Raw genomic sequence first — 60948 nt, forward strand, 5'->3', positions numbered from 1 at the left:
AATTATGCAGCTAAGGTCTAGGAAGAAATAGACAAGCTCCTCTGAGTCGGGTTCAAACGACCTATAAAACGCGCCACATGGTTAAGCCCAATCGTAGTCGTCCCCAAGAAAAATGGGAAAATCTGAGCCTGCGTCGACTACTGCAAGCTTAATGCTGCAACGGTCACGGATGGATTCCCGCTCCCATTCATGGATAACGTTCTCGACACAGTGGCAGGTCACGAATGCTACAACTTTCTAGACGGGTTCAATGGTTACAACCAAATCAGAGTGCACCCGGATGATCAGGAGAAAACAACATTTGTCACGGAATGGGGTGTTTTCGTGGCAGAATTAATGATGTTCAGTTTAAAAACGGCGCCGGCAACGTTCTAGCGCACCATCACCGAAATTTTTAACGAGTATATCCCGGCGTTCATGCAAGTCTTTCTCGATGACTTCGCCATATATGGTCACCGATTGGAACACATGACCAAGTTATGTCTCTGTCTTTATCGATGTCGCTAGGCCCGGTTAAGTTTAAACCTGGCAAAATGCACGTTCTTGGTCACAAGCGGCAACCTACTCGGGCACATCATCAGTCAAGAAGGTATCGCCATGGACCCGGATAAAGTACAAGCCATCCTAAATGCCCCCACACCCTCAAACGCAAAAGGTCTCAGCCGATTTCTGGGACAAATCAAATGGCACAGCCGGATGATACACCACCTGGCCGATTTCGCGACAACACTACACACGACGGTGCATTGAGTCCCCTTTCAATGGACTTCAATCGAGGATGAGGCTTACCAAGATTTGAAATTAATGCTCTCGCATGCCCCAGTTATACAGCCCCCGATATGGTCGAAACCTTTTCACGTGTTCGTGGACGCATCAGATATCACCATTGGGAGCGCACTTATGCAATGCATGCCCCCAATTTGGTATCGGCCAGTGTATTATGCTAGCCGACGTCTCTCAGCCGCGGAAAAGAACTATTCAACCACTGAACGAGAGGCCCTCGGTATGATCTACAACATCAATAAATTTCGGCATTACCTCTTAAGCCGAAAATTCACATTTCACGTCGATCACTCGACCCTCCTTTACCTTGTCAATAAATAGACCTTGACAGGTCGACTAGCTCGATGGATGCTCCTGTTACAAGAGTTTGATTTTCATATACAGTATCGACCTGGAGTCCAACACGCCATCGTTGACTACCTAAACCGCCTCGAGTCAGGACACCCTGCCGAGTCCACATATGACGATTTACCCGATGCCGGCCTATTTCATCTCACAACGCTGCCAAACGACAAAGAAGATGAATGGATCACGGAGATGACCCATTTCCTTAGTATTGGCCTGCCTCCCGATCACATGGCCCTCGATGTGCGGAAACGACTCGCAGTACGTAGCCGAAACTTTTGTCTCATTTTCGACATCCTCTACCACAAAGGCTCGGACGGAATATGGTGTCGGGCAATTCAACAATTCGAGAAGAAGGCCATCCTCCAAGAGGCCCACCTAGGAATCGTCGATGGACACTACGTCGGAGAGTCCACGGTAAGGAAAGTATGGCAGAGTGGGTTATGGTGGCCTACAATGAAAAAGGATGCCCACGAGTTCTGTCGCTAGTGTGACTTGTGCCAACGGTTGGAATAACCGATGGAACAAGCTCGAATGCCACACCAACCCATTCTTCCATTGGAACCATTTCAAAAATGGGGGTTAGATTTTGTGGGACCCTTCAAACCAGCCGCAGCCCGAAGCAATAATAAGTATATCATCGTGGCCACGGAATACTGCACAAAATGGGTCGAGGCAAAGGCTTTACGAGACAACACAACAACATCTTTGGTGCCGTTATGGATGCCCAATTGAGCTCGTTAGTGACCAAGGTGGGCAGTTTATAAACCATATGATACGCGAGCTTACGACACACTACGCGGTTACATAAGAAAAGTACACCATACTACTTGCAGGCAAACGGATTGGCAGAATCGACTAACAAAATTCTCCAAAAAATCCTGAAGAAGATCGTCAACGAGAACCGCACCGATTGGGATGATAAGCTCCAGAGTGCACTATGGGCTTATCACACTACATTCAAAACGAGCATTCAATCCACCCCCTTTCGGATGGCTTTTGGTCTCGAAGCCGTTATGCCCATCGAGTTCCAAGTTCCGAGTCTCCGAGTTCAAGTTAAAGCACAGCTCCCCGAGGCCCAATCCGAACAATTGAGGCTGGAACAACACCTCGAACTTGGTGAGGACCGAGTAGCGAGCATGACCCAACTTGAACAGTGCCAACGACAATAGAAAGCCTTTGTGAACCGACATCGGAAAGGATTGGAACAAGAAGTGACCATAGGCAAACCGGTCCTTGTTTTCCAGACACGACTCGGTGCTATGCCAAGAAAGTTATGATTTCGATGGACCGGCCCCTTCTGGATTATTGACGAGTTTAATGGCAAGTTCCAGCTCGGCACCCTCGCCGGGGAAATTGTCAAAACCTGGGTGAATGGATTCCGACTGCGACCGTACTAGGGAAATACCCAAACCAACCCTTTCCCCGAATCTCACGACACGGACAATGCCATGAAGGAGGCCACGTGTCCCCCTCGGTAAGAACCCACCAACATTCCAAAGCGTACATTAGGTAGGATTAGGCATAGTTTTAGCAATTAGTTAGTTCCACCTAAACCACCTACCACATCACCCAAATAACGTCATGTTAGAGGCACACACTAGTCACTTTCACATTCACTTAAGTATTTAAAGGCACATGCACAACATCCAAGGCACAACACTAACTCCCTAGGACACGTGGCCATAATATCCTATTATGGCATCCACAACCAAGAATCTCCAGGCTCCTCTTCATGCACAAAACCCTAGGCTTTCGCTAAAAAACAGTTACCCCAAACACACCCCACACACAGATGTTTTCTTGCACACCCAACCTTCATCGCTCACATGCTCTCAAGCCTCCTCTCGCTCTCAGCGCTTTCATCGCTCCCACCGCTCTTGCTCACAAGCCCTCTCTTGTCCTCGTAGCCCCTTTGTTGCACCACAACCATCTCCTTCCCTCACTCTGTCTCGGTCTGGTCTCATCCTCCTTCCCCAATCTTCCACACAACAGAACCCCGAGTCCATTATGCCTCTTGCAGCTTCACAGGAAACCCGCTCCTGGCTTCAGGAACGAGGATTGGGTGGTTATTTAAAGGTGATCGATGCCCCTGCACACCCTGATGCCCAAGTGGTTGCACGCCGAATCCACCCGGACACAGTCACCAACAATATGATTCGTGTTGCCTTGGACCTGAAGCGAGGAGGTGATCATGAAGTTGAGATTCCCCCTTCCACGACCTTGAAGGAATACTTTGGTGCGTATTCCATATCTGGTAAGGCCTATCGCACCTACGAAGGATCCAACAAGGCATTCAGAGAAATCGCTCGCATCTTGATGGAGTACGCGTTCGTGCATACCAACCCTACAAGTATGACACAGAACAAAGCGGCAATCATTATCAGTGCATACGAGGGAAACAAAATCGATTGGGGAATCATCACAAGCGAAGGAGTCCATGCGGCGCTCGAATCCTTCCAAACCGGTAAGCGTTTGTTGCCTGTGATCAATAACTTCCTCATAGTCCTCTACCCACCCCCTCCAGGTTCCCCTCGTCGCATCCTGACCTCTCCACCACCACCAGGGAAACAAAGGGAGAAGATTTTGGCGATAACCTAGGAAGAATGGGAAGACCCCTCGCCTTCTCCACCTCCCTCAAGTGGCGATAACCCCACTTCCGCCTCGGCACCACCCCCACCAAAAACACAGAGACAACGGGCAGTAACAGCGATCCGTGTCAAATGGAACGAGGCTGAGGAGCCCTTCCCCGAGGATGTCACCATACGCCAGAAACCGCCAAGGACATTAATGACCTCTCTGCAACCGAGCCCACGACCCACAAGCCAGCAGCTCTCGGCCATTCGACAGCAAAAGAGGAAACAGGCCGAGGAGCCAACACCACTGGCCCCAGACGCACATGAGTAGCCGCAAAAAAGATGCCACATCATTCGAGAGGCAATCACAGAAACCGAGGGCGACCATCATCAGAAATCAAAGGAGGCCAGCCCCACCTCCACGAACATGGTACCGGCGGAGTCATGGCTCCAAGTCGGTACGATCGAGCATGGACAAACCGCGCAGATATTAGAGGAGGAAGTCCTCGGTTACAAAGATCTCCTCGCGGATGCATACGAGTTCAATGCATTACTTCGACTGGGCACAACATATGAGTTAATGAATTTCCTCGCGCGCACCCAAGTAGTTGTCCCCCCTTGTATGGCCGAGGAGCACGCCGAAGCAAAGATGATTCAACGCGCTCTAATGCGTGAAATCGAACCTCACGAGGATTGAGCCTTATAGAAGATAGGACGGAAGAAGCAAGTACGGAATGCTTTGCTCCTTATGGAACTACCGGATCTGAACATGGCCTTAGTCGAGGCATATCGCAACTTGCACCACACTACTCGGGCAGCCAAGGATATGGTGCGATGTATCAAAACGGCGCATCAGCAAGCTAAACGGGCTACCGAATTATGGCAAGCTGTCGAGGAGAAACTGGCGGCATTCAAGCAGCAACACCTCAAACAACCGCCCTTAAGCCTCCCTGCGCCGAGTGACATTGTCTCACCAGCCACTCTTCCGAACCCGAGCCCGAGTGCTGAAGGTACCGATGCACACAAGGACGACACGGCCCACCCCAAGGTAGCCACTACCGAGGCCAGCACAATGATGGACTCGGTACAGACAAGTGAGCCATCGCCACGGGCAGATATCAGCCCGCACCCCCAAACCAACCAAGCCTCCACGCAAACGCCACCACCCCCGGTCGTCATGGAACGATCAACACAGACAGACGGGGAGCCCTCGCCCCAAATCCAGCAAGCGGCAACCCAGACAGGGCCTCCCCTTCGGGACTACCAGGAAGAGATTCATGCCCAGATCGCTCTGGCCGATTTGGCAGAACAGAACCACAACAACATTCTTGCCCAACTACGGGAACAAGCCGCGAGCTGCGAAGCGAACCTCAAGCGATTGCTTGCTGAAAGGTCGGCCGCACTTGAAGCACAAGAACGAGAGGTGATGACCCTCCAGGTCTCTATCACTGAGGCTAAAGAACGTTTCATCAAAGAAACCGAGTGGAATAGCCAACGGGAACAAGAGCTCTTCGCAGACAACCAGGAATTACGACGTCATCAAAGAGCCTTACAGGACATGGCCAACGAACATATGCAAAAGTGGAGGATCTCGGAGGAGCAACGAGCAAAAATTTCCGATGCATATCACCAGTTGCAAACCGAGTACATCGCCGTCAGAGAACAACATCGGGACGCTTGGCGACAGGAAATGGACAAAACTGTAGCTCAGCTCACCAACCGTTATGAGCAAACCATTGCGCTCATCACTGAAAAAGCAAAAGATAATCAAGCTACTTTAGCACTCTTCGCCCACAAAAGCCAAGCAAAAGCCAAAGCCGCAAGGGAGGTAATGGAAGTTCACCTCGCTAGCATCGGCATGGACGATACCAAAATCAAGATCCTAATCAACAAGTATCGCCAGCAATTCACCACGAAGATCAAAGAAGCGCGTGGTCAGCCCAAGCCGCGGACCTACACATACTACGCGCGGATGCCGAGAACCGACGGAAGGAGGGCCGAGGGTTTTACAAGATGGATGACACCAGCATCCAGACCCTCCGTGAAGACTTAACGGAGGAATATCATACCTTGGCAACATCCCACACCACGGCCATCGAGAAACTCTTGGAGGAATTCAACGACGATCTAATGGTGTTTCGTTTAGAAGCCGAAGCGTACGAGGAGGAACGACTCGCTACCGGGAGTCACAGAGCTCCCACCACCACCGAGCAAGGAACCGAGTCACTCCCCACGGCAGCTCGATCGGAGGAACCTACCCCTACCGACCTCCACATCCCAACCGAGTCACTCCCCACGGCAGCTCGACCAGAGGAACTTGCCCCTACCAACCTCCACATCCCAACCGAGCCCACTCACCATGGCAGTTAGACCGGAGGAACCTGCCCCATAGACCTCCACATCCCACCGGAGCCACAGACTATAACCCCGACCCTGCCTGAATCGGTCCCAACAGAGGAGGGCACACATGACGACACCGCCATCCCCGACTCGGCAACACAACCTCCATCACCAACCCCACCTGCCGAGCAGCCAGCCCACCCACGCCCCCGAGGATATCCTCAGCATATTGGAAGAGGAATAAAACCAACCTATAAGCCCTCGTAGGAATGGGCAATTTTTGTAATTTGTGTTGTTTTGCCAAATCCATGGTGAACCGTGGGTCCGACGAACAAAGTCTTGTCCCACGGGCGTGCCAGGTGTTGTCCATAGGGCAGAAATATAAATTAGTTAAATGTAATACGCCGGTAGGTAAGGCGAGTAGGTAAGGAAGGTAGAGTTAGGAAAACGCCAAGTTTCGAGCCTCACAGTCAGCCGACCGCTTGGCTCCGTATGAAGAAAAAGTATATAAACCGAGGTCTGCGTACCTCGGCAAGGGGAGAGATACCTAGATCATTCTGAGCGAGAGTAATATCATAGGAGCAAGCTCTGTACGTACTGTTTCCGGCTGAGGCCGAGTACTGTAATCACTGTAAGCTTTATCATGGAATATAAGTTTCGTCTTTTCTAAACTCCTATCTGTGTATTCTCCCCGTACTCGTAATTCGGGCTACGTTCATACTTAACGGGTTGTAGCCCGTGTACGATCCTTGTTCTCTTTTTTTCCCCGTGTAGAAGAAGCTTCCACGTAACACGGTCCCTTGATACCGATAGCCTGTGGGCTCATCGAAGGTGTTTTCCAAAGGAACAGATAACATATTTGACCATCAACATCGATTGCAGGTCGAAGAAGGACGATGGCTTCTCCCGGGTGCAAATTACTGTCCGGAATTGCTCGTACCGTTGTGATAGACCACCGAGGCAGATCTGGACCATCTCGTCACCCACTGCCACCTTGATGGACCCGAGCGCATCACAGATCTCCTTGATCTTGATGGTGTAGTCGGTAACCAACATGTCCCGTTGCCGGATACTATTGAGCTCTTGTCGGAGCTACAACTTCCGAGCCATGGTACTCGCGGCGAAAATCTTCTAGAAATTTTCCCAGGCCTCCTTTGGTGACTTTGTTTGTCTGATGTAGTTGAGCATTTGGGCATGCACACAAGGCGCGAGGCAATACAATACTCTACTCACTCCTTGCTCCCATGTTGGGAAGTCCTTGTGTGCCAAATCCGACGCTGCTACATTTGCTCTTTCCACGTAGCTCCAGTATTCGTGCCCCAACAGGTACTAATGTCACATTCTAGACTTGAACCTCTTAACTTTTAACACATAGTACATTGTGTTGTGTTAACCATATGGAAAGTCTTGTGAACTGTCCACATTCGATTGTGAACTTGAATATATATTGTAGAGTCTAGTGTATAGTACATTCAAGAATATTCTTGTCGTTAATATATTCTAGAATTATTCTATGGTATATTCTCGAGATATTTCTCGAGTATATTCTAGAGATATTCAATCTTAGAACATGTATAAATACTTCTAACCTCCTTGATCCCTTTCAAGGGATTCAACGCCAGTCATTGACACATCAATCTAGTATTCTTGTTTTGCCTCATCTTTGTCTCCTTGATCTTTATTTCTATCTTCATGCCCTCATGTCACTCACAACATCTAGAGTTCCTAGCCTCGTCACATCTAGCTCCAAGTTCATCCGTTGCTCATAGCCCCATCATCTGTGCTCCGTCCTAGTCCGCGCTTGGTGTGTTTATGACAACTAGTGCATTTTATACGACCAGGACACATAGTTACTCCGGTCGAGCTATTCTGTAGGAAGCAGATCGCCATGCTTCTATCCATATCTTTCTTCTCTCTTCTGTTCTTTACCGGTGATTAGGTTTTGTCCGTTTTGAGCAGTTGTCGGCATTAGAGGTTCTCAACCCTCGTGCTCTAATACCATGTAAAAGTTAATATGTGGAAGCTAAGACAAACTTGCCTAGTCCAGATAACAACAGAACATATAAATGAAGGTTTAATGGAAAGCTTGAATACAAGGAGAAACATAGAGAGAGCAAAACAGTAAAACTAAATTCAAACAATAATAACAACACTCTGTACATACAAATGTTCTACATACCACTTTTTATACAAGTCCTTAAAAGGACTAACGAAAGTACTAACATGTACTTCAATGCTCATATGAGCGACTGACACTAACTCCAAGGAATATGCCTACGTACTAGGCTCAGACCGTAGTACAATCCGGTTCTCCGGTTCGGCTCCAGGTTATGGATACTGATATATCTGGACACCAATCCGGTTACTTATCTGGTTCTCTATTCTGGATACAGATCTAGCTCTGACTTATTTAGCCGATCCGGATCCGATTGAGGTTGCCCGCTCAACACTAGATGTCAAGCATTCATGGGTTGTAGCAACTTCATCCACATACAATGTTTCACTCGCTTGAATTCGAACCATAGGTGAAACATTTTCACGTCATACTTTTTGGAGTTAAGTTGATTGTCTCTGTGTTTGAGAATTTGACTAATGATTGAGAGTGCATATGTTAGATTGCGAAAGAAATGTGCAATGAGAGAACTTTATATGATAATGTGTGGAAAACAAGCTCCAATGTGATAAAAACTAGAGCATTCTATTCAATTGTGATGCTTAGAATCATGAATTACTTGTTGAGAGCAAAAAATGCAAAGTTAAGGGCATAAACTATAACCCTTCATATTTATGGAGATGTCGAGAATATCATTGTATATCATCCGTGTTTACAAAGACATCAATTAATGTCATGGTATGTGGTAATACCCTATGGGAGTGTCATGGCCAACATCCATGACACACATGCATAGAGACATTGGGACTATGTTGTCATATTGACACACATGCATAGAGACATTAGGACTATGTCGTCATATTGACACACAAAGACATCAATTAATGTCATGGTATATGGTAATACCCTATGGGAGTGTCATGGCCAACATCCATGACACACATGCATAGAGACATTGGGACTATGTTGTCATATTGACACACATGCATAGAGACATTGGGACTATGTTGTCATATTGACACACATGCATAGAGACATTAGGACTATGTCGTCATATTGACACACACCCCTCCTCATTGCTATGCAATTCCATTGTATGTATACCCTCCTCTCCTCGATGTCATGTTCTCATATGTATACCCTCCTCTTGTTGGCGCATGTTGTTATATGTATACCCTTAGCTCCATGGTGTTATGTCATTGTATGTATGCACTCCTCTCCTTGGTGCCATGTTGTCATATGTATACCCTCTTCTCCTCGTTGTTATGTCATCGTATGTATACCCTCCTCTCCTATGTGATATATGGCATCATATGTATACCCTCCTCTTCTCCGTATTATGTCATTGTACACCCTCATGTGTATCATAACACGTTGTCGCGGTATTCCGCGAGTACGTGTAGGATCCGAGGCGGGACCACGAGGGTCTTGGACTAGGGAGTAGAGGAGAAGGAATAAGACACAAAATGGAAGCTTAGCTCAAGAGGAAAAGAGGAAGAATAGCACATAACCATAGAATAGAATAGATGGAGGCAAGATACACCCACAAGACAAGAAACATCAACATGCTATATTAAGAGTTCACAAAAGATTACAACCAAGGCCGTACCCAAAACGACTACAAGAAAACCCTAACCGAATAAGTAAGCAAAGAAGCATAGAAACCTAAGAAGAAAACCCTAGAAGAAACCCTTAAAACCGAATAGAACCCCTCGACCTAAGTGGTATACCTCTCTCACTCAAAATAGGCAACCCCTTCACAAGAGACCCCTCACTCCCTTTTATAGTAGTAAGGGGTGAGGCACATTACAAAAGGAGAGGTTCTTTCAATGGTGAATATTTTTCCTTGATCTTAAATCGGTGGGCCTTTAACTCTCTCTCCTCTCACATTCACACTCAATGCCCACTACTCCCTACACCCATTCTTCATGTACTTTCCCCTAGTCTACAAAGTGCACATCACCTTTATGCCTCTACGAACCTCATGGTGCACCTTTAGCACCTTAGATTATTACCCTTCCCCTTACATTTTGTTATCTTATTCTCATTATACAAATTTACAAGTGAATGTGCAATGTTGCACATCCCCATTTTATTCTGTCCTACCCGAGTTTCTCACCGTAGCCAGAAATCTTCACGACAACGTTCATTCTATGTCATCTTATGCACATGTACATACCCTCATCTACTCGGTGCTATGCCATTCAGCGTATGTATAACCCTCCTCCGCTTAGTGCTAGGTCATCATACATCCTCGTGTGTATCCGGAGACATCAATGCTTTATCATACATATATCATTCTATACCTTCTTCCTCTTCTTCTTAACCCCCCAAATCTTTTCATGTTTCAGAATTATCAATCCTACCCTTTTAGCAAACATGAGCACCCTCTTCGTTTCTGCTTCCTCTGCTCCTCCTGCACTGCAAACTCTGCCTCGTCCCTTTCCACGGGGTTGCTTTTCTCGACTGAAAATGGCGTCTTCATCTGGTGATCTTGTTTCAGATCTCGTCTCTGTTTCATTTGGTTCTTATGAAATCTAATGTTTTTTTCATCCTCATCATCTTCTTCGTCGCATTTTCTAGTTCATGATTCATCCAAGAGGATCACCGTCTCTAATCCTTTAGGGGAGAACCTGGTCGGCATTCTGCAAGGTTCTTCTTCGAAAGATGTTGTCATCCTATGCCATGGTTTTCGATGTAGCAAGGTGCTATTTTACATTTATGTGATCAAGAAAAATGCTATGTATATATGGTATTTTTTTAATTGAAACACATTTGTATAGATAGCTAAATATACATTTATCATCATCTTAGGCCATATTCTTCTATATTTATACTCGCATGCAAAATGCTAGCTGGAATATTATTGCAAATCTGAATTTAACTCCTTAGTTTGCGCAAATGTCATGTTTTTACATGTTGGTTTCCGCCCAAGAACTCAAGGAGAGATTGTAAGAACTTTATCCCATGCCTATTGCAATCAAAATCCATTGGATCGAGGAAGAGGCACGTAAGAGAGAGAGAGAGAGAGGGAGAGGCTAAAGCATATGCTCTTCTGGGGTTACTCAGTATCCTTGTATTTTTTAGCGTTATCCTCTTATGAGTGTTAACTTCATCATCAACATTATTTGCTATACTAGCTATATTCAATGCATAAATTCAGTCATATATTTTTCGAGTAATACATATATAAGACATCTTTTTGGCACCAAGGACCTATGCCATTATTTCATTAAAGCAGCCTGCTATATATTTCTTGCAATGGAAACAACTCCTCCAAGGAACATTATTTTTCTCGCCATTATTTTATGAAGATGATTTGGGAGTCATCTCGAAACAATTTCAAAATTGTTTTTGTCTTTTATCAATCTTCCGACATAATCTTATATGCAGGGGTTCTCCCTTCGTTGGCCTGATCCGCACTAAAAGATTGACCCATTCAAGAAATTCTAACAGGGGAGTATGGTTACGCCCTTGGGAATTGGATCATTAAAATGAAAAAGGATAAGTTTTGTCCATTCATTTTACATTTTGAGTTGGAAATAATGAACCTCCAGTGTGAGTATTCTCAAGGATATTTGACAACTTAGTAGTGGTAGCTACCACATACTTGAGTTCATGGCCTGATTGCTATTATTTAAACAACCCAGACAACATCTTCATCAAAGCCCCCAATTTGGAAGGAAATTTCTTTTAGCTCATGTTGATCAAGGGGCATTCCCACTATCGAGCTGGAGGATCTGTCAATGTTGATGATACTCTCAGCATGTCAGGGCGACAACGAAAATAAATTTCACTCTGACTCCAAGAAAAATGTGGAGTGTCATTATTGTCACAAAAAGGATCACTTGAAGTTTGAATACTGGAAGAAGCAGAACGCGGAACCTTATGCAGAGAAGGGGAAATTGAACCACAATTAAATCTGCTTCGACAATCATAGCTTCTATATCCTCTCAGTTTGTTTGTTGGATTGTTGATAGTAGAGTTACCATTCGTATGGCGGGTGAGTGTTCACCTCCACCAAGCTCTCAAATATCAGGATAATTATCATGTAATAATATTTGTTATCGGGTGTAGTCGTCTATGCTTATCCTAGCATCTCTTTCGCCATCAAAACACACTTTTTTGCTGAAAACCTTGATAAATCCAATTATAATGCTGACAAAGTGTGCCATGTAATACATCTCTGTTGCATGGGAATCTATAGCCATGAAGTTTCATGCACTCTTTCAAGATGGTGTGAATCTGATTTGGCTGAAAACCTTTATTCCAATGCTCATCTACAGTTTTTTTCATTAACTTGGGTTCAACAACCCACGGTTTCACAATGCTCCATATAAGCCGAGTAAAATGAATTTGCTTGTTCAGCTTCATGTGGCAGAATTTGTGTACAGTAACTTCTTGGTGAGTTGGGCTCTCCTCTATCTACTGCTACTCTTGTTTGGTGTGATAAATAAACCTGCCTTGTCATTACCCCGACTTTCATGCCAGCACCAGACATATTGTGGTGCAATATCATTCTTTAAATGAGTGAGTCCTGGTTGGTCGATTTTTATCCATCTACGACAATGCTGTAGACATCTTCACCAAAGCTTTCCAGCTGAAGTCTTTGGTTACTTGGTCACAGCTATGGCCTGTTTTATCCACACCTGGTGCTGAATGGTGGTCAAGGTCATTTACATCCCTGGAACATGCAATTAATTAGGCGTATTAACAGCCTATACTACAGTCTACACTAATGGAGGCTTATCAGCCAATTGCTCTAAGTTAGAAACTATAAAAGGGCTCCGACCTTTCACACCTTCTCATCTGGATTTCATCTGGATTCCAACCATTTAGTTTATCTCTTTTGTATGCTCAGTTGAGCATATTTCCCTTGGTTCACTCATGGGGCGTGACACCCTTACACAGATTTCTCATCACCTTGTATTCTTTTCTCTTGGTTTATTACAAGGTTCATTTTAATTTTGTTATTTCAGCTATAATTTCTAAAATATCTAGAATTTCTCCTTGTCTGCTAAAGAGCTTCTAAATGTTTAATTGTTGTCTGATTGGGAGGATTCTTTTGTTCTCGGCTAGTTCTTTTTGGTTGTTTTCAAACGTTTTTGTTTTTCTTTGAATGATTTGGCTGCCCGTTACTTCTGTATTGTGCTCCTTTGTAATGTGTATTATATGTTTATATCATATATTATTTATGTGTGATAGATATAAACTATAACATGTAACTTGTAGAATATGAAATTTATAATTTATGGTATATATGAATATACATCCATAGTATATGTGTAATGTGCTGGAAGTTCTTAACAGCATATATTATCTCATTTAGTCATGAGGAGTGCATCTCCAACTGATTCCCGTGTAAATGCTCATTGTTAATACATTGTTGTGTAAATGCTTGCCAACTTGTAACCATCTTGTTTTTTGTATTCTCATTCGTTTTTCTGATCATATACTTCTGTCTGTACACTGACAATATTTACCCAGGAAACCTCAACAATTAAAAGTCTGGCATCAGTGCTTGTGGAAAAGGGCCATACCACATTTAGATTTGATTTCTCGGGTAATGGGTATGTATTTTTTAAAACAAAATTTGTGCTCAAATATGTTTAGGTCATGACTAGGGTACAACCTTACACTTATTTTGTTTACTTCCAAATTAGAGAAAGTGACGGGGAGTTCGAGTTTGGTAACTATTGGAAGGAAGTCGAAGACTTGCGATCAGTTATTCTTTATTTGAAAGCCCAAGGACACAAAGTAAAGGCCATCCTTGGCCATAGCAAAGGTACTTGCTTCCCATGTTCTGGAAAGGAGAAAAACTTACTTTTGGTTTTGTCATAAGGAAAAACTAGAATATATGCAGGTGGCAATGTGGTACTCTTATATGCATCTAGGTATAGTGACGTGGCAACTATAGTGAATGTATGTGGCCGATTCAACCTTCAGTCTGGTGTGAAAGAGAGGCTTGGAGAGATGGGCCTTAAAGCCATTCAGGAGAAAGGTTATATGGAAGTGAAAAGCAGAACTGGTATCATGTTAAACTTTCATGACATTTGCTTTTCGTTCACTTGATATGTAAGGGAGTTTGATATGAACTTATTTGCTATTTAGGCGAGGTAGAGTTTCGTATTACTGAAAAAGCCTTGCAAGATCGATTGAAGACAGATATGAAATCAGCTATTCTGTCTATACCCAAAAATTGTCGGTATGAATTTAAATTCAGAAAACATTCAAATACTCCTAACTTCTTTTGTATTTACCGAAATACCCTAATTTTTAAAAAAAAAACCTGAATATCCCTTTATAGTAGCAGAGTTTGCACTGGAAAGGGATATCATGGTAATGAATACCTATGGCTATGAATTGAATTTAATGCAACACATCAAAATATGTCCAACTTGTTGGGTATATGACAAAATACTACAAAGTTTAAAAATTACCAGAGTAGCCATATGTAGTTCTAGATTTTGAACTGGAGAGAGGTATTCTGTTAATTTTTAGAGCTTACAGGTATTCTGGTGTTTTTCCCCTTTAAATGATGTTTTCAAAGCAAAATTTAGTTGATTGTTGCCATAAATTTTATTGTAATTTCCGTCCATGCCCAAATTATGTATGCATATGTATAATCCAAAATTTGGACTACAGAAAGTTATGTTATGCTGCTAAATACCCAACAAGTTGGGGTTATGCTGGTGTTTTCCCTTCATTCATTCAACACCAATCTTTACAATTTATGGATCTGCATATGACTGATAGGGTAGTTGTAAGGTTTGCTGGGAGAAAAGAATCATTATCAGTATAATTCAGCCAGAAGAGACCTTGACATAGGACGAGGGTTCATGAGTTTCTAGTAAGGGATCTGTATTGGTGAAGATAATCAATGTATTCTGTGTTTCACCTTATTCTGTGATATGTTAATTTGTTTTGTGATGTGCACCTCAAGGAATAAAGTGGGCATTAACAAGTATTTGAGGAGTGAAATGGTGGTTATTTTCCTTGGCATGCGTTTTCATCATTGATACCTTTATGTTTTTACATGTTGCTGTCAAAGATTGCTCTAAAATTTTGCCTTAACACTGACAGGATTTTGACAGTTCATGGTTCAGATGACGATATTGTTAGTGTAGATAATGCAGAAGAATTTGATAGATTCATTTCGAATCACAAACTTCAAATACTGGCTGGTGCAAATCATCGGTTTACAAAGCATGAAGAGAATTTGGCATCTCTTGTGATAGACTTTCTTGAAGATGAAGTGCAATTGTAAGGTCTAGAAGTTTTTTTAAAAACAATGGATCCTTACAATAAAATATGTTAAAAGTTTATTAGCAATTTGATTCTTAATTATCTTTAGTGTTATCAGCTCACTTGGCATATGGATTTAGGCATGATTCTTTGCTTGAAAGGCAAGCTTCTTCTACATGTTGCAAATACTAGAACATCAAAATGTTAATTAACTAAAAGATGCGACAAAACTCACTATATCTACAATTTCTAAATATAATAGAGTAGAACGGCTACTATCATTTGGGCCATGCACATGAACTATAAAAAGGCATTAAAAGAGCGGAATTTCTTGTAGCACATACTTTCAAATGACATTTAGAACTATAAGAAGGCAACTAGCACATGGAAACCAATGGGCATGATAGCATGAGAAGAGGAATTGCTTGAAGCACTATCATTTAGGTTTGATATATCCTTCAAATAATATTAATGGTCAATATGAAATCCAAGGAGAGAGAATGTAAAGAGTATGGAGGTGAAATTTTGGTTTCCATATCAATTGCTAAGCATAAATAGACAAACATCAAATTACAACAACTTTTCGTCTAGTTTGTTGATAATTTTGATGGCGACAAGTTGAGGTATATTTGCTTGAATAATAAAATGATATAGTCACATGTTCAAGGAACTGAAACCAAGATTTTTTGTCAATGCCAATGCTTCTTCCATAGTGAGCTGTTTGGCAGAGTGTTGGTCTTGTGGGTGAGGGTCATGTTGTTGGGTGGATGACGTGGTTGATTAATTGTTGGTTGGGTTGGGTGATTGTTGAGGATTGCATCAACCCTAAAACAAAGGACTAATTGACATGATTAAAAGCTTTCTCCAAAATCTAATGCACCATAATCAATTCATGGTATTTATGTTAGTTATAATACCCAACAATTTGAACTTTGAGCACATTATGTAATTCACTTTTACCTTCAATGAAACTATATTTAGATGGGTGTATTAATTATATTGTATACTTCATTAGTTGATCTGTGAAGACCTTCATAAATACATTATACAATCCCCCAATCAAAGAAATAGGCCTTTACATCCTCGAGCATGGCATGATGGTTTTGGTAGAAGGGATTCTTCTTGCTGGTTGATTGTTGCGAATGCTAGAGAGCTCCAGATGCACTCATTGGCATTTGAAAACACAAAGAGGCATATGTCAACATTTGAAATACAAAGGACAAGTTTGTCCCACCCCACCCAAAAGACATGGGCTGAAGCCAAAGAGTGCAAGTCAATGAGACACGCTCCCATTCAGGTGAGAAATGCTCGTGGTTTCCATTCTTTCTTGAAATGCTCTCGATCAGTGGCACCCGACTTGTTCTAGGCGGACAATACCCAAGGAAGGGCCACATCAAGCAAGCGAACCACTATTGAGCAGGGGACAATTATCTGGTCGGGACAAATAAGATAGGAATAAGATAATTAATTACGTAAAAACCATGAAGGATGGGATAGGAGAGGGGGTTGGGTGGTGGTGATGGGGTGATTGCTCCAATGTCCATGAGCATGTTTATGTATATAAAAAAAGAATAGAACAAGCATGTTTATAAAAGCAAATAAATCAATGAATAAATACATAAATAAATAAATAAAATAAAATAAATTGGATGAACAAAAAAAAAAAAAAAAACTAAATTGGATGAACAAATAAACAAATAAAATCGTAATAATAAATAAATATGTATAAAAACAAGTAAAAATAGCCTATCTGTATGGTATGTATCATATCTCATAATATATATTTAAATTTATTTATTTAATATATAATAGCCTATTATGTATGTATCATGTATGTATGATATCTCATAATATACGTATGTAAATGTAATGTTATATCTCATAATATTTATTTAAATTTATTTATTTTTATTGCTTTGCTTTGTCAAAAAAACCTTCTTCTTCTTCTTCTTCTTCTTCTTCTTCTCCTCCTCCTTCGTCTTCTTCTTCTTCTTCTTCTTCTTCTTGTTATATTATTCAGACAGGCAGGCTATGGCGGAAGTTGTTGCTCCTTCTCCTTCTCCTGCTCCTGCTCCTGCGTCTGCCGTTTCTGTGGCTTCTTCAGACCCAGCTCCCCGCCTCGTCGATGGTAATGAGATCCATGAGCCTCTCAAGAAGCATCCTTTGGAGCACTCGTGGACGATCTGGTTCGACAACACGGGGAAAACTAAGCAGAGTAGCTGGGGAAGTGCTCTTCGCTCTGTCTACACCTTCTCCAACGTTGAAGATTTCTGGTGGTACGTCCTTCCTCTCCCTGATTCCTTCCTTCTCCTTCGCCTTTCTGCACGTTTCTTCCCTTTCTTTCTTTATTTACTCTGTATTTATTTATTTCTGTATCGCTCTGTTCTTTTTTATTGCTGTGAATGTGCACCCGAAAGAAATAGAAAACAAACGAGAGAAGCAGAGAATCACATAAGAAAGAGAGAGAATCATGTAAGAAATAATGGAAGAGAATCATATACGAAAGGAAGTAATGTTAGCAATATAAAGAGAATCGTTAGGAAGGAAGGAAGAAAGAAACACTCAGTTTGTGGTGCAAGAATTGATCATTGAAATGGAAAGAAGATTACCGAAAATCCATAGGAAGAAAAACGAAGAGAATTGGGTAAGAAGGCACTCGGTTTGTGAGGAAAGAAAGAAAAATATCATATATGAAGAAAACACTTGATTCGTGGCTCAAGAAATGTTCAATGAGAAGGAACGAAGAAGAAATTATCATATAAAAGAACTTTCTGCTCGTGGTGCAAGATATTATCTGTGAGTGGAAAGAAGAGAATCTCACATAAAAGAAAGAGCCGAAGAATGAAGAAGAAAGAGAATCCATAGAAAGAAATACAGAGGAAGAAAATCACTTATGAGAGAAGGGATCAAAGAAAGAAGAAAGTTAAACCATTGAAAGAAAGAGGAAGAGAATCATCTCCTAAAGAAATACTCAGTTTGTGTGTAAAAAAGGATATATGATGCAGTGTGTAGCATATAAAACAACTTGCTGTTTGAGTTGCAAGAAGGAAAGAATTGCAGTGAAAGAGAAAGAAAAGAAAGGAAGGAAGAAGGAGTCTCACATGTACAAAACATTTAGGTTGTGGTGCAAGAAATGATCTATAACACGGAAGTAGAAGAGAATCATATATATGAGAAAAAGGCGAGTGTGTATTGTGAGAAATGATGTATGAGGGCAAAATCTTCATAGTTTTGAAGACTCTACGATAGTTTTATATTAAGGTATCTTTGAGCCAAAGTTCTGAATTGCATGTTGATGATGCTTCTCTTATTGATTTTGCCTTGCAGTTTGTACAACAATGTTGTTCAGCCGAGCCGTCTAATCCAGGGAACAGATTTTCATTGCTTTAAGGAAGGCATCTCTCCACAATGGGAGGATCCAAAATGTAGCAATGGTGGAAAATGGACAATTGTTTGCAATCGTGGAAAGCTTATCGACTCATATTGGCTTGATACGGTATTTCACGACTTAAAACTTATTTAGAGACAGAGAGAAGAAGAGGAGTGAGTGAGATTATATCAATGTATTTGGAGGGAATAAAATGACCAGTCACAGGGAGAGGGTTCCAATTGGGCTATAGTTGACATGGCTTGAGTAAACTGGTTGGAGTCTGTGAGGTTTTTTGTTCAATGTGGGTTTGTATTTGAGGAAAAAGTGATATGGTGTGACAGAGATGTGTGAATAGGGATTTGAACCCATTAATTGTGTTAATAACTTATCACTATAGTGAACCTGTTATGAGAGAGAGAGAGAGGAGGTTGTCTTAGTGTATTGGAAGAGCCAAAAAGAGAACAATGACTTATGCAATGTTTTTCACATTTACCATGAAACACTTTAAGAGCTGAAATTGAATTGAGATTTCATATGTATCTCATTTACTAAATTGAGATAACATAGGGTTAGTGGTCATTTCTTGGATTTACTTTTTCCAGGTTATGTTCATGTCAGAATTGTAACTCGTAAGAAGCATACAAGCCCCCCCCCCCCCCCCTCCCTTCCCCCAAACAAATGACCACCACCACGATTGTATTTAGGGCCACCTCTGATTGCTTTTGGATCTTGTTGATTACATGAAGATTAGAAGATCGGGATCTCGCCTCATTGATATCACCCTATGGGATGTCATGGAATCTACAATTTAGTCTCGAGTCTCTTGATCATAATGATTTATGAATGCACATCCATGCATGCTTATGGATTCAATCACCAAAACTTTATTTGCCAGTTCTTAGTTGACATTCATCCTGCTTTTAATTCTTCAATTTAGATCAATCTTACTTCGTTCCTTTGCGTCGAAATGATGATAGGTTTATAAGACATGTGCAAATGACTTGTCCTTGAATAATTGGACATTTACGACCACAAGGAATGAGCATGGTATTCTCTACTTGTATAGTTATGGGATCAATATCCGTCAAAATAAACGCAAAGCCTTTGTTTCTTATCCCTCCTAGATGAGAGCTTCACACCTCTCCAGGGTTCAGTGTATTCATGGCATCAAACACATAGCTCCAGGTATTGTTGACAATGGAAATGGTATCCACCATTTACTTCAAGATGTTCTTAGCTTTGTAGTTTGGTAAAGACGGTGACAGCCCTAAGCTTATTTGATACAAACCTAACTTGGACTGGATAATGTATTGGAAAGTCTCATTGTGTGCTATGTAAATGGTGTAAAGAGGGATCTAGGGTAGCATGTGGTTGAGAAGGATGCTCAATGTTCCAGCATGGAGTTGTGCACTATGGGCCCAGTCGAATGTAAAGAAGTGTCAAGCCTTGATTGTAGGCTAGGATTGCACAAAGTTGTAAATCACTTTATGGTTTGATGTCTCTTATGGGACACAGTCCTACAATTGTTATGCCTTGTCTTCAGATGCAAGCCCAGGGTAGTCTGGTTGTAAATGCCATCAAAGACATCAGTTAGAAGAAAGAAGACTTGGTACAGGCCGCTTAGCTGATTCAAAATGAGTACAAAGAAGTCTAATTAGGACCCCTATCTGAAATTTCAGATATCATACCATCATTCATATTGCATCCTAAAACCTAGAAAGTATGGTACACCTAAGATGAAATTTTCAGCATTTAAATAGTCCCCACGGTTTGGTCCTATATTCATGCTTAAAATGTTCAGAATAAAAAATTAATGGAAATGACATATTAGGAATATTAGTTTCTTATATGTCTGAAAAAATTATATCAGGAAAACTCTGCCTTGCATAGGTTGCAGCAGATAAGACAAATTTACTCCTACAACAATTAAAATGATAACCAGAAGAAAAAATGCAACTATCTCAATATTTACACAACTTAAAGTTTCAACACATAACCATGATGTTTTGTGAATTTCTAGTAGATTAATGGCATCTGGGAGGAATTCAGTGATCAGTGTTCTTCGTTTCTAAGTTTTTGTCTGGCATGGTTTGACCTCTTATTTTTATCCTGATTCCCTGTTGATTAATGGTGTCTGGAAGGGATTTACTGTCCTTCCATGCTAAGTTTTTATCTGTCATGGTGTGACCTCTTATTCTTATACTAGTAAGATGGTTCATTGGTTTCTTTATATGAACTAATGAAGATGATTTAATTTGTGTAGCTTTTGGCTTTAATTGGAGAACAATTTGTTGAAGGGGATGAAATATGTGGCGTTGTTGTGAGTATAAGAGCCAGACAAGACAGGATTTCTTTGTGGACCAAGACGGCATCCAATGAGGCTGCACAGGTATGCTAACTACTTCCATAAGGATTTGGCAAGATGAAAAATGGCCCACGAAGAGCTTTGAAGTTAATAAAGGTAGCCATTTGATTATCCAGAACAGATTTCTAGAGTATATCTTTTTTTATACCAATGGCCATTGGAATGAAACAGTAGTTAATATGAACCCTGAACAAATCATTCGTTCTGGGACATTTTAAGAGTTTCAATTTGCATTTTAGTTCTATTCTAAATGAACAGTTTACGAGTCTCAAGTAGAGACTAATTTGCAAAATTGAATGGAGTCAAAGCTTGTTTTAATACACATTGCTTTCTCCAGATAAAATAATGAATTATTAGTTAATATTAGGGTTTACGTTATTAGATGAATGGCTGAGAACCATTATTGAATGATCATTTCCTAATTTTCTTGTACTTCTATATATACTTGTAGATATGGTATGTAATTTTTCATAAATGTCTCTGCTTGCTTCTTCATGTGTGTCTCTGCCTATCCCTCTTGAGAGGAAAAACACCAATATGCCCTTAACTTTCTAAGGATTTACCAGGATATATCACGGCATCATTTGAAAATTACTTTTTAAACTTGTATCTTTCATTTATCATTAGCTAATTTGTAATTCATGACAAAAATTAGATTGATGACAATTAGAATGGTTAATAAACGATTTTAATCACCAATAATGGAATTTCATGTAATTTATAAATATCTAGGGTATATTGGTGAGGTCTAGTAGTGTTTTCCCTTTGTAAAGTGAGAGACCTATTTTATTTTTACGAGAACAAAATTTTGAAAAGTAAACTGTGTCTCAAAGGCTAGATGTTATCGCATATGATTACAGTGATGCTAATGTTGATTACTCTCTTTTCAGATGAGCATTGGCAAGCAGTGGAAAGAATTCCTAGATTACAGTGATAGTATCGGTTTCATTGCTCACGTAAGTTGTTCTTGAATGTCTTAATTTTACATTCTTGTTATACACAATGCGATCCAATTGGGAGTGATGGCGAGCAACATAATTTTACAGGAGGATGCCAAAAAAGCTGGGAAAGTCAACACAAGATACACGACCTAAGAATCAGCATAATAATAATTAATATTTTTAAGTATGAGGAACAATCACTTGTAAACAGAGATGTTGGTTTTTTTTGCTTATGATTTTGAGAACTGCTCAAAGTTTTCAAAACTTGACTGTGATGAACTATTCAAAAGAAAATTTTCCATGGACTAAAAGTCTTTGTACTAGGTGAGTAAATTTGCAATTAATTTTTCCTCTTCGTTTACAAACTTTTGTGTAGTCTCATACAGATATTGGGCTTTTGGAGAGATGATTGCCTAGTTAAAAGACAAGTGATTTCAGTTACAACTCACTAGATAACACTTACTGAGCCCATTGCTAAGCATTTTTTCTAAACCAAAACAGGATTGAACTCTATCTTAAATAATTAAGCACTCATAAATGACTTACATTATCTTAAATGGCTCGCTTTTATGGCAAGTGCTCTTGTTCGGTTTATCTTTTTGGATAGAGTATACAAAGAATATGTGTGGGAAGGTAGAAAGTTGAAAGGTACAATGCTTCATAGTATCAGATGAGAATGTTTGATTTAGGTAATAGTAATAATGTTGAAATGTCAGAATGAGAGGAAAGAAACATGGACTTGTCATGAATGACAATAGCCACGACTGGTTTCAAATTGCAATCCAATCCACATTTTATAAAGCAGAAGGTAGTTTAACCATATGTTGGGGAAGCGCCTTTTTTATGTATTATAATTAATAATTTTTTCTTTTCTCTTAATGAAGATTTCCTATATTTTCGTGTACATCTAAATTTGCTTTATGTGTTCAGTTAACTACTCCTGCATTTTACATTTCAAAAAATCTGAATTACATTAAAATGATATCATGTTTGGAGCTATTGCAAAGGATAATTGTGAAAATCCTATGTTTATCCTTCTGAAAATTTACAAAGTATGTCTATTTATGTGTGCAGACTTTCAATGGCTGAATGCCTAAATTTTCAAAGACTTAGTAAAGTATTGGCTGCTTTAGGACCTTGGGCTTTAATAGATGTGAAAGACTGGCCAAAGTTTTTTTAGTTTGAGGTTTTGAATCCCATTAAATTTCCCCAATTGTTGGTATTTGGTAAATCCATGAGGCTCCTTATTTATGGAGCTATCCATTAGGTAACTAAATGATGTTAAAATCTACAATATCAAAATATTATGTTACATATAAAATAAGTCAAATATCATTTTCATCTCTTTGTCTTTAGTGTACATGGTTATAGGGGTTGCCTTCACAATATTATTTACAAGCGAAATAAATGGACGATTGTTATTATCTCTTGGTCATGTAGCTACTTCTTACATCTCTTGGTCATACACCTACTTCTTACTATGGTAACAGTCAAACTTCAAGCATGTTATTTACTTCTATTGTGATCTAACATTATTATTATTATTATTATTATTATAAAAATAGAATTCTTGCATTTGCATACTATGTAGTTCTAGGTAACGTGTTATGCTATGTTTCAAAATATGAATAGCCAATAAGTGCCAAATTGATATGTTGAATCCAACGAAATGTCCTTTATGGCTTCCTAAAAGGCCTCAAACTTATTCGACTAGCTCAAATCAAAAGAGTGAAGTATTCGATAGAAGGTCTAGATAGAAAAGTACTGCTTTCTTGTGAAAGTACTCCTCTCCTTCAAAGTTGTTGGTCTTTGTGGGATTGAACCATCGAAAAGCTGGATACTCATAGAAGGCGAACAAGAAGTTTTCAAACTACCAGCCAGGGTGGACAACTACGTTGGACATTGTTTTCGTTTTTAGATGTGGTCTTCTACCTGGTAAAGGTGTTAGTGACAAGGCTGAGTTAGCAGTATCTTGATAAATGCCAAAGCTTATATTTGGTCTTGTTTTTTATAATATATATTTGTGGAGATGAAACAATATTATGTACTATTTGTATACTGCCTCCGGGCCTTTTATTAATACCAATGGAGCATATGTTTTATCGAGAGAAAAAAAGTAGTCTTTTGCAATAGGCTTGGTGATGCCTTCTAAGTGAACTTCCACTTTGCGAACAAGTAACTGTGTCAACCCTAGATCATAGTTAGGCTTTGTCAAAGGATTCAACTTGTACAATCTGTGAGAACCCTTTATCAAAGGAACCGTACTGTCACATATTAGCTAAGTTTTTGATAAATCCCATATCAAATTATTGGTAATAGAATTTCTTTCTTTTTGCCTATTATTGCATTTAGAAGTTATCCCAAATGGACAAGAATCCAATGTTTGGTCAAGTCAGATCTAAGATACAAATTCCAATATGGTGTGCATCATGCATGCATCTAATCTACGTGGGCTACAAGCGAACCGCTTGCATTCCACAAGCAAAATCAATCTGCAAATTCAAGAGCACACGAAAGTAGTTTCTAGGAAAGCTCAACTAAAAAGCACCCATTTTTTAAAGATAAGAAAGTACTTAATGTTTGAAAGTACTTAAAATACAAGGGCACATAAAAGTTTGTTGGTAGATTTGGCATGCTTAACTATAGAGGACAGTTTAAACATCATTTCTATTAATATGTCGTGATAAGTAGTGTTTTTTTTGTTTAAAAAAAATGTCATGACTCACGACCAACTTAGATTACGTGTCTTCCAAATGTCTACGCAAGTAATATTATTTCCTTTATTTTTAATTGATATGGTTACAAAAGCTCGAGTGTCATGACTATAACATGTCTTTCAAAACCATTTTGAATACTATGTATTCCTTTGATTGGTGTTGATGGTGACATGTAACTCTCCTTTTGGTTATGTGGTGGATGGTTATAACACAATGTAGTCTCTTCCATTGACTACAAATTGTAGCTTGTACATTTTGTTCCTATTTGAGATTTGAGATTTGAGATTTTGAAATTTGTTCTTATTGGATGTATATGAGCTCCAAGGCAACTTTAGTTTTTTATCTAATAATTGTAGCTTTTTTCCAAACAATATCCCAAGCTCCCCTTTCATTGCCTTCAAAATGAGTTTTGAAACTATTCCTTATCTACCCTCCTTCATGTAATAGTGTCGTAATCTAGGTTTGTTATTGAGTTAATTATTTAATCTTAGTTCCTTTCCTTTGTTGACATTAAACTATCCTTGTGTTGTTTTTACTTTGTTTAGTTTATATTGTAGCCTCCTTTTCAAATTATGGTAAATTCAATCTCTCAAATAATGAGCAACAACTATAACTAGTGACTTTTAGCATACATGAATGCATGCATTTACCTTGTTTGTGTCTAGAATGCCAATGCCTATTCTCTTTTTCTCGATAAAATGGGCAAAGAAACATGATAAAAGGAGCTTGGTCAAGCCAATTTACACTACATAACATGTTACCTATCACCCAGTACATCATAATGGAAGAGACTTGACTCCACGGAAAAAGTCTTTATTGTTTCTTTGTAGATTGAAAAATGTCCTTGGAATGTAGGGCAAAACCTTGGTAGACATAACAACTAATAGGGAAAAGTACCAAGATACCCCTGGAAGTTCGTCTATTTACCAGAATGCCCCTAAATAATAATCTATTAACTCCCTATGAGCAAGTGGGATGTATGTAAAAAGTGCATCACAATTTCTCCTATAAGTTTGGAAGTTGTGTTGGGTCTACTCTTATATCCTCTATTGGGCTTATACATAGATAAGATAGAAGCTTTCATTCTGATTGTAGCACAAAGTGAATAATTCTCTTCATTGTCTTTGGGAAAACTCTTAGTTATACTAATTCTTTAGACGGTTAGTGTGATTCATGCTCTTTCAAATATGTTAGGCATCAAGGTTCTCCACAATCATAATTGGGGCACGATGTTATTTGATCGTAGATTAGGCAAGTCATTTACGAATCCAAATGCAATCTCAAAAACCTCCATAAATGGTTGACAATGGGTCAACATTTCATTGGTAATTCAATACGTTCTATATGTGGTGTAGGTTTAGGGAGGTAATATACCCTCTTTTAGATGGAACAACATTGAGAAAATAAAAACGATATTTCTATATTGTGATATTTCTGTTTAGATGATTCTTCTTGAAACAAATGAGAGATCTGCATTGAGAAACCTATAGTGAAGTGATTGGATGCACCATCCAACCACATCTTCGCAACCCTATACCATTTAATGCAAGGAGGACAATCATTCTCTTCCATATTCATAGTCATGACCTCAAAATCAAGGCTGGAACTTGGCAAGAACTAGATAGGGTGCATTGTATTGGCACACTTTGTCCTAATTGAGAGATTGAAGTTGAGGAGCATCTCACATTTCTTTCTGAAGCATTCATGACTACCTGACAAACTTTCACACCATCAATTATTGCACCCATCAATTTCACACGACTTCCTTGAGTTGGACACACTAACCCGTATCTCTTAGGCATATATTATGTATACTCTACTTATACATAGATGTGAGTCATGACCTTAAAAAGTTGCATACATGACATCTATTGAAATGATATTCACTAATTTGTGCATCTGAAAACATTTCTGACTAACTACACGAATTTACTAGATGCCACTAATTGTATGACCTTCTATTTGGCATCGTCCAATTACATTGGAAGCAAGTAAAACTTTCAATAATTTGAGTTTCGAATGATTGTAGTTCTTGTGCATGAAGGGTTGGGGACATGGAGTGCATTGGTTTGATGCCTTGCTACATTAATTGGTGTATCATGCTTTTTAGCAATACCAATGTATTAAGATATGTTGTATCGATCTTTAAAAGTTAAAACCATCTTATGATTTGAACAAACAAGCCATAGTCACCTATATAGGCTGGAGCCCATCCCATGTGTGTTGTCTTTCTCCACAATTGCTTCCATGTGACTTTGCTCATATCCTCTTTGATCTGATGCATTGTGTTGGGACACTCGCAAGGAGACAATAAATTGGACATGTTTTGTTTCCAACAATGTCACGAATCTAATCATCACACGCTACTACTCTGCTCCACCATCTATCATCATCGATTTTGTTTCCCCTAGAATTTCAACACTCGCCAGTCTTTGTACGCACTCTTTTTTGAATCACAGTGTGCACTCTTAATGGAAACATTGAATAATAAATTTCGTGAACATCAATAGTCACTTAAGAACTCCATATCGAACATGTGAAAATGTTTCACTTTGGTCCTATACGTTTATTTGACATCTAAGGACAATAATAATCTCTCTCTCTAGGTACATTCCCATGGCACATAAATCCTTGGTTGGAAGACCCCACTATCATCTATGCTTTAATTCTTCTTGAATGGTACATTCTTAGCTTGATTCTTCCATGGAACAAATTATGGCTCTACTCCCTCCCTCCCTCCCTCCCTCCCTCCCTCTCTCTCCATGAAGGAAAATAGATGCTTGACATCTCCATGTGGTTCCAAAAAAGGGATGCACATCACCTCCTAAAAGTTCAAAGGACCCTACCAACACCGATGAGTTTTTCTTCAAATGACATGGTCCTAAAGAAACATGGACAATAAATGTAAAGGACAATGTTTTGCATGGCATTTGTGAGCTTCATGTTTGCAATTTGTGAAGATGGTTTATCTTTAGAACCAATAAAATTGTCGTAGGAGAACATATTAAAAAAGTGCATGCATTTAAGGGTCAAACCCGGGAAACTCATCTCCGTGTCGATTGAACTCCAGATTTCTATAATCCTTTGTTTTCTCAACTCTACTTGCCACGCTATTAATTTTTTTCATTCACTTAATTTTTTTTCTCAAAATTCTCAAATCATATCTTTATTCTAAAAGGTTCCAACGAGGTAAATATTGTCAATGAGTTGCAATTTACAAGGTATAAAATGTAATGCATAAAGAAGCTCGAGTCACATTCTCCAAATGTGAAAGAACTCCAATGAGCGAATTTTCGTTTCCACTTTCCAATGCATTTACGTATGCAATTCTGTTATGAGACAAGAGATACATAAATGTACTCACTCGAGCTCGTCTAACAATGCAAAACTCTTTGTCTCAGTCTCTCTCTACTAGTAACTACGAATAAATGAGATATTGGTAATGTTTAAGGTTTACCTAAGGTCCTCTAACAGAAGAAATCTATCCTTCTTTTTGAGGCGGATAACAAGAGGGATCCTTGGAATAAAAACAAGAAAGTTGCTACGATTCGAGGGGCTACGCGAATCGAGCGCCTGCGTTGCGACATTACTGTCGGCTTATTCTACGACATGATGTCTTTCGGAAGGGGTGGGTAAAAAGGTCGGTTTTTCGTGAACAGTGAGGGGGGCACGAAATGTTAAGAATGAATGAGTCTAAATACATATACATATAGGTAGAGAGAGAGAGAGAGAGAGAGAGAGAGAGAGAGAGAGAGAGAGAGAGAGAGAGAGAGAGAGAGAGAGAGAGAGAGAGAGAGATCAAATCCCTATCAAGCCAATGCAAGGTAATACCCTTGTGTGTTTCTTAGGATTGTTGTGTAAAAGACAAGACTCACCACCCAAAGGGGTAGAGCTAGCACTTTGTGCATAACACACACACACATGTTTGTGTTGATTCATAAAGAGAAAGGAAGAAGAAGATTTGTTGTACATTACAAAAAAGCAAATTTTACCTCCTTTTATTATATACATACAACAACACTACTACTACTACTCTGTTTTCCATTCTTCATCCTCTTCCTCTTCCTCTTCCACTTCCCCTGTCTCTCTCTCTCTCTCTCTCATATATATATATATATATGTATATGTATATGTATGTATTTACACATTTACATATTGTTTGTTAGTTTCATTTATTTATTTTGGCTTATGGAATGATGCAGAGTTACTCTCTCCTCTGCATTCTATTCCTTTGCTTCACACCATCATGTGCACCACTACTGCCTTGCCTTCTTTCCTCTTCCTCCTCTTCTTCATTCTCTTGGTTAAAGTTCATACAGGTAATTTCTGGTTTCCCCTCTCTCTCTCTCTCTCATTTGATTTCTAAATAGAACTGCCTTGTATTAATCCTACCTTCTTCTGTCTTTTTTCTTTTTTCCTTTATTGGTGTTGTCATGCGAGCTGTATAGTTTAGTTTCTATCTAAGTGACATTTTCTTTGCCCTTTTTTTTGCATACATACTTGTATGTATGTGTGTATGCGGGAATGTACTAACGTATGTATGTATGTACTACCTATATATTCACTTAGGTATGTGCATATAATAAAGATATGTATGTATATATGTGTGCATGCTCATGCATCTATATGAATGTTATGGATGCATTTCTTTATGTATATATGTATGTACATATATCTACGTGTATATGTATGCATACATGTGTTTATTGTTTTATGTAAATGACATTTATATGGTAAGTACGTATAATATATGTATGTATCTCTATCTATGTGTCGAATATTGCAGAGCTTAATAAGGAAGAAAGTAAATATATATATTTTTATGATTCTTTAAATGTGTGCTTTTATTTTTGAAGGCTGGAGCATCTTGAGGTGTGATATAGTGGTTCCTTCTGATACCACTAGAGTAGAGGAGGAGTATAATAATCATAATAATAATTTTAGCATCAGACAAGATACTAGAACCGATGTTTCATCTTCTTCTTGGAGGTGGAGGAGCTCTCGGCGAATGCTGTATGATTGGTGGAAGAAACCAAGTAAGATCCTCTTTCCCCTTTTCTTTCCATATATGTACTTCTCAAAGAATCATGAGAGCACTCATGGTATAAATAGTATGAGAACTATGCCGTCTAAATTGTTTGATAAAATGTGGATCGAGAGATTAAATGACAAGGAAAAGTGTCGTGTCTTGAGAGATAAGAAAAGCTAAGGTAAATGTTGAGAGAAATAAGATAAGAAGAAGAATGCCAAGAGAAAAAGCTAAAATGTCGGAAGAATCGAGGTAAGAAGAATGGCGAGAAAAAAAGCTAAGAAGAATGTCGAGAAACCTAATAAGAAGAATGCTTAAAGAAAACTAAGAGAATGTTGATGGAACCTAAAGCATGTTGAGGAAAACTAAGAAGAATATTTCTAGGAATACTAAGAAGAATGTCTTGAGGAAAACTAAGAAGCATATCAAGGTTCGAGAAAAACTAAAATGCTAAGCATTGTTGTTTATGAGCATATGATTGGAGTAAATGCTATATGAGCATATGATTTGGGGGTTGCACAATTATCCTTCAACAAGTTATATGATACTCACATAGAGTTGAGACCTTTTAATGTTTTAAGTTTTTAGGGTCAATGTTTGAGGTTTAGAGTCTAGGATTTTGGGAACGTGAAGAAAAATGATCTCTTTTCTTATTACATTTAGATTCTTTTGCATTTAAAAGATACTTAGGATGGGCAATTTAGCATTGATTCTTCATTTTGATGTTGAAACTTTGTATATATTAAATGCTTAATATGGGTTCCTCACTACCATGGACTGTTCTCTTTTTTTGTGAAACTGCGTGTGCGGTAATTTAGAGTTTTCTGCATTCAAAACCTTGCTTAGGATGGGCAATGCAGTATTGATTCTTCATCTAGACTTTGAAACTATGTTATATACTGAATGCTTAACATGGGCTGTTCCCTTATTTTGTGAAGTTGATCGTTCAGTAATTTGGATTATTGTGGATTTTTAAAACCTTAGGATGGGCAACGCAGGATTGATTCTTCTTCTAAATGTCAAAACCTATGGTATATAATAAACACTTAATATGAAGGTTACTGCAATAAAAGTTTGTGTTTTGAAAACTCAGAGTGACTAGAAAAAAGAGTTCATTTAATATAAATGTAAGTTGTAAGCTTGGGATTGGTGGGGATGCAGAGTGCACCGACAGAGACATAGGCATATCACAAAGCCGGGAAACAACGAGTGGGGTGCCTCAATTCATTGTGGAGATCTATACAACGTGCACGAACGATTGTGAACCGTCGGATGTGCATCTCAAGTGTGAATGGTTTGCATCAACAGCGGTTGTGAACCCCAGAATATTCCGTCGGGTCGCCTTCAATGATTGCCTGGTGAATGGGGGCCGTCCGATTCCTCGGGGTCAAATTCTTCGCTTTGCTTACGAGAATTCCTTCATGTATAGCCTCTCCTTCAAGTCAGCAAAGTTTTGTTAAAAGAAGAACGGTCTCTATTTATACTTGGATACAATTATATGTAGATGCCAAAAGTTTTGATCGATCATTTAACTTAGCGGGATGTTGTTGTTGAACTTTACCTAACCTAACCAAACCAAACTGGGTTAGATGAAATCCGTCATCCGAATGAGATGTGTTCAGTTCGCACGTTAATAAACCTGAATGGATACCATTATGTGCATTGACATATTGCTACTTTTCAAGTGTCTCCATGACTGTATTATTATATAGGCTCTCTGTAGCCATTATTACATAGTGGTGAACTACTTATATGGTATACCAAGTTTGTTAGTTTCCTTTTTTTTTTGTGTGTGTAGCACTCAGCCCTAACAATGAGAGAAGGGTTCTTTCTTTACTGTGGAATAATTAAATTAGTCTATATGTAGTCCATTCAAAAGTAGAAGCTGGGGTAAGAAGTTTACTGGGAAAAATCAAGAATTGGAGCAGAAAAGATTAATTCCCTATTTTTCGAGGTTACATTTAATGTTTGAAAATGGAGACAAACACAAATTAGTCGTTCTTTAATGTGAAATTGGGGCCCTATCTTTATGCTCACAACGCAGTTTTTTCTATCAGTCAAGTGATATATATTAGATGATTTGCATTGGTAATTGATAGCATTCCCTTATATTAAGTCTTGATGCACTCTGCATTGGTAATACATATTTAAATCTCTAAAGTTTGAACTTTAAAAGAGTAGCTGAAATCCTCATAACTACTTAAGACTTACCTTGTTTTCATCACATTTCTTATAATGTGTGATCTTAATCAAAGTCTACTATTTCTTCCACCGGCATAAGTATAATTCTCAAATGAATTTGTGTCTTGCAAAATTGTTGACTATTTGAAACAATTCCCTATACATAGTATCTTAGACACAAAATATTCACTATAACTAAATGCTCACTTATTTAAATCTTGAAATAATTTAGAAGAGACTTGATAACGATTAAAAGAGTTGCACTACAAAAAAATCCATTGAGTGGGTGATCATGATTTCTACCATTTTTTGTGTGCAAAGGATTCTACCTTGTTGGGCAAAACTGAATTGAGATTTTTATGTCAAAATGCTTGAGCACATAGTTCCTAGTTTCAAAATAAACTATTGCCCATGATCATTGATAATGTCATTGAGGAACCCATCATGCTTGAATACTTATTGCATAAGAATATCAATTATCTCATTATTATTGATAGCTTAGCATATTAAAGGAAACATCCCACCTTAGTGATTGATTCACCACTTACAACATGAAACCTTTGAAAATTTGGATGAAATCTAAAGAAAGATTTCCATGGATTGTTTGGAATCCACAATGGTTACCACAATCCAAACGAGCAATATCAAGTTATCTTAGACACCACAAGTGTGAATATTGTTTTCAATGACCTTACGAAACTTTTTGCATGTGATGCAATGGATAGAGCTCGCTCTATGAAGGTAGTCATGTGTTGGGTTGCCTCGGTCATTGTATTCTAGGTGGTGGCGAAGATGTCTCATTTTGGGTGAGGGAGGGTTACTAAGATAGTTATTTGTTGGTTAGGACAAGTCAATGCCATGGGTAACTTTCTTACCCACCACACAAATTTGCACAAAGGATTTCAATGTCATCCTTCTTTTGCTATGCAAAATAAGTATTGTCATTCTCCCATTTTGTGTACTCGTGATTCATGTAATGGGCCATTTGGGTAACCACCACATGAGATCAAGGGTTGAGCAGGTGCAAATTGTGGCAAACTTGTTTGTCTGTTGCTGCAAGAATGGTTGACTTAGTGTAGTCGTGCTTGATCTTCACCTTTCAATGTTGGAATGTGATCGTAGTTTATTGTCTATTAGGTTTGATGGGATCCATTGTCACTAGGATTGGCTCAACAACAATTAGTATGTTCTAGCATTGGGAAGACGAAGCACGATACAAAAGATATGGAAAGGGTAAAATGCAAGGATGGAAAAAGGTTTGAGACCATAGTACATAAAATTCTTATTCGTCTAGCATAACATTCGTTTTACTACGTCAGAAAACGAATGCGAATGTTATTCAAACATTCTTGTTTTTTTTTGTTTTTTTCCCTTTTTTTAGGTTTTTATTTACCTCATAATAAATAGTTCATCCAAACGTATGGTATTTACCATACTCGAATGCACGTATGGTACGCATGGTTCATACTATGGTTGAGACCAATCAAGCATGTGGATCTACAATGTAGAGCCATAATAGACACTTGTCCCAAGTTGTGAGGTGGAGTTATGAACATGTCTACTTGCTAATGATGTTGATGGTAGAGCCACCATTGCGACCACCTTTGAGACATCATCATGGCTGTGGATTTTGAAGTTAATGACCAACAATTGTTCAGATGTCCAAAATGGCTGAGCCATAAATAAGGTTTATGATGGTCATGAAAGGCATGTCATTAAATTGTGGTGTAAGAGTTGTTGAAGATGGATGGACAACTCATATTCCACAAGGGTTTATTGTTGGTGGGTCTCCTTAATTGGTCATATCAAGAGATGGTCTATTTGGGTCCATTGTTAAGCCCACAAATTTATTGCATTCCGCCATAGAGTGCACCAATTATTGCTATTGTCCAAGATCACAATTAGTTTGATATTGTTGATGTTCACATCATGGACTCATTCTTGCCCATGCTAAAAAATACACGTTCTTTGGAGCTCTTGGAACAACTACATTCATAGTGGGTGAGCTCTCAAAGAAAAGTTTTTTACTTTTTCATCTTGTTTCTAAGGTAAGTTTGGAATCAATGGAATTAGCCACATAGCCTTTTTGTGGAATGTATTCTCAATGATAATCAAACAAAGGCTTTGATTTTTGGCCAAACACACAACGTATCACATTGTCGTTATTGCTCTTACGATGTCTACAATCCAGTTGCCCCAATCAGATGTTTGGCCCTTCTCTGAAGTACATCCAATCAAGGGTCATTCTCTTCCAACACACTCAACATATTTTGTCCACCTCGTCGATGGCAAATGTTAACTTCTTATACTTTTTTATATAATTATTTCATCGGGGCTCATTGTGTTATAGTGATTCGTGCTTGCGTGAGCCTGGATTTCAATTTCTATGAAGGGCAAAAAAAATAAAATTGAGCTTGGGCATATATAATCTCTTGGCTGTGATTGATGGAAGCCACGAAAGGGCGCATGCTTATGTGGCAAAGGATACTGTGGCCATAACAGCCAAGGGATTGCTTTGGGCAATTTGTCAGACCAAGCATGGGTACAGGCCACGATAGGAACCCATATTGAAGTGGCACGAAATCGCAACATAGCTCTCGTGTCGGTGTGTGTTTGTTAGCCAGCGGTCACGTGCTCACCATGGAAACTTATGAAGAAACTACTAGGGCCACAACTTAGATGTGAGAGCACACACAAAGCCTAAAGCCCTAAGCCCTAAACCCTAACAATTAAGGAGAAGCATAAATTTGGGAGAACAGAGTACTCTGTTTCACCTCATTAGTTTAAGTCAGGAGGCAGACAGAGAGAGAGAGAGAGAGAGAGGTAAAGAGAGAGTAATTCTCTCTCCCCTCTGTTTTTCTTTTTTGCCAATGATGATGTCCTCACACACAGAGGCGGACATGTTAAAGAGATGCCATGCCATTGGCCATGGATGAAATTGTTCCTCTGCTTTCTGTCTCTTCACAGAGACAGATATTGTATATATATATATATATATATATATATATATAGAAGAGGGCCCTCCTTAGATAGCTGTGCTAGAACGGGGGTAATGACGATGAAACAGATAAGAAGCTGTGACTGATTGGACCTTTCTTTTGGGGATTAGATCTTATAAAGAAGTTAGAAACCCAACCATCGATGGTGATGTTTAAGCATTGTGCCTGGAGCTTTCTTTTGGCTCCTCGCTTTTGCTTCAATGATGCCCATGGTTTTGCCTTTCTTTCTCTCTTTAATTTATTCCCCCATTAAATCTCCAAACAGGAAGATTATATATACAAAAAAGGCGAATCTGAGCCCTCAAACTTGTGCAGGTTATCTTTTCAGGTTTGATGTCTTCTGCATTTCGCTTGAAAATGCAGAGAAAGCAATTGAAATTTTTGAGTCTTTTGCCATGATATAAATAATAAAATGTAGTGTGAACAGATGCATTCGTTTTTTCTATTGCTTCTCATGATACTAGAAATCATCAGATCTGGAGTGTAAAAGTGTTTCTTTAGAATTTTGCAATACGTTGAATCATCTCTTATGTATCTAAAGGCCGTTGTGTCATGGTTTAGAAATGCATTGAAGAGAAATGCTCTTAGGTGCAATTCTAATTGTTTTCACAACCCTAGAAATGCTTTGGAAACCGTCCTTGGTGTCTCATAGTATGCAAATCACATTTGTTTCAACCTTCGAATTATGTATACATAATAACAGTTGTGAGAGAGCTACTGCTTGGTATGGAATGTGTTGCTATTTTTATTTTGCTTTTTATTTAGTTAAGCTCAAAAGTCGTCACAAGATTGTTAGCTTTTTGTTGTATATTTATTGCACCAGAAACTACTATTGTTCTGGTGGATTTTGTTGATTTGGATTAGGAAACAAAATAACTATTGCTAATCAACAAATGTTTCCCATTGATGGGTACCGCCTACCATCATGTGTGAGCTATTGTGAAGGAGATGCAAGGAGCTTTGTTGGGGTAAAAGGTTTCCAATTATCTTTTGAATTGTCATTGTCGTAATCTAATATGATTCCAAATGGATTTCATGTTGGAACTGAACGGATATACAGGAATTTATGACATGAGCCAAAGAAGGGATTGCTTGCAAAGACAGAGAATTCTGCATTTGATTTGATTTAATTACTCGGCAATTGTTTTTTATTCTCCTCTTTTAAGTCATTGATCATGCAATACATCAATGGGTTCATATGACCATGATATGAATCATGGTTCATATCCTTATGGTTTTGAATCAATCAATAAATGGGTTCATACCTCAGGCTCATATCCTCATTATTTCAATCAATCCACAGCTATTATGAAGAGGATGCAAGGAGCTTTGTTGAGTGAAAAGGTTTCCAAATTGCTTCAAAATTTCATCATTCTTGGCAAATTTGTGTGAGTCCATATTCTCATATTCTCATAATCTCAATCAATCCATAGTTATTGTGAAGAGGATGCAATGATGTTCGATGGGAGAAATTGCTTCAAAATTCATCATTATAGCAATTTTGTATGGGTCCAAAGGAATATCATAATGGAATTCAACCATGTACAAGAATTTATGTCATGGGCAAACGAAGAAATTACTTTCAAGAACAAACAAATCAATGTACTTGATTCTAATTAATTGCTTGGCGATTAACTGTCTTGATTCGTTTTTTTAAAGTAATTTCTCATGCAATCAATCAATCAATGGGTTCATCGTTATAGTCTTGAAGCAATCAAACAATGGGTTCATATGAATAATCCATTTGTTCATGTCCTCATCTCAACCTATCAAATGTTTCTATTCTCTTCATCTCAAACAATCTATGGATTGTAGATTTTAAATCTATTTAGATTGGTAGGCTTGAGTTTTGATTCTAATGATCAGGGACGTAAACCAAGCTGTTTGGTTATCTCTATGTTTTACATCAATAGGGTAACTAAAATTTATGTTCTGAATCCAGCATAACTTGAAGCTGATCGAGGACCGAATCAGTAAAATTAATTATTTGGTTTGAATGAATTATGTAATGGGTTTGTTTATGTGTATCGTATATGCAAAGCACAAAGCTTTTGTTGATCTGCACTCTCATTATGATAATACATGTAGCTGGGCGTTGTTAATTCTTTGGGCATGAAAGATCTATGTGCAAATACTTTGTATGAATGATCATTATGTAATCATGAAAAATTGACCCAGGAGTCTTTTACATTGGGCCCCTTCACTACTATTCAAGAGAAGATAAAGTCATTATAGTTGGTTCCTTCTCTTCATAATTGTTTCTCATTGTGTTGTCCAAGGCTCTGCTGCTGCAACAAAACAATACTGTGCTCCAGTGATTGTATTTTGTCGATGCACTCTCATGTTCAAATGAATGCTAATTAAGAGGCATCTGCCGGGTAGAGTTTTGGAGTATGCATTGTACTAATCGGTTGCCCAGCCCATTCTAGGAGATGATAGAGAATGCGGGGATTTGAACCCATGACGTTGTATTGTGTTGATATCCACACCTTTTATGACTTGGTTCTCAATTACATCTATTGAATGGCTAACCATATGAATTGATTTTACCTCCCCTTAGGAATTTTAGGACATGGGATCGCTTTTATGACATGGATCAATTGATGTAAAAAGGGCAACTCCCCTTTGACTTGGGGGTTTCTACGAAACTCTTATCTATGGGTTATATGGGGTGAGTTTTGATATTCCAAATCGGATTGGGATTAGTTTCCCAAAAAGGGTATCATGATCTTAATAGATTGGTATGGAAATCAGAAAGTTGCTCTTTGGGGATTCATTCCCAATCCAATGGGAAAATAATGGAAACTCAGGTCAGGCGCTTAAAGCCCCCAAAAAAAAAACCCTAGGAGGGGTTTTAGTTTTTTATTTTTTTTAAAGGTCCAAATAATGGAAGCTGTTATGTTATGATGATGAGACAGTCAGAAATTTTCAAGGGCATTGGGGTTTAGATAAGAAAGTGAAAAAGGAAGGGGGGGGGGGTGTAGATGGCAAAAAGGAATGGTGAGGGGTAGACGATGAAAGGGAGAGGGGGCAGAAGTGAGGAGGAAGCCTCCTTACATTAAGTAGTCAGGTACTTTACATTAAGTCGTCAGTCCGAAAGGCGATGTAACTAGTCTCATTTTCTTGAACCTGATCGGAGGTAGATTCCCCGTTCTATGTATAAGCCTCCCTATAGAGTCTCTTTGTAATAATCGTTCCTAACTAATGGGAAAGTAGCTTCATTTTGGAAAAAGAAAGAAGAAGTGAGGAGGAAGCAGATAGATTTGAGGGGCAGCAGTAGAAATGGATGGAAAAGCACTCAAAAAAGAGAGAGAGATATAACGGAAAAGGTGAATGCAATTTGGGAGAGATAACAGGGAAGAGACAGGACAGGACAGGAGAAGAGGGTAGGCAGGGAGGTCCATTTTTTTTTCTTAGCTTTCACCGCTGGTTTGATCACACCATGAATTTGGTATACCCCACAACCACCTCCTTCTTAACCTTCAACCACAACGAGAGAAGGAGAAACCCTAGTGGTTGTGGTTGGATCATTCCTTCTTCTTCTTCTTCTTCTTCTTCTCCATTTCTGATATGTTCTGCATCTCCACACAGCAATGTCTCTGTTTCTACACTGGACAATGCCACAGTCTCTCTATTCCAAGCTTCATGTGATCAACACCTTCAATCTGCTTGTAGCCTTCGTGTTCGCACATTTTGTCATGTTCCTCAACACACCTTCAGGGCAGAGGTGAGTACACACTGCCTTATCTCTTGGGCTGTGTGTGTGTGCGTGTGTGTGTGTGTGTCATTGATTTCACGATCAAGGGGTTATATCATGTTTTGGACTTCAAGGGAATGTTTTCATTAAAGACATGTCAAAAATTGCTGTAGAATAAAGACATGTCAAACATGCGATACAATACTGTCAAGGACATTCATGCCAAATTATTAGACCTATAATGTGGATAAGTTTATATACAAGGATGTTTTAAAAAATGTCACAGTAGACTCTCAAAGACGTCTCATGCCAAAGATATTTAACCTATGATGTAGATAAATTTATATGCGAGGGTGAAATTTATATGCACGCATAAACCATATCGATTTTAATTTGGTATTTTGTTTTTTTCTTAGTTTTACTTTGCTCTATGTAAACTGGTTGATCATAGGGGTGGTGTCTTGACTGATATAGGATCATCTTCAATACCTTTCAGCCATTGAATTTGAAGCATTGAAAGAAAAGGTTGAAGGTAAAAGGACGGCATTTGGAAAAGTTCATTGCGTATTGGCAACTCTTCCTTCAACCAGTATTGATTGTATGCATGAAGAATTACTGTCACTCTGCAAGGTAATCTTAAAGTTTTATTTTTATTTGTATGTACATTGTGTGATAACTTATGATTATCTTTTCTCGAAACTTGAACTCACAAACTTAAACGTAAAATGCAATCTTTTGACCTTTAAGGATATCGATACCTCTTTCTCTATACTGGGACATGTGCTGATACAAAGTAACTAGTGACACATGGTATGCACTAAAAAGGAGTTTCCTCTCTGTTTTGATCATATGCATAATGCACCATACAGAATATTTGAGCCATATGTGCATGTGGGCATTTATGTATAAAAGGCATACATATGATTTACAATCTATTCGTTGGAGATAACAATGTCAATTCGCTTTTAATTCACGGAGGTTTTTAATTAAATGCATATATGTGAGTTGCCTCAAAATATTTTTTGCCATGAATGGCAGATAGATGGAGAGATGGGAACATCTGAGGATCAAGTAGTGGTGGGGTCTCTTGATATCAATCAAACTGCAGTTTTGCCTAATGAACTCATCGGAAGTCGTCCCGAGGTTTGATAATCGTTAATATTAGATCAAACTAATGATATTATTGAAAATAAAGAAATCAATAAGTGAGGACGTTGTTCCTCCCAACCACCCCCAAGCAAAGGCTTTGAGAGGACCCTTAAACTTCGCCAAACCAGCATACATGGTTCAGAGATGTACCATGGCGTAGATGAGATGATAGGCACCTTGACACAAAAACTTTGCCAAACCACCAAAGTCTCCGAGTCTCTCACCCAGGAGATGATAAAATGGGGTAGTTAGTCCCATATTTATATATTAAGCCAAAGGCTCCTTGGCCGCCACGTAGTGCCTACATGTTGCTGACCATGCTAGGTTGCCTCAAACCCTACGATAATTATCCTTCCTTATTTATTTATGATAAATTAGTCTTCCCATTTGGACCTAAAGCTATGTCCATAATGGTGTGGGTTTTTCCTGATCAACGGATTGCAAGTCATCCTGTTTTGCTCCTAGTGAGCTTATCAGAACTCATCCTGAGGTTTGATAATCATAACTAGTGTAGTTTGGGCCTAGTGAGCATACTCGTCCTGAGATTTGATAGTCATAATTAGTGTAGGTTTTGCCTGATGAACTTATTGCAAGTTGTCCCGAGGTTTGATAGTCTAACTAATGAAGTCTATCTAGTGCTTGATTCAGGTTAAGATTCTCTTAATCTCTATTTATTGCTCAAATAAGGATATGGCTGAGATTCAAGTCAAGTAGATGCTCATTTAACCCACATTTGCGCAAGCATAGAAGTTGAGAAAAAGAGACTGGAAAACTAAATTTCACTAGTGTAAGGTGAGTATTTTTATGATAAAAAGCAAAAGAAGGGAGAAGGTAAATACTCGATGAAAGTATTCAATACAAAAGATGTAAAATTGTGTAAAAAATTGAAAACAAGTGTTACTTTGGATGCATTATTGATAGGGTAATGCAGCGAATCAATGTCGTGGATATCTTAGCAATGTTTGTGTTGCAAAAGAATTGCAAAGAAAACGCATCGGCGTAAGTCTTATTGCATACGCAAGGACAGTTGCAATATCACTAGGTACGTTTGCCAACATGTTTTTGTTCTTGATTGTATCCATTGATTTTCTTCTTTTTCATCCTGAAGTTATTTTAGTTTTGATGATTTACCTTATGGGAGTGAGAGAGAGAGAGGAACTTTATACTCATGCAACATGATACTCTGAAATACTCCAATTTTTTGTCATTTCCCCAAATGCTCCTATATTTTCATTTGACCAAATGCCCCTATATTTTCATTTCACCAAATGCTCTTGGTCAATCCCTCCAAAGAGAGAAAAAGGAGATAAATTGATTGTATAATTTCTTGAATAGTATTTAACTGAGAAAAATGTGCACGAATCAATCCAATACCTTTGCTCAAATAGCAATTGTTCCATGGCATAGTTGATGACTCGGTGAATGGTGCAATCGAGGACACTCTCAACTGCTTTTATATAAATGGCATATATAATACACTTTTTCTCATTAATTATTGATGACATTATGACAACGGTAGTTTATTCTTGATGAGAAGGAATAAATGATATGACAAGAAAGAGGTGAACTTTAAGTACATGGGTATATCCACCACACATGAGTTCACATATTGGACAATTGAGTTTGATTCTCAACACACCCTGTCAAGCTCAATTTTGTCGTGGATGATACTTACATTTGGCTTGATATATTTTATTTTCTCTGTCAAGCTTGGCGAATTAGGGTGGACATAGCCTAGGTGCCTTCCAAAATTGTCCATGCCAAGTGCCTTGGTGGAGAGTTTCAGTCTAGTGACTGGTTCAAACATGTTGGTGATCCCGTCTTACTATGGTCCATTTCAAGATGTAGACTTGATGCATATCAAAATGTTCATTTTTATTTGGGACATTGTTTGTTCTGGTTTGAGCGATATATTCACTTGTTGTCTATTTGTATGACCTTCTTCACTCAAGGTGTGCTTGCCCATAAGTACACCGAGAGCATCTATACAGGAACCGTATTCCACACCATCTTTGTTGGAGGTATGATTATCTTCATCCTGCTCATGCATCTTCGACTTTCCTTTGAGCAAGTGAACTCAAGCAGATATATTTGCCCATTGGCTATTTACATGACCTTTTTCACTCTAGGTGTCCTCGCCATAAGTATACTGAGATTGTCTATGTTGGAGGGTGGCAGCTCCAGACCTGCACTCTCTTTCATATTTATTATCTCTGTACTACATTCTCTCTTTTCTCAGATTCTTCTCTCTCTAGAATCTGCAACTCTTTAAATGCCTTCTCTCTCTAGAATCTGCAATGCTTTAAATGCCTTTTCTCTCTTCTACCTTTTCCAAGATATTCCCTTTTATTCCTAGTTTTTTGTACCTGTTTGGTAGTACAAGAGTCACTTAACTACCAAACAGCCATTTCACCCACATTCCCCAATTTTGTATAAATAGGCTATACCAGCCTCTTTTGTATAGTTTTTATTTTCTTTTTTGCTACTTAAAACAAGCTCTATTCCTTGGCTGTGTCTTTGCTCTTTGCAACCATTTTTTCTACTGCTGTCTAACAGCCTTCTCACAGCTTGGCTGTGCCTATTTTGTTTTAAGTCTTCCGCTGCTGCTATTAACAGCTTTTCTCACATGGTATCAGAGCAGTGAGGTCTCCATATCCTCAGCCTGATTTTTTTTGCCAAAGAGCACACATGCCTATCTTCTTTTATCCCTCCCTCCCAACCCTACAGAGGAGGCTCTTCTGTTTTCTTTTCCCCTTATCTGAGCCTCACCTAGCATCTAGGGAGAAGTAGAAAGACCCTGAGTATCTACTTACAACTGCTGTAAATTGTCCAGCTGTAGCTCAAGAGGAGGATATCCATGGCCTCACATGCCACCATTGTTTCATCAACCATTCCCCAACTCCCCAAAGAATCCATCTTGGATGGGAACAATTACTTGGATTGGGAGCTACAAATAAAGACCTTGCTACAATACCATAGTTTATGGAATGTAGTCAATGGTAGTGACAAGAAACCACCAGTAACTTCATCCTCTTCAACCAAATCAGTTGCCGGCTCATCTAACACTGAGATTGAAGCTTGGCTAGATAAGGATTCTCGTGCTCATGCTTTCCTCATGTTTAATATTAAACCGAGCATCGCTCGTCAATTTCAAGATAAAGATGACGAGACAGCCAATGAACTATGGACAGCCATCAAAAGGAGGTATCATCGAGCTAATCATGCTCAAATGATAGCTATTGAAAGCCAACTAGCAAATCTCAAGATTCATGACACTCCCAACATCATGGATCAAATAACGGAATTTGTCACTCTCCAAAAGGAACTAGTTTCTTTGGGAAGCAAGTCCACTGAAGTTGAGTTTGTGCATCGTCTAATGATAAAGTTGCCTGAGTCATTCTCAGCCTTTTGTGACACCATTTCTCTTCTTCCCAACACACCTGACATGAATACATTTCTTGGTATGCTACAAGATAGGGCAACAAGGAAGAAAAGTGCTCAAACTTCCAATGAGACGCTTCTACATGCGACAAGTAAAGGCAAGTGGAAGCAAAATGGTAACTCCTACAACAAACCCAATCCAAGACTGCCAAACAACCCAGCTTACAAGGAGCTCACTTGTCATTATTGTGGCTACAAAGGTCACATTCAGCCAGATTGTCGGAAAAAGAAAAGGGACAATGCTAAGAACTCTTCTTCTACCAGAAATCAACCTACACCGAAATCCAACTCGGCCCACTCAGCCAAAGAAACAGTTTTCCTTGGCATTGAGGAACATACTTCACATTTGGCTGGACCAACTACTTCAACTATCGATGAGTGGTTAGTAGATAGTGGTGCCACTTCACACATGACCTATGACAAATCCATTTTGCATGATGTGAAGCCTAGCTCTTCCCAAATCTCTATAGGAGATGCCTCAAGCATTGAGGCTTCATGTGTGGGTAATGTGTTTCTTGACAATTCTTCAAGTGAAGAACCTGTCGTTCTTCAAGATGTGCTAAATGTGCCTCGCATCTCTACCAACCTACTTTCGGTTTACAAAATCACCAAGCAAGGTTATGGAGTCTACTTTGATAGCTCAGTTTTGGAAGTGATTGACACCAACAGCCTACAAATTGTAGCTAGTGGCACACAAGAAGGGGGTTTATATTGCCTAAAAAGCTCCCATAGCCCCTTGGAAAACTCCAAATCTCATCTTCTTCATCTTCTTCAAGGCTCTCATGCCTTGGTGGCACAAGAAGATCCCACGTTGTGGCATGCTAGGTTTGGTCATCTCAACTATGATTCTCTTCAAAAGCTCTCCTCCTCCCAACTAGTTGAGGGTCTTCCTATTTTCAAATCTCCCAATACCCCATGTGTTGCTTGTCTTCATGGCAAGCAACATCGAGAGCCTTTCCCTCATGAAGCCACTCACCGAGCAACATCTATCTTGGAGTTAGTGCACATGGATCTTTGTGGTCCCATGAAAACCACTACTCTTGGTGGTGCACGCTACTTCATGCTTATAATTGATGACTTCTCCCGCAAGGTTTGGGTTTATTTTCTTGTAGAAAAATCCCAAGCCTTCGCAAAATTTCAAGAATGGGTAGCTCTCGTGGAGAACGAGACATCGAAGAAAGTTAGAAAGATCAGGTCGGACAATGGTGGAGAGTTTATCTCCAAAGCTTTCCACCATTTCTGCTCTCAACGAGGCATTGCTCGCCAATTTTCTACACCCAATACTCCTCAACAAAATGGAGTCGTGGAAAGGAAGAACCGGACAGTCCAAGAGATGGCTCGTACGATGCTATCTCAATCTGATCTTCCTCTCTCGTTTTGGGGTGAAGCTGTCAACACAGCAGTCTACATCATCAACTGCTGGCCAACAAAAGCAGTTGCTAGAATGACGCCTGAAGAAGCATTTACAGGTGTAAAGCCCTCAGTATCTCATTTTAAAGTCTTTGGTTGTGATGCTTATGTTCACATTTCAGATCATAAAAGGACGAAATTTGAGTCCAAAACCAAGAAATGCAAATTTCTTGGTTACAGCACACAATCTAAAGCATACAGGTTATGGGATTTAGAGTCAAAGTCCCTAGTCATATCTAGGGATGTTCATTTTGTGGAGTCTCAGCCGGATGACTCTAGGATTTTACCTGAGTTCATGGTTGAAATCCAAGCTCCTCCGGAATCTCCTATTTTAGACGAAGATGTCTCATCTTCAAGCCCCCCATCTCCTCCTACTCAATCTCTAACTTTGCCAACAATTCAAACCTCTCCCTCAACTCCACTTGTTTCCACTCCCTCTACAAACCAACTTCCACCACTTCCCAAGTGGCTTCAAGCCACCATTCGTGATTCTCATCTCTCCGATGCTGAACTTCATGAGTATACATCTGGTTCTCGAACACGTAAGTCACAACAGCCTCTTCACTCATGCAACTTTGCCTTATTGTGCACTGTTGTGCAATCAAAAGAACCCACAACAGCAAAAGAGGCCCTTGTTCTTCCAAAGTGGAAAGCAGCAATGGAAGTTGAACTTGATTCCATTGAGCGGAATCATACATGGGAGCTGGTCCCACGGCCACCACATCGACAAGTCATTGGATTGAAATGGATTTTCAAGACCAAATACCATGCTGATGGTACTTTGGATAAGCACAAGGCACGTTTAGTGGCAAAAGGCTACTCACAAGTTGAAGGAGTGGATTATGAGGAAACTTTTGCTCCAACAGCATGGTACACATCTATCCGATGTGCGCTTGCACTTGCTGCTCACAACAAATGGGCCGTTTTTCAAATGGATGTCAAGTCAGCCTTCCTTAACGGTGACTTGAAAGAGGAGGTTTATGTTGAACAGCCTCCAGGTTTCGAGATTTTAGAGCAGAAAAACATGGTCTACAGGTTACACAAAGCCTTGTATGGCTTAAAGCAAGCTCCCAAAGCTTGGCATGACAAAATTGATAGCTTCTTTCTCTCTCTTGGGTTTCAGAACTGTTATGTTGACAACAATCTCTCTCTCTCTCTCTCTATATATATATATAATCAGCTCCTCGGTCGACTCAATGTTTGATGGCCGTTCTGGAGCTGAGAGGAGGTGTTGGAGGGTGGCAGCTCCAGACCTGCACTCTCTTTCATATTTATTATCTCTGTACTACATTCTCTCTTTTCTCAGATTCTTCTCTCTCTAGAATCTGCAACTCTTTAAATGCCTTCTCTCTCTAGAATCTGCAATGCTTTAAATGCCTTTTCTCTCTTCTACCTTTTCCAAGATATTCCCTTTTATTCCTAGTTTTTTGTACCTGTTTGGTAGTACAAGAGTCACTTAACTACCAAACAGCCATTTCACCCACATTCCCCAATTTTGTATAAATAGGCTATACCAGCCTCTTTTGTATAGTTTTTATTTTCTTTTTTGCTACTTAAAACAAGCTCTATTCCTTGGCTGTGTCTTTGCTCTTTGCAACCATTTTTTCTACTGCTGTCTAACAGCCTTCTCACAGCTTGGCTGTGCCTATTTTGTTTTAAGTCTTCCGCTGCTGCTATTAACAGCTTTTCTCACAGTCTATATAGTAATGGTATTCCTTGTCATATTTATTGTAGCGTGCCATATAAGTCTAATGGTCCATCATGTGGATCCGTGTCACATTGACCAAGGTTCATCTCACCCTTGTTGGATGACTTTTGGCCTTGCCTTCCACCATACTTCTGGTAGAGCTTAGTGTGTACAAATCATGTAATGTTGAGTACAAAAAGATATTCAATATCTTTCTCGCCTACTGTTCCTTCATACACACACACACATACACACACACAGACACACACACACATATGAAGAGGGAAATACCAAAGATTTAGCTCTAGGGAATGTAATGAGCATGGGATGATGATGAAGAGAGAATGCCCAATCCGTTTATCACATCTTGGCATTTATCATCATCACACCCCTTCCACACTTGGGAGGGTATAAAGGTTTATAGGTTCGCTCTTTACCATCTTAGCATCACTATTGTTGGTGTTGGTGTTGGTAGTGGCAACAACATTAGTGCATTCCATATATCTTGATTCTTTAGCATTAGGACATTTGCAATGGCAGTGGCACAAGAAAAGAATAATTGTAATAAGGTCTTAAAACGGTGAGAAAAGAATAGATCCTAATATAAGTAATAAGGGTGAAGGGATAGAGTATTATTCTTATCATATCTTCTAACACGGGGAGGGAGAAAAATGTCTATGCTTCTTCTTTGTGCATTTTTTGGTCGTCTCTTTCCTTTTATTTGTGGTCATTGTCATCATCTTATTAGAAATATTGAGAATCGAGTAGATAGGTATATAGAGTTACAACTGCAGAGATGGATATATGAAAACAGAATTTCTATTACATATGAGAGTAGTTCAAAATGGTAGTTTTCCCATGCGCTCACACCTTAGAGCTTAGATAGGATATGGACCGGCTCACTACAAAATTAGTGGGGACTGATGATCAATCTTACCACTGTGTGAGAAAAGTGACTTATAATCTATGTTTGGTCTTAGTATAAATGTGCAAGTCAGTTGACAGTAGTGGAGATATTCCTTTTCTGTCAACTGACTTGTCATTTAATATGACCCAACTCCCTAGGTACAGGCTAGTGCTAGATAATACTTATCTTGAAGTCAATGACGCATACTTCAAGACTAAGTACATCGTAACTTGCCCACAAAATATTCTAGCTGACTTGATTAGCCAATCCTTTTATCTATTTCTCTCTTTCCTAAATATATTGTGTCCTACGCATCTACGGTTTCCTAGATTAACACCTTATCGACCCATATGGTCGAGTTGCACACTAGCTGCTCCTCATTTGGGGCGCTATCACAAAATGTGCACTCTAAGAGCACATATGGGGATAGATTTACAATTTGGGGCTGATCATTGATTATATCTAACACGCCCCCTCAATGATCAACCCATTGAGTTCACTTGGAATTGGGCCAACACCTAGTCGTCGAAGGTGTTGTTGCAACTGTTCTGCTCCAAGCGCCTTTGTGAAGATATCTGCAGCATTTTCTGATGTTGGACAGTACTCAAGCTCCACAATCTCATCATTTATTAGCTCCCGCACATAGTGATACTGAATCTCTATGTGTTTAGTACGTGCATGAAATACGGGGTTCTTGGCAATGGCCATGCAACTCTGATTGTCACACCTCAATACCGTTGCCGTCCTTATTGGGACTGCCACATCCATAAGGATTCTTCTTAGCCAAACTACCTCGCATGCCGCTATGCATGCTGCTTTGTATTCTGCCTCCGTTGAAGATAGTGCCACTGTTGGTTGTTTTTTACTACTCCATGAAACAGCTCCAGATCCTATTGAAAAACAATATCCAGAAACTGATTTTCTGGAATCACTATCTCCAGCCCAATCAGAGTCGCAATATCCACTAAGTTGGTCAATTGTTGGCTTGTAGAAGATTCCATAATTTAAAGTACCCACAATGTACTTTAATACACGTAGAGCAGCTTTCCAATGAGTCTCCTTCGGCTTGTTGCTGAATCGACTCACCACATTGACTGCAAAACAAATATCCGGCCTAGTGTTGCATAGGAAAATTAGACTTCCTACTAGTTGTCTATACTTCCTTATGTCAACCATTGGTGATGAGTCTTCTTGGGATAGCTTGTAGTTTGACTCCATTGGAGTCGACTTCGACTTGCTGTCCATCATCCCGAAGGTCTTCAAGATCTCTGTTGCATACTTTCTTTGTGACATGAAGATGCCGACCGAGGTTTGCCAAACCTCAATTCCAAGGAAGTAGTGTAGAATCCCCAAGTCTGTCATTTCAAACTCAGTTTTCAAACACTCTTGTGTTTGGCCAATGCACTCTTCATGGTCACCAGTAAGTACTAGATCATCCACGTAAATGATAATGATGACTTGTTTCCCGTCCTTCATTTTGACATACATACTTGCATCCGAAGCACATTGCATAAAGTCGATTGATCGTAAGAAGCTGTCTATCCTCTTGTTCCAAGCTCTTGGTGCTTGCTTTAGACCATATAGTGCCTTCTTCAGCTTGCAAACTTTGTTTTCTGAATTCGGTATCTCAAACCCCGGTGGTTGTGTCACATATACCTCCTCCTTGAGATGCCCATTCAGAAATGCTGATTTGACATCCATTTGATAAATCGGCCATCCTCTTGAAGCAGCCAACGCTATGACCATTCGAATTGTTGTCATGCGAGCTGTCGGGCAAATGTTTCTTGTACATCGAACCCTTCAATTTGGGAGTATCCTTGCGCTACTAGCCTGGCCTTGAATTTCTCCAAAGAGCCATCAGCTTTATACTTTACTTTCCATACCCACTTCGTGCCTATCACCTTCTTCTTTGTTGGCCTCTCTACCAACTCCCATGTGTCATTTTTCATGATGCTATCATATTCTGATATCATCGCCTCTTTCCACTTCGGGTCGGCCATAGCTTCCTCCACCGAGGTCGGCTCACTCACTGAGCCTATGATGTCCACCATCAGAGCCATGTTGACAATGTGGTCAGAGGTTCTTCCTTGCTCCTGTATTCTTCTTGATCTTCGTAATCCATCAGTTGAAGTTTCAGGAAACTCAACTTTAGGAGTATGATCATTGAAGAGTTGTTGAGCCCACTTAGGTATTTTCTTTACATGTGGGACGGGCATAGGCTGAACTAGTGAACCATTACCATCAGATGGTTCAGCTTCCTTTTTTGGATAATGGGTCGGGATTGGGTAAAATACTTCTTCAGTTGATGAGATAACTTGAGAATTGTTGTTCTCAGCTAGCTGTGGTTGTTCCTCATCGAACACCACATCGCGGCTTGTCAATATCTTTCTTGCCTCTGGATCGTAGAGTCGATAGGCCTTTGACTCTTCACTATATCCGAGAAAGATACACTTTTTGCTTTTAGCATCCAACTTCTTTCTGCTCACATCTGGAATATGTGTGTAGCACATACACCCAAAGGTTCTGAAGTGCAGCACTGAAGGTTTCTTGTCTGAATAAGCTTCTTGGGGTGATTTCCCTTGAAGTGCCTTCGTGTAGCTCCGATTGAGGATGTAAACGGCTGTGTTCACTGCTTCAGCCCAGAATGGGTTGGGCAGCGCTTGTGCCTTCAACATACACCTAGCCATCTCGACAACTGTTCGATTTCGACGTTCGACAACGCCATTTTGTTGTGGGGTGTAGGCAGTTGTAAGTTGGCGCTTAATTCCATGCTCTTTGCAATACTCACAGAATTCTATTGATAAGAATTCTCCACCTCGATCAGAGCGTAGCTCCTTCACTAACTTTCCAGACTCTCGCTCGACAAACTTATGCCATCTTTTGAAGATTTTAAAAGCTTCAGCCTTCTCCCGAAGGAAGTAAACCCACATCTTTCTGCTGAAGTCGTCGACTATTAGCATATAGTAGAGAGATCCACCCATTGCAGGAGTCACCATTTTTCCAGAGAGGTCAATGTGTATTAGCTGTAGAGGAGTCTTTGCCCGATTTTGACTCTCTTTTGGAATGGCTGATCTTTGATGCTTGCCCATCATACAAGCATCACAAACATGACTTAAGTCAGATAGGGTTGGCAACCCAACTACCATATTCGACTTCTTCATCTCCTTCAACACAGCAACGTTGAGATGCCCAAATCTCTCATGCCATTGCTTTGTGTTGGTACTTGTGCTGTGGTCAGTAGAAATGGTAAACGCGCTCAGCTCATAGAGATTGTTGCGCCTCACCCCTATTCCTACAACCTTGCCAGCAGAATCTGTTATTTCTGCACCCGACTTCTTGAATCGAACATCAAGACCCTTGTCAGTCAGTGCAGAAATGGACAGTAGATTCTTCTTCAGATCTGGCACGTACAACACTTGAGAGAGATGCTTTGTCCCACCGGTCGTTGCTTTGAGGGAGACGGTTCCGGTTCCTTTGGCCGGACATCGAGCATTGTTCCCGACCACAACATTGATGGGCTCTTGTAGAGGTGTCCAAGAACTGTACCAGTCACGATTACTGGTCATATGTCGGGATGCTCCACTATCGAGAATCCAAGACTCATCAACAACTTGAGTGTCAACTGAAGAACACACTTCTTCAGTTGCGACCCATAACTCAAGTTCATCTACGACATTGTTAGCGGACTCGGGCTCTCTCCAAGAAGTCTTATTAGAACCATTCTTCTCATCCGCCATCTTCTTTCGACAATCCTTGATTGTGTGACCCTTCTTGTCACAGTAGAAACATGATCCATTGAACTTCTTCTTCTTCGGTATCCTATTCGCAATGTTTGAATTGGATGCCCCTTCACCCTTAGTCCTAGAGACAAATGCTGAATCTTCCCTTTCTTCTCTTGTCTTCAGCCGAAGCTCCTCTTCAAGTAGCATTGCACTTAGTTCATCAAATTTTAAAGGAGTGGGTCGAACCTGAGTGTTCAATGCTGTCACAATGCCATCATACTTGAAAGGAAGTACTCGAATGCACCGACGAGCCATATCCTCTTGAGAGACGACTACTCCAACAGCCGCCAGCTGATCTTGAAGATCCTTAATCCTTTTTACAAAGGATTCTACTTTCTCTCCATCAGCGAGCTTCTCTGCAGCAAGCTGATTTTCGAGGTTTTGTATCCTTGTATAGTTTCTGGTCTCATACTGGCTGGCCAATATGCTCCAAGCTTCATGTGCCCTAGTTGTATGTTGCACTAGTGTTAGTACGGAGTCACATACACCAGTGACTATGGTACATAGCGCATCAGCATTCCTTCTCTTCCAGGCTCGAAGTAGATCAGCATTTGGAGGAATTGATGTGGTAGGGTGTGGAGGGTCAAAGGTTGCCATGGGCTCAGGGTCTCCCCCTGTGGGTCCCATGATTGTTTCCAACAACTCGTAGGAATCCAAAATGGCAGACATTTTGAACTTCCATAGAGTGTAGTTGGTTCCATCTAGCTTTCCATCAGACAATGGAGGTGGGCGAATGCGCAATGGAGCAGCTGCAACATTCGTGGACAAGGCCATTGATACTCTGTCTCTCTCTCTCTCTCTATTTCTCTCTGTTGCTAGACAGCAACTACCCGTATATACCTAATCTAGATCAACCTCTTCGCTCTGATACCATATTAGAAATATTGAGAATCGAGTAGATAGGTATATAGAGTTACAACTGCAGAGATGGATATATGAAAACAGAATTTCTATTACATATGAGAGTAGTTCAAAATGGTAGTTTTCCCATGCGCTCACACCTTAGAGCTTAGATAGGATATGGACCGGCTCACTACAAAATTAGTGGGGACTGATGATCAATCTTACCACTGTGTGAGAAAAGTGACTTATAATCTATGTTTGATCTTAGTATAAATGTGCAAGTCAGTTGACAGTAGTGGAGATATTCCTTTTCTGTCAACTGACTTGTCATTTAATATGACCCAACTCCCTAGGTACAGGCTAGTGCTAGATAATACTTATCTTGAAGTCAATGACGCATACTTCAAGACTAAGTACATCGTAACTTGCCCACAAAATATTCTAGCTGACTTGATTAGCCAATCCTTTTATCTATTTCTCTCTTTCCTAAATATATTGTGTCCTACGCATCTACGGTTTCCTAGATTAACACCTTATCGACCCATATGGTCGAGTTGCACACTAGCCGCTCCTCATTTGGGGCGCTATCACAAAATGTGCACTCTAAGAGCACATATGGGGATAGATTTACAACTTGGGGCTGATCATTGATTATATCTAACACATCTCACTACCTAAAATTGTGAAGTGTATCTCAACATGTGAGACATCACCATCACCATGATTTGTGTGGTCATAACATCAAAAGATTGCTATGTGTTAAAATGGGTTCATAAGGGAGAGGTCTCCAAAAATGGTGACCAACTCTTGATGATAACAATAGGGAACTAGTCCATGAGATGTACGCTAGTAGTGAGTAGGGATTAAATTATATTAAATCAACCATTATCCCCTTTCATTTTTTTTCCAGGTATTACAGACTTGTATACCCATGTGGCTATAGGGAATGAAAGTGCAATTAAGCTATATGACAAGTGTGGCTTCATTCAAGAATCAATGGAGAAATCATCTGAGGCAAGGTTAATGGGACGACCACCCCGTCTCCTTTTATGGCTAGACCTAAGACAAGGATAAAAATGTATCATGGTTCTTTTTTATGATAATTTTTTCCCTTGAAAGCCAAGGTCAGGAAAAAAAATTGAACTCTTGGCCTTTGGTTGATGAGGTAAGTGTTATGCCATAAGATAGTAGTGATTTTGGTGTTTTGTTCATTAATTGTAATATTAACTTCTCTTTTATACATAACCATGCAATGTCATCCTCTATGAAGACATTGATTTGTTTCTCTCGCATTTGTTTTTGTGTATTTTAAACACATTTGAATGTGTTGATGAAAATTACTATTGTGGTGCAATCATTCACAAGTTTGGTCTTATCACAAGTTCTTTATACTCAACTCCGATCCATCACCAACATTAGAGAAAAATACCAATGCATCCTATAAAGTCTCCTATTTTGAGAGAGACAACCTAGAACAACAATTGGCCCACACTTTAAGCAGACCTCAAGGCCACTCAAAACACAATAACCGATGAAGCAACTCAAATCTTAAAACTCCATAATCCACATTCAATCAGTGGATATTGACAAGGTAAAAATAAACAACATAGCTCAATGAGGAGTGGACCTCTAGATGGATTGCACTTCTAATGAAGAGTTCAAGGTCTTGGAACTACAAGATCAATTCCATGATAGCCAACAATGTAAAGCCCAACCAAGAATAGAGCTTAAAGATACAATTAGATAGTTGGTGGTTCAAATTATAGCATGAGCACTAGAAAAACATTGATATAAGGCACATGTTACTGAGATAGAGCCACAACTACAAATAAATGACAGCCACACCATCAACCATGGTCAATAGACCTACACTATAGTTATATAAACCATGATCGGCCTCTTGATCACCCCAAAGACAGCCCCAATGACTTAGAGATAGTTAAAGATAAGTAAAGTCATCAAAAGTGTTTAAAACATACAAAAGAAGTGTATAAAAAAATGAATACTAAGTGAATGAAAACCACTGGTAAATTTTGGAGAAACCTTAAGGAGAAACATTTCATTAATAAAATTCTTGACATCAAGAGTGGCTACTCAATTCCAACATATTGTGTAAAAAGGTATCAACATAGTGTAAAAATGGATCACTTTTGGTTCTAAAGGTCATATTTAACCTTTGAGGATGGCAATAAAACAAGCTCTCTCTCTCTCTCTCTCTCTAATGAAAACATATTAATAATGTGTGTGAAGAAAACTACTTACAATGGGTGTCACAATGGAGTATGGTCACCCACTAACTACATGGGTGGTGGAACATGATGAATTGCCAATAGGCAAGACGAACATTCCACTAAGGAAAGAATTTCCACTTGCTCCAATAAAGAAAATCGCCACATTAGTACTCCCTTCGACTTTCATAGATATGCTTTGACTCTATGCCTACCATCAAATACAAAAGCATTGTGCATATCCCAATTATTCCATAATCCCAAATACCTCAAAAATCGGAAAACGATCTCCATCTTTAATTTTGGGCCAACCAGTGTGAATTGTACAAACACCCAGTGTGTAGGCGTCAAATAACACCCTGATAAAACTTGCCAAATTTGAGAAATGTAACTCCAAATCTAACAAGTAGTCGGACATTGTATGAAACGATGAGTACTATCTTCCATTTGAATAGTGCAAAAGAAGCAATTGCATGTTGCTAGTCCACATTGCTTTAGAGCTAATCCCAAAGGCAACCTCTCTCTCTCTCTCTCTCTCTCTCCCTCTCTCACACACACACATACAATATGAAGAGAAGATGGAAAAGCATGGTGGAACTCCAACATATTCAAAATGAATACAGAAAGCTCAAAATAGAGATGTCCTTGGTTTTCTCATTTTTAAGATGTCATTTAAGCGACAAGTTGTACATACATTTCAAATTAACTTAAAAGACATGAATACACATCTCCAATCTCAATTCTTGCTTTTAACATCGCTTTTCTAACGCATATTTAAATGTATGGCGAACAAGAATGAATGCAAAGGTATTGTTCTAGACTTCTAGTAGTAGACTCATACACAGATCAATTTAGGTACGCAAGAGCCGAGCTCTGATGATTCGGACCCAAGGGTTAACACTAAGGTATCCAAACCTAAGGATTTAACAGGAGTCTGTCTATGCACAACACGAAGAGACCAAGACATGGACCACCAAGTGCTTATTTCAAAGTTCAACCCCCCCTCCCCCATGGTTTAACACGCGGGCAGATGACATGGAGAAGAGACCCGACCGACTAGAGAGGGTTTAGCCATATATGGACACCCAAACATCGAGTGAGGCCAGAAGATAGAAGATATGGACACCCAAACATTGAGTGAGGCCAAAATATAGAAGATATGGACACCCAAACTCTTAAGATTTAGAGGGTTTATGGTGTAGTAGTAGATAGAAGATAAGCCAGAAGAAGAAGAGACAGGGCAGGTATGTTGGTTGGAAGAAGAAGAAGAAGAAGAGTAGATACACAGAGCGGATGATGGATTTTGATGATCATGCTTCCTCCCTCAGTTCGATGTGATGATGACGACCTGCACGGCCATGTTGAGGCCTCCTCCCTTACCTCCTTCTTCACTCCTCCATCGCCCACAAGCAACCGCAATCGCAACCGCAGCCGCATCATCGCACCAATCCTCTCATTTCCCAACCCTCTGTTTCTGCACTTCATCTCCTCGAATCATCAACGATGCAGAGAAGAAGATCGATTTTTGGCCTCTCCAACCTAAACCTAAACCTAGTTATAATGTTCTTCAACAGGTAAGCCCCCATGATAAAGCTAACCCTGATTATGATGATGATGGTGATTATCAGGAGGAGGAGGAAGATTATTTTCAACAACCAGGCTTACATTCTAAACCTAAATCTAATGACGACGATGAGGAGGAGGAGGATCTTCAGCACGAAACTTTCCAAACTAAAGATGAACTTAATGATGATGTTCCTAAACACGTAGTAACATTCCATTCTAAATCTAGACCAAATTATGATAATGGTAATCTTCAACAAATAACTCTCCAAGCTAAAGCTGCACCTAATGACGATGATGTTCCTCAACAAGTAAGTTTCCAAGAAAAATATAAATCTAATGATACTATATTCCCAGCCAAAACCAAATCTAATGATGATGGTAATGTTTATGTTATGCTTCAGCAAGCAAGTTTTGCTCTGTCATTGTCTCTCCGAGAAGTTGGTCTCTCTCAAGAAGACTCTACCTTTGTCTCTTCCAATGCTCCTGTTACACTTCAAGCTCTTGTAGATGCATCTTTAGAGCTTGAAGAGCTCTCCATATGGACTTCTCAGAAGAAGCCTGAAAAGAAGACAAATATAGACTTTTATAGCAAGGTTTTGGAATTGTGCTTGGCTGATAGAGGTCGATGGCGATGTGGAGCTTTAATAGAAAGCTTCGGAGTGGGTAAACAACATATTTCTCGGATCACCCATATTCTCTCTTCCCAAAACATTGCAGGTTTGATGCAAAAGGTTGGCATTATTTTCATATCCATATGGAATTTTTATGTGCATTTTGAAACCCTAAACATTACACATATTAGTTATCTTGCGATGGAAAAAGTAAGATTGTTTATGCATTTTGAAATCCTAAACGTGAAATCTCAGATTTGATGCAAAAGGTTAGGAATCATTATCTATCATATAGTAGCTTGGATTTGGTGTAAAGGTAACAATCAACAACGGTTCGGTTCGGTTTGGTTAAAGAGTGTCAAAACCAAACCATTTAAACATTTTGAAACATGAATCGAATCGAACCATGAAACCGTTTAAACCGAACCGTTAGGTAAAAATCCAAACCATTAAACCGTTAAAAAACTTGGTTTCATGGTTTGGTTTTGGTTTTCAACTTAGGTCTTTAAAATTTTGCATTATTTCAAATTTTAAAGATTTTTCCTAAAATGTGAGAATTAGGCTTTAAACTGAAAAGGTTGTTTAAAAAAATCATTTAAAAACCATCAAACCGAACGTTAAAAAAAACTGGAACCTGAACCGAACCATTGCCAATTTTTATGTAAAGGTTATTGTTCATTTGTTTATCCGAATGGAATTTTCATGTGTAGATTTCTGTCTCTTTAAGTAAGCATTTAAAAACCCTAAGCACTAGATCGGCGATTTATGGAAATGTCTAGGCCCATTTTCACGTCCATGTGGAAATTTATGGTTACCTCTCATTAAGAGTCCATCATAAAAGCTTAATTCTTAGTTGTGGTGAAAAACGTTAGGTTTATTTTTATGGAGATTATGTCATGTCATATAATCACCAAGAACAGTTCAGAAGGCGTGAATTTGTTTCACCCAAAACCAAGTGAAAGAGTGTTCCTTATAAAAATTTCAATCTTTCTATTTACTCTATATAAATATAGTAACAATGATCTTAGTATAGTGTTAATATCACCTCATATATCCTAATATTTTCCTTAGATGAGATTCCTCGAGGATGTTCTTCGAGATGAAAGGGATGATGGTATTGTTGTACGATCTCGTAGAATGATGCGTGAGATGTCGATCAGTCCAGATGATAGTCTTCAAAAGACTCTTTCATTCTTTGAAAAGGTTTCCCACAACTATAATCTTTGGTTTGTTTACTAGCAATGATGTGATTATATACTGAAGTAAAAGTTGGGTTAATGACATATTTATACTATATGATTAAGTTTTTAGATGGAAGCAAGGCCGGGAGGTATCAGCTCTTTAAGCAGTCCAAGAAAAGCCCTACCATATTTTATTGAGGAATTTCCTCAAGTGTTTTGCCGTGACCTCAATACAGATCTCAAGACTCTTATGACCTACTTTGAGGAAATAGGTGTGCCAAGGAACAAACTTGCTTCAATAATTATGCTCTATCCTTCAATCCTTTTCTATAACAACATAGAAGAGCTTCAAAATAGATTGAGAACATTAAAGAAGGTGCCATCTTAGACTTCTTGATTTGTTGTAAAAAAATTTAGCTTTATGATTCTCAAAACTAATTTGTTATACATACAAATGCTAGCTTAATACAATATTTGCAGATCTAAACTTTCTTAAATTTCTTGCACAAAGGAAGCAAATGTAAAGCCGCGAGATTATGGCATGATGATTGTGAAATATCCCTGGATATTGAGCAGAGGTGTGGAGGATAATGTGAAGGAAGTTGTGGAATTCTTAAAGATAACAAAAGTAATATTCTTTTCTCATTTCCTGAAGTTGATTTGCATAATTCTTTTACCATCTTTGAACAAAGCATCACAAAGTTCATTGCTTATCGAAAAGAAATGTTAGTTTTCTTCTATGGGGTTCTTGTGAAAAATAACTTGGATCATGAAGATTGTTGGATAACATGTCCATTATCTATCTTAAGCTAAAAACGTTTTGTTTGCAATTATCAATACAATGTTGGAAGGCTGTACTAAGATTCTAGGGCAAGATAAAATAGTCTTACTATGGGCAAGTATTTGATATTATCAAGATTTTTGAGCAGTATGTGGATGTTTTAGTAAAACTTCCACCAAGAAGTGGACTTTTTCCAGGTTTCTCCAAGAAGTGTTCGACATTCCATTACAAAATGCCCCAATCTGTTAGGATCCTCCACAAGAACTCTAAAGGCAATGGCTCATCAGATGGTGTTAATTGGTTTGAAAACGAAGAAGATTGGGCATGTAATTTCCCAAAGTCCACAACTCTTACTAAAGACTCCACGAGCATTTTTGGAAGTGAGTACTTAAAAACCATAAAAAAAAGGAAATTCATAATTTATCTTCAGTTGCCAGTGTGTTGATTTGTAAGTCTTCATGAACTTTTAGATTGTGGGATTTTTGGAGAGTTTGGGACTCAATGAGGATGATATGCCGAAGCTTTTAGCTATGTCTCCATCTTTGTTTGCGTCAACCATACCATTCCTAAAGACGAAGATCAGATTCTTCCACCTACTTGGAATACGTGATGAGCGGATGAAACTACTCTTGCAAAAGTATCCGAAAGCACTGTCAATGAGTGTGGAGCGCTCTTTGAAACCAAGGTACATGATAATTTTTATTTTATGCGAGCCAATGTTAGCATTTTTTCTTCTCTAGTAATCAAGGAATCTTATCTCTAAAAATCCTAGCTACAGTACCTTTTCTATGTTCATCAATATGAACATTTCTTTTGATCAGGAGATTTGGCCCTACAAACCCTGCCAATATTATTATTTGCAATTTGATTTCAATTGACTGGATTTCTTGCTTGAAAAACGTGCCCTTTCTTACCTTGAACTGTAGACCTACGTGGCACTGTACATTTTATATTATTAACAATTTGATTTCAATTGAATATGGATTTTCACACAAAGGTTATCGAGTAATCTTTGCCATCTTATGGCAATGAAGAATGGAGTTGGCAATGGAACTCTTCACCTATAACTGACATAAAAACGGGCCCTATCAATATATTATTACTTTTTTTATTGCAATTATGAATGTGGTTTTGGGGAGAAGCTATTAAAATTTTCCGGCAAAGATACAGCAGAGTCAGTATTTGAATTCACAACCTATTGCATCCAAGGAAAGAAACTCCCTGAAGATCCTCTCAATTTGATTTTTGTTTTTTCCTTTTTCATGTTTACTTTGATTTTTTGTTTTAGTTTGGTATTGTGACTATGATTCATTTGATTTCAACAAAAATGCTGATATCTAGTGAAATGCCAACAGGGTATGGTTTTTGCAAAGCATGGGGCTCAGTAACAAAGACATTGCCTTCATGATATCTGGTTTCCCTCCTCTCTTGGGTTACTCGGTTGATCATGTTCTTAAGCCCAAGTTTGAGATCTTGAAGAATGTTCTTTGTCATCCTGTTTCGGACGTAGTTGTGTACCCAAGATATTTCAGTTATTGTGTGCAAAGGAAGATACTTCCTCGATCGAGAATCCTCAAACGATCCAGTGTTGAGCTAGATCTCAAAGCTATGCTTTCGAAAAATGACGATGAGTTCGCTGAAGAGCATCTTGGCGTTGGACGAATGCTTGTGCCTCCGTTGTCCCCTTAAGCCCTACCTTCCAGTTGAAAAATTATAGAAAAAGAAAGTAGTCAAAGTTTCTGAGTAACAACCTATATACTGAAGGGTTCAAGATGTGGCTATGAAATTCACCACTCTTTCTCTAAAGCCCTTCTGTGTGACATATGTACCATGTATAGGATGATTATGGTTGTATCGTTGATTTCATAACCGTTTGTGCATGTTACTCTCATATAAACTTGAAGCACGCCTTTGATGTGTATCGGATATCGGTAATAACTTTGTTGCATTGGTCATTTTCCTCTTTTGGACACTAAGTGATACATTTTTCATTTCTCATGTTAGATTGCTATCATGTATCTAATGTTATATGGTTTATGCATTTTTTCTATTTCTTTGCAAACACTACTATATTTTGTATCATGTATCAAATGAATCGCAATTCTCTGCCCGTACTAGTTGTTTTTTTGCTTATCTTGTCAAAGAAGATGGGTACCATATGTTGTGTCATATATCAAATGAATGACGTTTCTCTGCCCATATAAAGTAGTTCCTTTTTTGCTTATCTTGTCAAAGAAGATGGGTACCATATTTAGTACCATGTATCAAACGAATTACGTTTCTCCACCCATACAAGTAGTTCTTTTTTTGCTTACCTTGTCAAAGAAGATGAGAGCCATATTTTGTGTCATGTATCAAATGAATTATGTTTCTCTGCCCATACAAATAGTTCTGTTTTGGCTCATCTTGTCAAAGATGTGAACCATTTATAAAGCATGATTAGATGGCTTTTCTTGCATTGAGATCTCAAAAAAATGCTAGCATTAACTATGAATAGTTGAGTGTAGCATAGAATATTATAATACCTTTGCCATTTTTTGTACGTTTTGTTTCTCTTCTAGACCTTGTCATGGATAATGCTAGCATACAAAATAACACACCTTGGGTCATTTTATACAAATGGAGTATGATTTGACTTTGAATAAGGTATGCTTATTATCA

The 60948-nt window shown here is 39.2% G+C and overlaps 5 protein-coding genes and 1 long non-coding RNA gene across 8 annotated transcripts; all 6 read left to right on the forward strand.

Annotated features, from left to right (window-relative positions):
• The first annotated feature begins 10493 nt into the window (after nt 1-10493).
• LOC147867626 (uncharacterized) lies at nt 10494-15489 on the forward strand. Of its 2 annotated transcripts, none has more exons than XM_087315409.1 (7): nt 10494-10645; nt 10741-10862; nt 13645-13727; nt 13821-13942; nt 14021-14185; nt 14269-14362; nt 15241-15489. In XM_087315409.1, the coding sequence occupies exons 1-7, from the start codon at nt 10537-10539 to the stop codon at nt 15422-15424; spliced, it is 879 nt and encodes a 292-aa protein (XP_087171535.1). In that variant the 5' UTR covers nt 10494-10536; the 3' UTR covers nt 15425-15489. The 2 variants fall into 2 exon arrangements, with proteins under 2 accessions (XP_087171535.1, XP_087171536.1); XM_087315410.1 differs by lacking the exon at nt 15241-15489 and adding an exon at nt 14914-15057.
• A 1886-nt stretch (nt 15490-17375) lies between these two features.
• Nucleotides 17376-22401, forward strand: LOC147867627 (eukaryotic translation initiation factor 4E-1-like). Of its 2 annotated transcripts, none has more exons than XM_087315412.1 (5): nt 17376-17678; nt 18730-18898; nt 21036-21161; nt 22028-22097; nt 22187-22401. In XM_087315412.1, the coding sequence occupies exons 1-5, from the start codon at nt 17434-17436 to the stop codon at nt 22312-22314; spliced, it is 738 nt and encodes a 245-aa protein (XP_087171538.1). In that variant the 5' UTR covers nt 17376-17433; the 3' UTR covers nt 22315-22401. The 2 variants fall into 2 exon arrangements, with proteins under 2 accessions (XP_087171538.1, XP_087171539.1); XM_087315413.1 differs by having other exon boundaries at nt 17380-17678; nt 22028-22093; nt 22184-22401.
• A 6561-nt stretch (nt 22402-28962) lies between these two features.
• On the forward strand, nt 28963-31582 carry LOC147867628 (TPD1 protein homolog 1-like). The gene is made up of 3 exons (XM_087315414.1): nt 28963-29114; nt 29652-29831; nt 30986-31582. Exons 1-3 carry the CDS (start codon nt 29042-29044, stop codon nt 31282-31284), a joined length of 552 nt encoding a protein of 183 aa, XP_087171540.1. The 5' UTR covers nt 28963-29041; the 3' UTR covers nt 31285-31582.
• Nucleotides 31583-34703: 3121 nt separating this feature from the next.
• On the forward strand, nt 34704-36651 carry LOC147867629 (uncharacterized). Its single transcript, XR_015532403.1, has 2 exons — nt 34704-35332; nt 35950-36651. It is a non-coding gene; the product is annotated as an uncharacterized LOC147867629 (long non-coding RNA).
• Nucleotides 36652-38393: 1742 nt separating this feature from the next.
• Nucleotides 38394-53092, forward strand: LOC147867630 (GCN5-related N-acetyltransferase 7, chloroplastic-like). Its single transcript, XM_087315418.1, has 5 exons — nt 38394-38731; nt 39176-39331; nt 39740-39844; nt 40772-40892; nt 52831-53092. Exons 1-5 carry the CDS (start codon nt 38447-38449, stop codon nt 52992-52994), a joined length of 831 nt encoding a protein of 276 aa, XP_087171544.1. The 5' UTR covers nt 38394-38446; the 3' UTR covers nt 52995-53092.
• Nucleotides 53093-55506: 2414 nt separating this feature from the next.
• LOC147867631 (uncharacterized) lies at nt 55507-60290 on the forward strand. The gene is made up of 8 exons (XM_087315729.1): nt 55507-56022; nt 56116-56445; nt 57397-57528; nt 57637-57882; nt 58018-58134; nt 58485-58667; nt 58758-58972; nt 59643-60290. Exons 1-8 carry the CDS (start codon nt 55507-55509, stop codon nt 59974-59976), a joined length of 2073 nt encoding a protein of 690 aa, XP_087171855.1. The 3' UTR covers nt 59977-60290.
• The last annotated feature ends 658 nt before the right edge of the window (nt 60291-60948 follow it).

Source organism: Azolla caroliniana, unplaced genomic scaffold (genome assembly GCF_043228905.1).
Source record: "Azolla caroliniana isolate FFs.n. ecotype wild unplaced genomic scaffold, voAzoCaro1.0.p SCAF_2, whole genome shotgun sequence".
In the NCBI taxonomy this organism is placed as follows: Eukaryota; Viridiplantae; Streptophyta; class Polypodiopsida; order Salviniales; family Salviniaceae; genus Azolla; species Azolla caroliniana.

Excerpts from the sequence above, each read along its gene's own strand:
- LOC147867626 (XM_087315409.1), top strand. The coding sequence starts at position 10,537 with ATGAGCACCCTCTTCGTTTCTGCTTCCTCTGCTCCTCCTGCACTGCAA. Across the intron at positions 10,646-10,740 it reads GAAAATGGCGTCTTCATCTG|TTCATGATTCATCCAAGAGG; the intron begins GTGATCTTGTTT and ends CGCATTTTCTAG. Across the intron at positions 14,186-14,268 it reads GGAAGTGAAAAGCAGAACTG|GCGAGGTAGAGTTTCGTATT; the intron begins GTATCATGTTAA and ends TTTGCTATTTAG.
- LOC147867627 (XM_087315412.1), top strand. The coding sequence starts at position 17,434 with ATGGCGGAAGTTGTTGCTCCTTCTCCTTCTCCTGCTCCTGCTCCTGCG. Across the intron at positions 17,679-18,729 it reads AACGTTGAAGATTTCTGGTG|TTTGTACAACAATGTTGTTC; the intron begins GTACGTCCTTCC and ends TTTGCCTTGCAG. Across the intron at positions 21,162-22,027 it reads CATCCAATGAGGCTGCACAG|ATGAGCATTGGCAAGCAGTG; the intron begins GTATGCTAACTA and ends CTCTCTTTTCAG.
- LOC147867628 (XM_087315414.1), top strand. The coding sequence starts at position 29,042 with ATGTGCACCACTACTGCCTTGCCTTCTTTCCTCTTCCTCCTCTTCTTC. Across the intron at positions 29,115-29,651 it reads CTTGGTTAAAGTTCATACAG|GCTGGAGCATCTTGAGGTGT; the intron begins GTAATTTCTGGT and ends TTATTTTTGAAG. Across the intron at positions 29,832-30,985 it reads TGATTGGTGGAAGAAACCAA|AGTGCACCGACAGAGACATA; the intron begins GTAAGATCCTCT and ends GTGGGGATGCAG.
- LOC147867630 (XM_087315418.1), top strand. The coding sequence starts at position 38,447 with ATGAATTTGGTATACCCCACAACCACCTCCTTCTTAACCTTCAACCAC. Across the intron at positions 39,845-40,771 it reads TCATCGGAAGTCGTCCCGAG|GGTAATGCAGCGAATCAATG; the intron begins GTTTGATAATCG and ends CATTATTGATAG. Across the intron at positions 40,893-52,830 it reads GACAGTTGCAATATCACTAG|GTATTACAGACTTGTATACC; the intron begins GTACGTTTGCCA and ends TTTTTTTTCCAG.
- LOC147867631 (XM_087315729.1), top strand. The coding sequence starts at position 55,507 with ATGTTGAGGCCTCCTCCCTTACCTCCTTCTTCACTCCTCCATCGCCCA. Across the intron at positions 58,135-58,484 it reads AATTCTTAAAGATAACAAAA|GTTTCTCCAAGAAGTGTTCG; the intron begins GTAATATTCTTT and ends GACTTTTTCCAG. Across the intron at positions 58,668-58,757 it reads CTCCACGAGCATTTTTGGAA|ATTGTGGGATTTTTGGAGAG; the intron begins GTGAGTACTTAA and ends ATGAACTTTTAG.